The sequence below is a fragment of the Gigantopelta aegis genome, chromosome 15, assembly GCF_016097555.1.
Source record: "Gigantopelta aegis isolate Gae_Host chromosome 15, Gae_host_genome, whole genome shotgun sequence".
Taxonomy (NCBI): domain Eukaryota; kingdom Metazoa; phylum Mollusca; class Gastropoda; order Neomphalida; family Peltospiridae; genus Gigantopelta; species Gigantopelta aegis.
This window is the reverse complement of record NC_054713.1, coordinates 9,661,790-9,723,470: the sequence shown is the minus strand read 5'-3', so window position 1 is coordinate 9,723,470 and position 61,681 is coordinate 9,661,790. Positions and strand designations below refer to the sequence as shown.

Below are 61,681 nucleotides of genomic sequence, written 5' to 3'. Positions count from 1 at the left end.
TAAACAAAATTAACTTCTTCTTTTTTTTTTTTTTTTTTTTTTTTTTGGGGGGGGGGGGGTATTTTTTGGAGGGAATGGAGGATGTTTTGTTGGGGTTTTTTTGTTTAGGGTTTGGGTGGGGGGTTTTTTCGGGGGGGGGGGGGGGGGTTGCTGTTGGTTTGGTTTGGTTTTTTGTTTTGTTTTTTTTGTGGGGTTTTTTTTTTTTTGGGGGGGGGGTGGATCTATCACAACAGCAGGCACGGATTCAGGGTGTGATTCTTGTACACGTCCCTTTCATGAATTCAAAGTGTACAGACAATTTAACATATAAATAACAGACAATTTAACATATAAATACAATGGATTGATTTCTGTTTGACATGAGAAGATGTGATATCATGATCGACTGGACGTTTCTTCATGAATACTGCCTTTGTGTAATGTATTCTAGTCTAGATGAAATACTGTAGTGCCACTTTATAACGTTGAACCCCCTCCCACCTCCCCAGAAGTTTCCTGCAGCTGCGCCTGATCGGAGAACTATCAAAACGTTGACGGACGTTAGCGTTGCTCTCTGTTAGTATTACTGAACGCAGTATCGATGATTCTAGTCAGGTAAAAATAAAGTAAAACAGATTGCGCTGCGTCACAGTTGTTTAACATTGATTGCGTGTTTCTCTCTGGAGGCTTGTATACACGATAATTTAACTTGAATGGCTGACGTTTCGTCCCCAAGCCTGTTCGCCCTTGGCATTTTGCTGCCAGGTCACTCCGCCTATAGGGTGTATAGTACCAAATCAAATCCCATAGACGACAATAGTAACATATGTGGCTAAAACTCCTACCTGCAACGTATCAACCGACATAAACGCCACGGATATAAATACTACCACCCCTCACACTTAAAGTGAATCAGAAAAAAATGGGGGTCGAGCTGCTCGTTTCGGAGATAACGGGTAGCGTCTATGACTACCCTAGTTCCGCACAAAATCCGAGTACTTTTTTTCACAGGAACCCCATACATGTTTCAAGCACAAGGCAACTGGACACATTGGTACTAGATGAAATAAAATTGCATATTTTGTTTACCCAGATAAAACTATTATTTTTTACAACCAACAAACTCACATTTATAACCAATCACAGGACTTGTGGTGTTAACTTCTCTATCAAAAGTTGGGTGTACCTCGAACTTTGACCCAGCCGGAAGTTATTTGGTTTAGTACTACCTATACAAGGCGAAACGTCTGTAGTCATTTGTTCAAGAAGGACATGTTTTATTTAACGCACTCTAAAATCTGGGATCTAATTCACTAAACTCTCGCAACTTTGCGATCTCGCAGTGCAATGCTAACAAACTTGCAAAGAGGATGCTTTGTTGTCTAGCAGAGCCTGAGAGACCTTTGTGAATTAGGCCCGTTCTGAAGATGGAAGGAAGGAACTGTTTTATTTAACGAGATGGTAAACCCATTTTATTTACGGTTATATGGCGTCAGACATATGGTTAAGGACCACACAGATATTGAGAGAGGAAATATGCTGTCGCCATTTCGTGGGCTACTCTTTTCGATTAGTAGAAAGGGATCTTTTATATGCACCATCTGCATAAAATATTATTAGCTGTATATTGAACGTGTTTTTGATCGTTCTAATATTAGTACTAGGCTAAATTTTATTAAATTTCCTAAAATAATGTTTTTTCGTACGTACGAAATTATTTGAAGACAAAATCCAGTTTGGGCTTCTTACAAATATTAAGACGACCTGAAGCACATAGAGACACTGATATTCTAAACAAGATAATATATGTAATATGCAAGTTTAATCGTAGAACTATTTTATTAGTCGGAAACATCATACAAAGTAGCAAACTCAGAAATGTACCTTTAACAACACCGCATTACAGTTATGCCCCCACCCCACCCCCTCCTACCCCTCTCCCCGTCCTATCCCCATTGGTTAAAATAAACAAAAAGAATATTTGTTAAACAACACATATTAAATATATTTGCTAAAGGGAAGTTCTCATTATGCGATTAGTTGCATGCAATCAAATCATAGTACCGGCCTCGGTGGCGTCGTGGATAGGCCATCGGTCTACAGGCTGGTAGGTACTGGGTTCGGATCCCAGTCGAGGCATGGGATTTTTAATCCAGATACCGACTCCAAACCCTGAGTGAGTGCTCTGAAAGGCTCAATGGGTAGGTGTAAACCACTTGCACTGACCAGTGATCCATAACTGGTTCAACAAAGGCCATGGTTTGTGCTATCCTGCCTGTGGGAAGCGCAAATAAAAGATCCCTTGCTGCTAATCGGAAAGAGTAGCCCATGTCGTGGCGACAGCGGGTTTCCTCTCAAAATCTGTGTGGTCCTTAGCCATATGTTTGACGCCATATAACCGTGAATAAAATGTGTTGAGTGCGTCGTTAAATAAAACATTTCTTTCTTTCAAACCATAGTGTGAGAACATCTAAATCAGATCGACCTCTTTTGTTTTGCTTTTAATTTTTTTTTTTTTTTTTTTTTTCTTCTGCGTTTTTTCCATTATGCTGGCGGGATTTAGCTCAGTCAATTGAGCGCGTGCCCGGGATTTAGCTCAGTCAATTGAGCGCGTGCCCGGGATTTAGCTCAGTCAATTGAGCGCGTGCCCGGGATTTAGCTCAGTCAATTGAGCGCGTGCTTGTGGTGCTTGCGTCGCAGGATGGAACCACCTCGGTGGATCCGTTCAGCTAATTGCGTTTTTCCCGTTCCATCCAGTGCACCACATCTGGACAAAGACCGTGGTACGTGCTTTCCTGTCGGTGAAAAACTGCATATAAAACATCCCTTACTGCATTAGGAAAACTGTAGCGGGTTTCCTCTGATGACTACGAGTCATAATTAGCAAATGGTTGACATGCAATAGTCGATGAGCACTTAATTAATGTGCTCTAGTGGTATCGTTAAACAAAGAAAACTTCTTTGCATTGTTATTTTTTCCTCGTGCTCCTTGGGATCTTTCTAGTGGCACCATCACTTTCTGTATTGTTGTTAACTAACACCACCTGGTTGAAAGTAAAGTGTGTTTTGTTTAACGACACCACTAGAACACATTGATTTATTTATCATCGGCTCTTGGATCTCAAACATTTGGTAATTTCGACATATAGTCTAGTAGTAGCAAGATATCTTTTATATGCACCATCCCAGAGACAGGATAGCACATACCACGGCCTTTGATATACCAGTCGTGGTGCAAATAACCCAATGACCCCACCGACGGGGATCGATCCCAAACCGACCGCGCATCAAGCGAGCGCTTTACCACTGGGCTACGTCCCGCCCCTACCTGGTTGAAGGCAACATCGTAGAGTTATCAATTGTGAAATGTTCACTGGATACGTATACGATACTGGCTGTGATCGGATAGCTACGTCTACGCCGCTTACCTGCTCAAAGAACGTGCACGTTTCTCTCCCTTTTTAACTTTTCACCAAATTCACTTTGCTCCCCCTGTGCGCCCTCCTCAAGGTGTGTTAGGGTATTTCGTGTCCAGCCAGTGCGCCACGATTGGTGTATCAAAGGCCGTGGTAAGTGCTATCTTGTATGCGGGATGGTGCATATTGATTTATTTATTAATCACCGGCTATTGGATGTCAAACATTTGGTAATTTTGACACATGGTGTTAGAGAGAAAAAATGCTACACTTTTCCATTAGTAGCAAAATATATTTTATAAGGTGCACTAGCTGGAACAAGAAATAGCCCAATGAGAACACCGACGGGGATCGATCCCAGACCGACCGCGTATCAGGCGAGCGCTTCATCACTGAGCTACGTCCCGCCCCGTGCAGGAAACCATGCAGAAGGTGTTTAGCAGATGGTCGGGTCATGATTCCAAGAAAAATACATTGAGAAAAAAAAAGAAAATAGTCTTGAACCAGAGGCGTTCGATCCTACCCCCCCCCCCCCCCCACCCCCGTAACCTCTGTAAACGCGACTGCCCCGAAGTGATACAGAAGACACCTTAATCGGCCGAATTGTTTTCGAAACCTGTTAACGAGTAACTCGTCAATTGCTGTAGCAGACAACAACTGGACGTTTCGCGGTTAATTGTGGGAGCGCCTACCAGAGGATCAACTTGGGGATGGAAGCATACGGTACAGACGAGAAAACTCGAACGGAAAATCTGCAAAATATGAGAATATCCTCTAATTCGGAAGCATTAGGTCTATCTGTTCTACGCAAACCGGAGTTTCTGAAGGGGACCCATTCGAACGGTTTTATGGATTCGAAAACGGACGTACTCGGAGAGATTGAAAAGTGCTGTAGTAACGAGTCGTGGATAGGGTTCACGGAGACCACCAGTCTACACGGTCTACGGTATATCTGGCTGAAAGATACGTTCACAGTTCGGAGGTAAGCTTTTTTTCTCGTATTACTGTTACTGTATAAGTTTGTCCATTGACACCGGCCTCGGTGGCGTAGTGGTTGGTAGGTACAGGAACAGTAGTCCTATCGGACCTCCATAGCTTAGGAACCATAGTCCTACCCGGGCTTTCATACCTGATTTATTTTTAAGTTGATTTTATCCTAGGACTTAAAGAGACATTCCTGAGTTTGCTGCAATGTTTAAGATGTTATCGACCGACAGAGACTTTTTAACGATTGTAATTACATATCAAATAATTATATTTTTCTGCATAAAATATTAGTGACTGTATATTAAACGTGTTTCTGATCGTCCTAATATTTGTTCTAGGTTAAATTTCATTTTATTTTCGAAAAACTATTTTTTCGTACGTACGAAATTATTTAAAGGCAAACTCCAGTTTGGGCTTCTTACAAATATTAAGACGACCAAAAACAAATTGAATATACAGACACTGATATTCTAAACAAAACAATATATTTAATATGTATGTTTAATCGTAGAAATATTTTATTAGTCGGAAACATGTTACAATGCAGCAAACTCGGGAATGTCCCTTTAAATTCCTTCTACAGCAGTGATAGAAATATAGTCCGGCAATGGACACTTTCGGGCAAAATGAGCTGGCCTGAAATCTTCACCATGTATTTCCATCATTCTACTCACAATATTAGTTGTAATCCATGCAGACTGTTTTGTTTGGAATCCTATATAGCGTCTTGGTAGTAATGTGAATATAAATATACGTTGTGTTCCAGATTCGGAAATTTTCGTTTCATTCGGGCAATAAAAATCAGACTGCCCCCACCCCACCCCTACTCCTCAAAAAGGAGCCTGAATGCTTAATGTGACCAAAACTGTCAGGTGTAAAAGTGTCATGAGTAAGTAGTCAGTCTGTTTAAAAGTATCTTTGTAAATTGTGTGTGCATATTACTAACAGTATGATAATTGTTCAGGGGTTACTGTTTTGTCTTAGTCGGTGTAGTGGCCCATTGAGCTGCTAAAACCCACTATTTCTATTAATTGATAAACCTTAATGATAACCATTTAACATAATTTGTTATCGATGGTATGGTTGGTTGGGACTAATATATCATAGAGGCCAGAGTCTGATATGTCATATGTTAGACCAAATTAATTTTTGAAAATGAGCAAAATTGACAAAGCAGGCACATGTTCAGTAAATTATGCAGGGGGGAGGTCTAGACTGTGGCAGGTAGAAATTTGTTTTGAAGAGGGGTGTTAGACCACGCAACCCCACCCCACACCCTATGTACACGCACCTGCAACATTATTGACAAAAAGACACAAACTTAAAAATTATATAAGATAATTTATATAACGCAAATATCACATTTTTATAGTTGAATTATTATTATTATTATTATTATTATTATTATTATTATTATCAAATACCAGTATATAATGTCTAACAGATAATTGTGTTTGTATATCAGATGGGCAAGTTATACTTATCTGCAAATACTAATACATGCTTCGAATTATGAAACATCTTTTCGAGTTACTTTTAAATGTTTAAACATGTATTAGTTCGAATAACACGCAATGAATAAAGACCTTGGATTTGCTTGTGTAATAAGGTCAACGAAATGTGTACATACTCTTGCAAATGATATAAATGGAAAATACTGGAATAAATAGAAAATATTTAAATAAAGAGAGGCGCCAGTATCCCAAGTTAATTAAATAAACCAGAAAGGAAACTGCTTTTCATTTTGTTTACATTTATAATTTATTTTTTATATGTACCACTGGACTTAAATTTTGATTTTCCAGGAATGCAAGTCCGATCCGGACATAATATCCTGGCAGTCAGACCAGTATTCCTAAGGAACGTAAGTCCTAGGACTTGAATTCCTAGGTATATTAGACCTGGGACCTGCATTCCTAGGAGACTAAGTCCGGCCAGACAACTATTCCTACGGACTTGCATTCCGTTTACACCGGCTCTCACCCACAGCGAGATTAAACTACTCAATGGGTAGGTGTAAGACCAGGAAGGAAATGTTTTATTTCACGACGCATTCAACACAGTTTATTTACGGTTATATGGCGTCAGACATATAGTTAAGGACCACACAGATATTGAGAGAGGAAACTCGCTGTCGCCACTTCATGGGCTACTCTTTTCGATTAGCAGCAAGGGATATTTTATATGCACCATTCCACAGACAGAATTGTACATATCACGGCCTTTGATAAACCAGTTGTGGAGCACTGGCTGGAAGGAGAAATAGCCCAATGGGTCCACCGACGGGGATCGATCCTAGACCTTATCTATGACACTACTCCCCAAAAACACCAAGCCTTCGAATACATTACAAATCCTCCATTAAACACAAATAAATGCATTGTATTCAACTGCAGTCAGTGCAGAGTGCGCCACGACTGATATATCAAAGGTCTTGGTACGTGCTATCCTGTAAACGGAATGGTGCCTATAAACGATCCCTTGCTACTAATGGGAAAATGTAGCGGGTTTCCTCTGTAAGATTATATGTCAAAATTACCAAATGTTTGACATCCAATAACCAATGATTAATAAATCAATGTGTTCTAGTCGTGTCGTTAAACAAAAGCAAACTAAACTTCCATTGCATTCATCTGCTATACTGGATTTTTCTTGACTTTTCGAAAGAAGGTGCGTACCCTTCTGTATCCGGTCCTATATTTGTAACATTGGGGAGGGGCGGGACGTAGTCCAGTGGTAACGCGTTCGCTTGGTGCGTGGTCCTGTAGGATCGATTCCCGTCGGTGGACCCATTGGGATATTTCTCGTTCAGTGCTCCACAACTGGTATGTACTATCTTGTCTGTGGTATGGCGCATATAAAATATGTCTTGCTGCTAATCGAAAAGGGTAGCCCATGAAGTGGCGACAGCAGGTTTTCTCTCTCAATATCTGTGTGGTCCTTAACCACATGTCTGGTACCATATAACCGTGAATAAAATGTGTTGAGTGCGTCGTTAAATAAAACATTTCTTTTTTTTAATATTGGGGAATCCCCGGCGTATATAAGCTGCTGGGTGTTTACTATTGTTAAAAATCCACTTCATTACGTCTTATGACACGACCTGAATATGTACTCAGATACTGGCACCGTGTTCTAATGAGCTTTACTGGGCTCTTGGGGAGCCAGGGGAAATCAGGAACCAATGTGACACTAACTTGGTGCCAGTGTGTGAAACGGTAATGGAAGGAAGAAGGAAGGAAAAAAATTTGTTTTATTGAACGACGCACTCAACACATTTTATTTACAGTTATATGGCGCCAGACACATAATTAAGACCACACACATATTGAGGGACGAAACCCGTTGTCACCACTTCATGGGATACGCTTTTTTGATTAGCAGCAAGGGATCTTTTATATGCACCATCCCATAGACACGATAGGACATACCACGGCTTTTGATGTACCAGTCGGGGTGCACTGACTGAAGCGAGAAATAGCCCAATGGGCCCACCGACGAGGATCGATCCCAAACCGATCGCGCATCAAGCTAGCGCTTTACTACTGGGCTACATATCGCCTCGAGACGGTAATGGATGCGGTTTGAATGTTCCATACATGACCATAATAATGATTGCAATTTAGGTATGCTATTCATTGAACGCAATAAATGCAGTTTCTTTACTTCCAATATGTTTTATCCAAACATCCGTAAGGCAAATTGAATATAATTGTTTGCTATGTTAAACTGGTAGAACGCTTTGTTGAGGCTCATATAGATATTCAGTCGGTCCGTCCCGGTGTGTTAACAGTAAATGAGTTCATATGTATTGATGTTTTATGTTTTCTATGGGATGATCCGGAGTTAAAGGGACATTCCGGAGTTTGCTGCATTGTAAGATGTTTCCGACTAATAAAATATTTCTACGATTACACTTACATATTAAATATATTTTCTAGTCTAGAATATCAGTGTCGGTATATCCGATGTGTTAATATTTGTAAGAATCCCAAATTGGATTTTGTCTACAAATAATTTTGCACGTACAAATATATATATATAATCTTACATTTTCAGTGCAATCAAAGTATGTGATATTTTTCAGATCACATACTTTAAGAATTTGATAACTTTGCAAATTAGATGTAAATTAGTCGAGGTGTCGGCACTAGATTTATTGACATTTAAGCAAACGTACTTGGGTGACACTCTATGATTGACGTATGCATTCATAGTCATCAAATAAAAACATTCCAATGGTAATTTGACACTGAAAGCTGTCCGGCGTTCAGAAAACAACAAAACGTTAGGCATAACTTTATTTTGATGCAAGGACATCCAAAATGACGTCATTCGAATTTGACGTCATTTCCATTCACAAATACACCGCGCCACATATTCTTACGTCATTTGAGTATCTAGTAATGGCGGACTGGAATTAAAGTTGCGTGTACAGTTTACAAAAACACGTTGTATTAAGCTTGAGCTTATATGATAAAGAGATTATTACCCTCGTGTATTTCGGTATTAGGAATAAAAATAATGTATTATGCTCGCCAGGAATGTTCCTTTAAGGGAAATTGGTAGAACACTTTGTTACGGCTCATACAGTCTGAATGGGGCGCGTGCATGCGGTCCGATTATTTTGTCTGATGCGTCTGCGGCTGCGTTTTGGGCGTACATATACCGTATACGATTGTTTCATTGCGGATGGATGCATGCGTTTCGGAGACGCATACATCACACGCTTCCAGATTGTCGCTCTCATTTAAACTTTCTTTTTGTTTAGCCTGACCGCACGCACGCGCCACATCCAATTTATATATGAGCGTTAACAAATAACCAAGACTGTTGTCATAGAGGAGAGACGTAGCCCAATGGTTAAGCGCTCGCTTGATGCGCGGTCGGTAGACCCATTGGGTAATTCCTCGTTCCAGCCAGTGCACCACGACTGGTATATCAAGTGCCGTGGTATGTGCTGTCCTGTCTGTGGGATGGTGCATATAAAAGATCCCTTACTACTAATGGAAACATGTAGTGGGTTACTTCTCTAAGACTTTATGTCAAAATTAGTAAATGTTTGACATCCAATAGCTGACAGTTTAATAAATATATGTGCTCTAGTCGTGTCGTTAAAAAAAACCAAACTGTTGTTATAATATTTTCTCACTCACCATCAAAATAAAGTGACAGAGGAACAATATCCATCGAACAATCTCTTTTTACTGGGATTAAAGTGAGAGTTCTGACAAATCTGCATCCAGCTATGATGCCGGGATAAAATCCATATGATTGATCATGGAGCATTCAAAATATGTATCAGCTGAATCAGGGGTCAATATATATGATGCTACTCAACTTTCTTTAGGGATATAAAATGTGATTGTATCCACTACAATAGCGTGTCACCCTCATCCGCCAACACACCTACCTACCTACCCCCCCCCCCCCTCTCTCTCTCTCTCTCTCTCTCTCTCTCTCTCTCTCTCTCTCTCTCACACACACATACACACACACACAGACACACACACACACAAACATAAACACACGCACGCACACACACACACACACACACACACACACACACACACACTCGCACACACACACAAACATAAACACACATAAACTTCATAGTTTCTACTGCTTGTTACAGTGTGCTATCTTTGATTCCCCAATTTTGCGCATATTGTTGTCCTTAAAAACGAATCACATGCTGTGCTTTATGGCGTTGTTACAATTCACTAAACGAGTCTGGTTTTGCGCATGTATTGTGAATAGGTTGCCTGCCATCAACATGACTACTAAATGATGGTGCAAGGGGCGTAACGCAGTAGTTGATTGTAAATTATTTACAAAACACTCCTTGTTATATCCAGCTATAATGCATTCACTTCCGTTTCAGGTGGATAAATGTCTGGACACAGAGAACCGGATATTGCTAATCGAGTCCTATTACGATATTATAATGTGATATATTACAATAAAAAAAATAGTCTCGTTACTTGAATTCTGATGATAATTTGGAAGTGTTGCTATTAGGGCGGGAAGTAGTCAAGTGATAAAGCGCTCACTGTTCGCGCGACCGGTCTATGATCGATTTGCCGTCCGTGGGCCCATTGGGCTATTTGTTATTACAGCCGGTGCACTACGAATGGGTATATAAAAAAAATCGTGGTATTTGCTCTCCAGTCTGTGGGATATTGCATATAAAAGATCTCTTGCTTCTAATATAAAATGTAGCGGGTTTCCTCTGTAAGACTAAATGTCAGAATTGCCAATTATCTAATAGCCGATGATTAATAAATCAATGTCTTATTGTGGTGTCGTTAAAGAAAATAAACTTTAACTTTGTTTTATTTTGGTTTCTTTTTGAAAAATGATTTATTATTGGTATTATTATTAGTATTTTATTGTTTGTTTTGTTTGGGGGTTCTTAGTGTGGTTGTTTGTTTTTGTTTTGTTCGGGTTTTTTTTTTTTTTTTTTTTTTTTGGGGGGGGGGGTTGTTTGGTGGGTGGTTTTTTTGTGGGGGGGGGTATTTCTTTTTTCTGGAGAGTTGTTTTCGTTTTTGATATTTGCTTTTGTTTTGTTGTTGTTGTTTTCTCAATTTCACTTTAACGTATGCAGGCATGTTAAGTGGCTTAATCACTTTCATTATTTTCTCGTTTTAGATTGTTTTGGCTGGTTCTGGTCCTGGCGTGTGTAGGACTCATGTCCTACCAGATTGTAGATAGGATCGTGTACTACTACCGCTGGCCTGTGAACGTCAACATGCAGGTCAACTACAACAAGACGTTAGAGTTCCCAACGGTGACGATATGTAACGAAAACGTCTTCAGGTACGACGTCGTGTCGCCGGCTGTTAATACTTTTTACCTATTCTTACAGGGGCGGGACGTGGCCCAGTGGTAAAGCGCTTTCCTGATGTGCGGTCGGTCTTGGGTCGATCCCCGTCAGTGGTATGTGCTACCCTGTCTGCGGGGTGGTGCATATAAAAGATCCCTTGCTACTAATAGAAGAAAAAAAACATGTTCCGGGTTTCCTCTCTTTGACTGTATCAAAATGAACACAGCCGATGATTAATAAATCAATGTGTTCTAGTGGTGTCGTTAAACAAAACACAGTTTTACCTATTCTTATACTGATATGGATACGGTACGGGCGTGGGGGACGACTTGGTTAGAGCGAGGTCCTCTTCAAGCGATCTATCATTTCATTTCAACTTATTTTCCAATTAAGCTTTAAGCACGCTGTCCTGGGCACACACCTCAGCTATCTGGACTGTCTGTCCAGGACAGTGTGTTAGTTGTTAGTTGATTAGTGGTTAATGAGAGAGAAGAGGGTGTAGTGGCCTTGCACCTACCCATTGAGCCCATAAGAACTCGCTCTGGGTTGGAGCCGGTACCGGACTGCGAATCCTGTACCTACCAGCCTGTAGTTCGATGGCTTAGCCACTGCGCCACCAAGGCCATAGTGATCTATCATAATCGGGGGCATGGGTATACGGGGTAGAGAGAGAGAGAGAGAGAGAGAGAGAGAGAGAGAGAGAGAGAGAGAGAGAGAGAGAGAGAGAGAGAGAGAGAGAGAGAGAGAGAGAGACACAGACAGACAGACAGACAGACAGACAGAGAGAGAGAGAGAGACACACACAGAGAGAGACACACAGAGAGAGACACAGAGAGATAGACACAGAGAGATAGAGAGAAACAGACAGACGGAGAGAGAGAGAGAGAGAGAGAGAGAGAGAGAGAGAGAGAGAGAGAGAGAGAGAGAGAGAGAGAGAGAGAAAGACAGACAGACAGAGAGACAGAGAGAGAGAAAATTGAGAGAGAGAGAGAGAGAGAGAGAGAGAGAGAGAGAGAGAGAGAGAGAGAGAGAGACACACACACACACACACACACACACACACACATACATGTAGGAAAGTCCTACCTTTTGTATAGTCTTACCATCCACCCACCTACCAATCCATTCACAATGAGAGGAAGGAAAAGTGAGACAGACACGCACGAAGGACAGAGGGACGGAAACACGCAGATAGACACATACAGAGTACAGAAGTGTGATTGTTTGAATATTGTCTTCTTTTTGCTTTATTTGTCTTAATACTCGATGCTTATTTACAGGGCTACTGCAGCGGCATGGAGCGGGGATTACCAACTTATATCCCACATGTTCGGTGACGTCACGAGTTTTAGTTCCTCTGACCTAAGCCAGTATAATGCGTCACACGTCACATACGAATCTCTGGTTCGAAGTTCAGCCCACAAAAGGGAAGATTTGATTGTCAAGTAATGTGAATACTTATACTGAGGGGGTGGTTCCACTATTGCATTTCAACTTATTTTCGTGCTTATATCCAATTAAGGTTCAAGCACGATGTCCTGGGCACACCTCAGCTATCTGGGCTGTCCGTCCAGGACAGTGGATTAGTTGTTAGTTGGTTAGTGGTTAGTGAGAGAGAAGAGGGTGTATTGGCCTTACACCTACCCAGTGAGCCTTAAGAACTCGCTCTGGGTGGAGCCGGTACCGGGCTGCGAACTCTGTACCTACCAGCTTAACCACTGCGCCACCGAGAATTGTGTGCAGACTGGATAATTACTTATAGCTACGGATGAGAGAATGGCAACACGGATGATGTTGGCAGGGTGCATGTGGCCGAAAAAAGGACAGGGTCTAGGCCCTAGGGCAATACATAAAATGGGCTAAGAAGGGCAGATGCACCTACAAAACCAAATTGTCTTTTGTAGTCTAAACGTGTCCTTATTGTTTACCAAATTAAAACCTCCTATTAGCCAAGTTTTGATATTCCAAATTTTAAAAAATAATTAATGAATTATTTAAAGGGTGAGATTCAGCTTAGTGGGTAGAGCACTCGCATGCGCTGTTTGGGTCATAGAATCGACCCCCTCGATGGTTCCATTCTCTGTCTGGGTTTCCCCCGTTCCAACGAGTGGTATATCAAAGGTATATGTATCACGCCACTGGTATATCAAATGTTGTGGTGTGTGCTATCCTGCCTGTACAGAAAATGCATATATTAGGCCTAAAGATCCCTGACTGCTTTTCTCCAAGGCCACATGTCAGAAGTATCAAATGTTTGACGTCCAACAACCGATGACCAATTTATTTGTAGCAAGTGGTTTAGTTAAACAAAACAAACATTAATGATTTTTTTATTATCTGATCTCGACTTAACAGGTGTATGCATTAAAGTGTTTGATATTTTTGTTTGCCACCAGGTGTCAGTGGCGCGGAGAATCGTGCGGCCCTAACAACTTCAGTGAGGTTCTCACCGACCACGGGCTGTGTTACATGTTCAACGGGCAGTACGATTCCCTTGACCTACCTTTCTACGCTTACGCTGCAGGTACTGTCTGTCTGTTTGTCTGTCTACATGTCTGTCTGTCTGTCTCTAGATACTCATGATGATGGTGATCATTAGCGGTGATGATGATCACGGGCTCTGTTACATGGTCAACGGGCTGTACGATTCCCTTGACCTACCTTTCTACGTCCACGCTGCAGGTACTGTCTGTCTGTCTGTCTACATGTCTGTCTGTCTACATGTCTGTCTGTCTGTCTGTCTCTAGATACTCATGATGATGGCGATCATTAGCGGTGATGATGATCACAGGCTCTGTTACATGTTCAACGAGCTGTACGATTCCCTTGACCTACCTTTCTACGTCCACGCTGCAGGTACTGTCTGTCTGTCTGTCTGTCTACATGTCTGTCTGTCTGTCTCTAGATACTCATGATGATGGTGATCATTAGCGGTGATGATGATCACAGGCTCTGTTATATGTTCAACGGGCTGTACGATTCCCTTGACCTACCTTTCTATGCCCACGCTCCAGGTACTGTATGTCTGTCTGTCTGTCTACATGTCTGTCTGTATGTCTGTCTCTAGATACTCATGATGATGGTGATCATTAGCGGTGATGATGATCACAGGCTCTGTTACATGTTCAACGGGCAGTACGATTCCCTTGACCTACCTTTCTATGATCACGCTACATGTACTGTATGTCTGTCTGTCTGTCTACATGTCTGGCTGTCTGTCTCTAGATACTCATGATGATGGTGATCATTAGCGGTGATGATGCTCACAGGCTCTGTTACATGTTCAACGGGCTGTACGATTCCCTTGACCTACCTTTCTATGCCCACGCTCCAGGTACTGTCTGCTTGTCTGTCTGTCTACATGTCTGTCTGTCTGTCTGTCTCTAGATACTCATGGTGATGTTGATGATTAGTGGTGATGATGATCACGGGCTCTGTTACATGTTCAACGGGCTGTACGATTCCCTTGACCTACCTTTCTATGCCCACGCTCCAGGTACTGTCTGTCTGTCTGTCTACATGTCTGTCTGTCTGTCTGTCTCTAGATACTCATGATGATGGCGATCATTAGCGGTGATGATGATCACAGGCTCTGTTACATGTTCAACGGGCTGTACGATTCCCTTGACCTACCTTTCTATGCCCACGCTCCAGGTACTGTCTGTCTGTCTCTCTACATGTCTGTCTGTCTGTCTCTAGATACTCATAATGATGGCGATCATTAGCGGTGATGAGGATCACGGGCTCTGTTACATGTTCAAAGGGCTGTACGATTCCCTTGACCTACCTTTCTACTCCCACGCTCCAGGTACTGTATGTCTGTCTGTCTACATGTCTGTCTGTCTGTCTCTAGATACTTATGATGATGCTGTTGATTAGTGGTGATGATGATCACGGGCTCTGTTACATGTTCAGAGGGCTGTACGATTCCCTTGACCTACCTTTCTACGCCCACGCTCCAGGTACTGTATGTCTGTCTGTCTACGTGTCTGTCTGTCTGTCTCTAGATACTCATGATGATGCTGATGATTAGTGGTGATGATGATCACGGGCTCTGTTACATGTTCAACGGGCTGTACGATTCCCTTGACCTACCTTTCTATGCCCACGCTCCAGGTACTGTCTGCTTGTCTGTCTCTCTACATGTCTGTCTGTCTGTCTGTCTCTAGATACTCATGATGATGGCGATCATTAGCGGTGATGATGATCACAGGCTCTGTTACATGTTCAACGGGCTGTACGATTCCCTTGACCTACCTTTCTATGCCCACGCTCCAGGTACTGTCTCCTGTCTCTCTAGGTACTGTGATGTCACGGGCTCTGTTACATGTTCAACGGGCTGTACGATTCCCTTGACCTACTGTCTGTCTGTCTGTCTGTCTAGATACTCATGATGATGTTGATTAGTGGTGATGATGATCACGGGCTCTGTTACATGTTCAAGGGCTGTACGATTCCCTTGACCTACCTTTCTACGCCCACGCTCCAGGTACTGTATGTCTGTCTGTCTACGTGTCTGTCTGTCTGTCTCTAGATGCATGATGATTAGTGGTGATGATGATGACATCGGGCTCTGTTACATGTTCAACGGGCTGTACGATTCCCTTGACCTACCTTTCTATGCCCACGCTCCAGGTACTGTCTGCTTGTCTGTCTCTCTACATGTCTGTCTGTCTGTCTGTCTCTAGATACTCATGATGATGGCGATCATTAGCGGTGATGATGATCACAGGCTCTGTTACATGTTCAACGGGCTGTACGATTCCCTTGACCTACTTTTCTATGCCCACGCTCCAGGTACTGTCTGCTTGTCTGTCTGTCTACATATCTGTCTGTCTGTCTGTCTCTAGATACTCATGGTGATGTTGATGATTAGTGGTGATGATGATCACGGGCTCTGTTACATGTTCAACGGGCTGTACGATTCCCTTGACCTACCTTTCTATGCCCACGCTCCAGGTACTGTCTGTCTGTCTGTCTACATGTCTGTCTGTCTGTCTGTCTCTAGATACTCATGATGATGGCGATCATTAGCGGTGATGATGATCACAGGCGCTGTTACATGTTCAACGGGCTGTACGATTCCCTTGACCTACCTTTCTATGCCCACGCCCCAGGTACTGTCTGTCTGTCTGTCTACATGTCTGTCTGTCTGTCTCTAGATACTCATAATGATGGCGATCATTAGCGGTGATGAGGATCACGGGCTCTGTTACATGTTCAAAGGGCTGTACGATTCCCTTGACCTACCTTTCTACGCCCACGCTCCAGGTACTTTATGTCTGTCTGTCTACATGTCTGTCTGTCTGTCTCTAGATACTCATGATGATGCTGATGATTAGTGGTGATGATGATCACGGGCTCTGTTACATGTTCAACGGGCTGTACGATTCCCTTGACATCCCTTTCTACGCCCACGCTCCAGGTACTCTCTGTCTGTCTGTCTACATGTATGTCTGTCTGTCTGTCTGTCTGTCTGTCTCTAGATACTCATGATGATGCTGATGATAAGTGGTGATGATGATCATGGGCTGTGTTACATGTTTAACGGGCTGTACGATTCCCTTGACCTACCTTTCTATGCCCACGCTCCAGGTAATGTATGTCTGTCTGTCTACATGTCTGTCTGTCTGTCTGTCTGTCTCTAGATACTCATAATGATGGCGATCATTAGCGGTGATGAGGATCACGGGCTCTGTTACATGTTCAAAGGGCTGTACAATTCCCTTGACCTACCTTTCTACGCCCACGCTCCAGGTACTGTATGTCTGTCTGTCTACATGTCTGTCTGTCTGTCTCTAGATACTCATGATGATGCTGATGATAAGTGGTGATGATGATCATGGGCTGTGTTACATGTTTAACGGGCTGTACGATTCCCTTGACCTACCTTTCTACGCCCACGCTCCATGTACTATCTGTCTGTCTGTCTCTAGATATTCATGATGATGTTGATGATAATGTTGGGAGTGAAATTTCGATGATGTTGTTGACTTTAATGATGATGATAATGATGATTGTTGTGGCTGTGGTGATGATGTTTGAGTTTTATTTGTTTTTTTATATTATATTCGGTTCTATTCTGTTCTGGTCCATTTCCATATCCATCCTACCCCACCCCAACCCACTCACGTTATATTACATTATAATATAATTCTATTATATTCTGTTCTTCTCTGTTCTATTCTGTTCTGTTCTGTTCCGTTCTATTCTATTCTATTCTATTCTATTCTATTCTATTCTATTCTATTCTATTCTATTCTATTCTTCTATTCTATTCTATTATTTTATTTATCTTCTCTTCTCTTCTTCTATTATATTCTATTCTATTCTGTCCTATTTTGTTCTGTTCTGTTCTATTCTATTCTATCCCCATACCACCACACCCCACTCCACATTATATCATATTATATTATAATTTTATTATATTATATTATAATTCTATTCTGTTCTGAACTGTTCTCTGTTCTGCTCTGTTCTATTCCATTCCATTACACCATTTCATTTCATTATTCTAGGTACCATCAGAATCATCACTAAACCTCTATACCTTTGTTTGTCTCAGGTTCGGAAAACGGACTATCGCTGACTTTGAATATAGAGCAGTATGAATACATGCCAGGACCGCACGACGCAGCTGGGGTCAAAGTACTCATCCACGACGGAAGACAGTTCCCCAAAGTTCACGAGCTTGGCATAGCCTTTCCAACGGGATCGCATTCATTTGTGGGAATCAAGCTGGTTTCAGTGAATAATGCTTTTATGGCCAGATCTTTCGAATTTCAAACCAAACGAATGATAACCTCTTGAAAGCTGGCTTCGAATATTTATTTCATTTATTTCATTTATTTATTTATTTATTTATTTGGTTTTTTGGTTTATTTATTTCTTTATTATTTCTTTCTTTATTTATTTATAATTTATTAATTAATCAATTTATTTATTTATTTATACTTATTTATTTAATTATCTATTTATCGATCTATCTATCTATCTATCTATGTATATCTCTATCTATCTGCTGGTATATATATTTCTGTATGTGTATTTAATTAATCTATCTATCTATTCAATTAATTAATTAATTAATTTTTAATTGCTTATTTATTTATTTTTCTAATTTCTATCATTGATGCAGCCTTCAGAATTGCATCATTTTCAATCCGGGTACCGTTCTAATTCGGTAACAGATAATAACTTCCAACCATACGCATGTGAATTACAGTACCATTTTCACATCCCTTGGTGAGAAACTTGATGACCGGGTAGATTACCGTTAAACAATAAGGGTCGTGTTATCGATAAGACAGTTGTATGAACGAACAAGCTTTCAGAAAGACTCAAACATACCTTGGTGTAACACATTTTCTATGAACGTTTTGACTGCTCCTCGTATGTTTTTGTGTATCATCCTTTCCTTATTTCCGAGCTTCTATTCAATTAAGGTTCAAGCACACTGTCCTGAGCACATACGTCAGCTGTCTGGACTGTCTGTCCAGGACAGTGGGTTAGTTGTTAATTGTTAGTGGTTAGTGAGAGAGAGAAGAGGATGTAGTGGCCTTACGCATGTGACTTTCCCATTGAGTCATTAAACCTCGCTCTGTGTGGCAGCAGGTACCGGGCTGCGAACCCTGCACCTTCCAGCCTTATGTCCGATAACATAACCACGACGCCAGCGAGGCCGGTTGTTTAACATTCAATAGTCGATGATTCTGTAAGGCCAGTCCTGGGTGAGTGGCAGTCCTCCTATAGCTCCAAACTGCCATACGTTCTTGGCTCATTACTTTATTCTGAAAAAGGATGCTCCACCTCAGTCAATGTACTCAATGAGCTGTAGTGTTTGTTTGCTTTTGTTTGGTAAAGTTTGGGGGGGGGGGGGGGGGGGGTCAAAATCACCAATGTTTGACATCAAATAGCCGATCAACTTATTTTCGTGCTTATATCCAATTAAGCTTCAATCACGCTGTCCTGGGCACACACCTCAGCCATCTGGGTTGTTTGTCCACGACAGTGGGTTAGTTGTTAGTTTGTTAGAGATTTGTGAGAGAGAAGAGGGTGTAATGGCCTAAACACCTACCTATTGAGCCCTTAAGAACTCGCTCTGGGTTGGAGCCGGCACCGGGCTGCGAACCCTGTACCTACCAGCCTGTAGTGTTGCCGTTAAACAAAACAAACGTTAACGTTTATCAGGTCACCAACTTACCGAGTCCACACGGGAAATGCCGATCTCAAGCCCTGAAGTATTTTCCGGACTACTCTCTGGAGAACTGCGAGGTGGAGTGTGTCACTGACCTGTTGGAGAAAACGTGTGGCTGTCGTCGTTTCTACATGCCGCCACACCCTACAGGTGAGATGTAATTTCTTCTCTTTTTTAAAGCTGCAATCTTCATCTTTTTTCTCTCTTTTTTTTTTTTTTTTTTTTTTTTTTTTTGTTATTCATCTTGCATTCACTTTAAGGTTGTCTGTTATTTCTCCCATCCCTAGCCATGCAAGACAGGCGTATTCCATGACGTCAGCCCATGCGGAATAAATCGGTCTTGCATGACCACGTGACATCTGTTGTTTGAGCTGATATTAACACTGGGTGACGTCTCGTAAACTTTCAGTATAAACCATTTTTGGGTACGATCTTTTCAATGGTTATGATTATTTTATTGTAAGATAAAAAATAAAACAAATGTAGGTTTTTCACGTTTTCCCAAAAGCTTGTGTTTCATCTATTGGATAGAAGAAAAATAATCCTCCATTATGTATCCATGTGGGACAGGGCTATTCCACCCTCGGGTACATAATATGACGTCAGGACAACAAATTATGTACCCTCGGGTGGAATAGCCCTGCCCACATATGAAGGATTATTTTATTCTTGTACGTTTATCGGCATGAAGCCGTTCTCACATAAGTTTGCGCATGATTTTTTTTTTGTTCGTACCCAGATGAACGTAACAGACAAAACTTATAATTAAATTTGAATCATGCATGCTAATACGTCATACTTTATTTTGAATTATTTTTTTATCCATAAACAATAACGCTGATTAAGGTCTCACTACACAGATCACTTCCAGGTGAGAGTTCATTGATCACGGTCCACTATAGTTCCTAATTGTGGCACATGTTATGGTTCACATATTCACTTCTAGGAAATGGTGAAGAATTAAAACAATATGTATGTTTAATGGTAAGCCTTCTGGCTGTATTTTGCCCATGTTATTTTGTAATATTGTGCATCGACCTTTTGGGACATGGGTATATAGCGCAAGTGACAGCCGGAGTGAAACGGTTAATGAACCACCTATTCGGACCGGTACTACAGCCAGATGCGGTCATATAGCAAAAAACTGAGACGGAAATGTTCACAATTTTGGAGTGAATATAAATGCTTATATAATGTATGTTCGCAATGGTGTGTGTTGTTAGTGCCAACGAGAACCCGTTCTATGGGCAACCTTCGATTGAAGTTGGGCAGTTTAACATGGGTTTCAATGGCAGATGACATCTGTGTAGTGAGACCTAAGACAACTTGCCCATATAAAATGACGTCATCACATATGACGTTCCCTGAACAAACTCCCGTTGCTATGTCTGGACCAATGGGATGACGACACGTTGTAATGAATGTAACAGAAATTTAATTATGTATAAATGTGACCATAATGTTTGGTCGATGTGGCTGTTGTTGGAGAAGTTTGTTTATAAAAGCATTGTGACAGAACTACGAGTAGTATCAAGGAAGGAAATGTTTTATTCAACGACGCACTCAACACATTTTATTTACGGTTATATGGCGTCAGTCATATGGTTAAGGACAACACAGATATTGAAGGAGGAAACCCGCTGTCGCCACTTCATGGACTACTCTTTTCGATTAACAGCAAGGGATCTTTTATATGCACCACCCCACAGACGGTAGCATATACAACGACCTTTGACATACCAGTCGTGGTGCACTGGCTGGAAATCGGGAAATAGTCCAACTTTTTTTTATATCAATTATTGACTGGCACACCTTAAAATCGTATTTTGCCGCCCCCCCCCCCCCCCCCCCCCAACATTTGTTTTAGAAAATGATCAGAATACATAACTCATGTATACTTTAGTTGTTCAGGTGTCCATTCATTCATTTCAACATATTTTCGTGCGTATATCCAAATAAGGTTCAAGCTCGCTGTTCTGGGAACACCTCAGCTATATGGGCTGTCTGTCCAGGACAGTGGGTTAGTTGTTAGTTGGTTATTGGTGTGTGAGAGAGAAGAGGGTGTAGTGGCCTCACGCCTACCCTATGAGCCCTCAAGAACTCGCTCTGAGTTGGAGCCGGTACCGAGCTGCGAACCCTGTACCTACTAGCCTGTAGTCCGATGGCTTAACCACTGCGCCACCGAGGCCGGTTCAGGTGTTGAAGGAATGCTCTGGAATAGTATATCATTCCACATTGGCTTCCAGTACCGTGAATGATAAGCTTTTCGTTCCATGAATCTCATCACCATGGTAACATCTTTTTAAGTTGCTATTTTTGTTTTCAGATCAGCCACCCGTTTGTACGCTTGAGGAAATTTACACCTGCTACAAGAACAACATAGGTAACAACTTGTTATACATACATGTTTATATATATATATATATATATATATATATATATATATATATATATATATATATATATATATATATATATATATATATTATTTAATGTTTTTCTTGCACACCCCTTGGTGAGAACATCATAAGTTATGTTTGATACACATGCGTTGTTAACACATGTACGTGTGTTAACAATTTCAAGACATACAACTGACCATGCCAACGTTCAGCCAGCGAACGTTTCGCTAACGTTCGCGAACTATTTGATTGGTTTCCGACATGTTCATTTGGTTTAATGTGAAGCGGATAAACCAGTCTAGCGGACGTTGTTCTGCTCGGTCTGGTTGAACGAAGCCCAGGTCACCAATTACATATATTCAATGAAAAACTACACGATGGAAGTCGATTACACGTGACGTATAGTTAACCTGGCATTCATGCGTCTATGACGCGTAAGTCAGCTACAAGTGCAACGGCTGTAAATAACCTTTAGTCAAAAAAGATGTTAAAATGTGCTTAAAACCTGTTTTGTTTTAGGATATGTAAGTGTCCGTTAGACACCATTTACCTTACAACTCGTTTAAAAACGTATCAAACTCGCTTTCGTTCGTTAGATACATTTTAAAACAACTCGTTGCGAGATAAATGGCTTTGCGTAATGCTGGCACTGGTCTTTGTGCATAGGAAACGGATCCAGTCATTTGAAGTCGTTGCCTCATCCACCCAATCACACATTGACTGACATTAAAGTGCCTCGCGACTTCTCGTTGACTGTGTTCAACCTGTATCCGACCTACTCCATTGCCCTTGTCAACATTAGTCAAAACACGACGCATTTTCAACTCACTTTAATACCCATGGTGAGAACGCATTGCACGGGCACAGCATACAGAATTTAAGACATGGGTTCGCTGAGACAATCCATTTGTTGGGGTGATAGTAGGTACATGTGTTTGCATAACTTTTGCCATTTTGTTGTGGCCTCTAACCGAAGTACCATTACTCATATTGAAATCCAAATGCTACTTAGGAAACCTCGCGAAGGCCATACATTCCTTCTTTCATAATTAGTGTGTTGGACGGGCATCGTTAACCTGTATAGTACTAACAATGTTTGTGACCCTTCAATAGTGACGATGAGTGTGTGTGTATGTGTGTGTATATATATATATATATATATATATAGATATATATATATAATCTTAAAAACTGTCTTAAAATTCCAACGTTACGTTTTAAACTTCCTCAGGGGAATAAAACACAAATGAAATGAAGTTAAAAAACAGACTGGCTATAATGAACAGAATATATACTGACACATAATGAAAACGCAAAAACAACTTTTTATTGCAAATAACGACAATCTATTAATGAATTGATGGATAATGTAATATGACATTAATGACTGGTATTCATGAGATACATTCACGTGGAAACATGGCCAGTTATCATCAGTAATCGAGTTGCATTCGTAATCGAAACGTTCAACCCCCCCCCCCCCCCCCCATATCAAGGTCAGTATCTAGTGTGTCCACCATTGGCCCGTGAGCATGTGTGAAATCGACGGGAAAAGGATTGGCACAAACATCTCAAATAAGCCACTCCTCTTACAACGCCTGTGCTAGCTCAGTGACGTTACGCGGTGGTGGCTGGCGGTGACGTACACGACGTCCTAACTCTTCCCACATGTGTTCCATTGGGTTCAAATCAGGTGAAACTGCGGGCCAATTCATAACGGCTTGTTGCAGGGATGCCTGGGTAATGCTTGCAGTATGTGGACGGCATTGTCTTGTTGAAACAGAAGGGGGACCTCCTGGTATTCGGTGGGCGGCGCAAAAGTGGCTGGAGAACTGGGTCTTAGAATAACGTCAACATAACGCTGGGCTGTAAGGGCAATGATGAGATCACTTCTTAAATCACATTTTTTAAACGCATTTCACACCATTTTGTGTTTCTGCTATTGTATGTGTAACGAGAACAAAACCAGGATTAAAACCCAGACAAAAGTACAAATCATTGGCTTCCTCTCATAAATTGTTATTTTAAGTCCAATAAATATAGTTTTCATTAATCACAACAAAATATTGAAAAATATCTGTTTTGCGTTTTCATTGTTTCAGTATAAAACAACACAAGCTAAGTAAACAAAGGGAACTAATCAGGTAAATTGGTAATGGTAAATTGGTATATATGTTATTACCAGAGTGTTTTTCCGTATGGTCAATATCATATATTAGGAATAAAAATTGTATTATGCGAGCCTCTGTACACGCAACGTTAATTCCAGTCCGCCATTACTAGATATTCAAATTCTTAAAGTATGTGATCTGAAAAATATCACATACTCTGATTGCACTGAAAATGTAAGATATTATATGATATATATATATATATATATATATATATATATATATATATATATATATATATATATATATATATATACTCTTCAAAAGAAGAAACGCAAAACCACATTGTCGTAACATTTGGAGAATTGATTTAATTATTGAATGGTGAGTCCGATAATTACCAAATGTTGCAGGATTGTTCACAATTCACTCTAGTCCATTGTGAGTAAGTGATAGGACACACCACCAAGGTCAAGGTCATCTGGAGTCAATACCGGGTGTGGCCTCCGCGTGTGTTGACAACTGCCTGGCACCGCCTGCCCATTGAAGCAACCAGAGTACGGATGACGTCCCGGGGGATGGTGGCCCACTCGGCCTGCAAGGCTGCTGCCAGCTCGGGCAGGGTCTGGGGCTGTGGTTGTCGCTGTCGGAGGCGTCGGTCCAACTCGTCCCATAGATGCTCAATTGGGTTCAAATCCGGTGATATCGATGGCCAAGGAAGGACATTAATGTTGTTGTTCTGTAGGAAAGCCGTTGTGAGACGTGCTGTGTGAGGCCTGGCGTTGTCATGTTGGAACACTGCGTTGGCGTTGGCCATAACTGGAACGATGTGTGGCCGGAGGATCTGGTCAATGTAGCCCTGTGCATTCAGGTTGCCCTGCACGTGGACCAGGTCAGTTCTGCCAGTGTGTGAGATGGCTGCCCACACCATGACACTACCCCCGCCGAATCTGACCACTTCCTGTACGCAGTTTGCCGCATAACGTTCACCACGACGCCTATACACGCGACATCTTCCATCATGACGTCGGAGCAGAAATCGGGACTCGTCACTGAACCACACCGGTCTTCATCGCAGTTGAGGCCATTGTCGATGAATCTGGCACCACTGCAGTCGGAGTCGACGGTGTTGTGGTGTTAAGATGACACCTCGAACTGGACGTCTGGCACGAATTCCTACCTCACGTAGGCGGTTCCGTACGGTCTGGTCGGATATCCTGCGCAAACCTGGTATTGCTGCGGCTGTGGAGGTGGCAGAAGTCAATCGTTCCCGAAGGTGGCGTACCCGGATGTAGCGGTCCTGCCCGGGGGTAGTGACCCGTGGTCGACCGGATCTAGGGAGGTCACGTGTTGATCCATGTTGCTGGTAACGGTCCCACAGTCTGGAGATGGTGCTTGGGGACACATGAAATGCCCTGGCAACGGTCGTTCTGGATTCGCCTGCGTCTAGTCGGCCGATGGCATTGTTTCTCTGCGGTTCACTGAGACGTGGCATGTCCTGGATTGTCAACTGTCGGCCAGATACAGAGGCCAAGCAAGCGAACACCCTGCACTTTTATACTGTCGGTGTTCATGTTGCACGTGCAGACAACGCACGTGCAGTGGTGACATGGTTTGCACGTGGCTGCGTTTTTGCGAATATTCACATTTTGGAACTTTATTGTACAGTAGCTGCGTTTTATCGAATGTAACCGTGGGAATGTGTTTGGGACATGCAATGACCTTATATTCACAAAGCATGAACCGGTAGGAAACATAAAATCGGAGTTATAACCCATTTGTACCCTTTTGCGTTTCTTTTTTTGAAGAGTATATATTACATTTTCAGTGCAATCAAAGTATGTGATATTTTTGCAAAGTTATCAAATTCTTACAGTATGTGATCTGAAAAATATCACATACCTTGATTGCACTGAAAATGTAAGATATTATATATATATATATATATATATATATATATATATATATATATATATATATATATACAGTCGAGCCTGTCTATGGCGGCCACTCGTGGGACATGACAAAAGTGGCCGCCATAGAGAGGTGGCCGCCGTATGCAGGTCATATATAAGTCCGAATTTTTAAAAACAATTACACGTATGTTGCAATAGAACTATTAAGGAGCCTAAGGAGCGTAATTAAAAACAAGACAAAAAATTATCATCTATATGAAATTTTATTAAGTGAAAAAGAGAATATTTAACAAACAACAGAATAATGGAGCACTGTTCTGCGCATTAAAGTCACTGATTATCCTTTAATGTTCACTTGCTAAAGAAGTCACGTATCTTGCTTTGTTTGCACGTATTTTCAACTCGCATGTTTGACACACTTTCCTGAAGTTCCATCACAGAAGTTACGATATCACATTTACCGTTTTACTGGGTTTAGGTGGCATTTTGAAAATAAATATCAGAAATAAACTGCAGCAGTATTTAATTCCTTCTAGAGTTGACACGTTTAACTCCAATTGTTTTAGGCTAGATACCCTCTTATCAACTGCGTTTAATATATGTGTGTATATATATATCTTACATTTTCAGTGCAGTCAAAGTATGTGATAAAGAATTTGATAACTTTGCAAATTAGATGTAAATTAGTCGAGGTCTCGGCACTAGGTTTATTGACATTTAAGCAAACGTACTTGGGTGACACTCCATAATTGACGTATGCATTCATAGTCATCAGATAAAAACATTTCAATGGCAATTTGACACTGAAAGCTATCCAGCGTTCAGAAAACAAAAAACGTTCAGCATAACTTTATTTTGATGTAAGGACATCCAAAATGACGTTATTCGAGTTTGACGTCATTTCCATTCAAAAATACACCGCGCCACATATTCTTATGTCACTTGAATATCTAGTAATGGCGGACTGGAATTAAAGTTGCGTGTAAAGTTTACAAAAACACGTTGTATTAAGCTTGAGCTTATATGATAAAGAGATATTACCCTCGTGTATTTCGGTATCGTCAGTATCATATATTATGAATAAAAATAATGTATTATGCTCTATATATATATATGTATATGTATATATATGTATATATATATATATATATATATATATATATATATATATATAAATGTATATATATATATATATATATATATATATATATATATATATATATATATATATAATATAATATATGTGTATATATATATGTATATCTATATGTATGTTTATATATATATATATATATATATTTATTTTTATTATTTTTTTTTTTTTATAAATATTTTCATATACTTACCATTTGTGACACCTAATAGCCGAGGTGTATTTTTGTGCTGGGGCGTCGTTAAACATTCATTCATTCATTCCGTGTGGTTTTATTATTACAGATGATATCAAAGCATCAGTCCACGAATCATGTGGTTGCGCGATTCCCTGCCAATTCCACATTTTCGAACCCACAGTGTCCTATGCAACGACATCAATGTTAATTGTAGACCGCTTTCTGGCACAAAGCAACCGGACCGATTTACGGCAGAAATATCAGCTAGCGCGGGACGTGTCTGGTCGGTTACAGAAGGAGAAAGCGGAAGAGATGCAGAGTTTGATAGATTCTGTAGAGACAACCTTCACAAAACTTGAACAATTAATCTCTGTAGACATATCTTCAAAACTTAAGGAACAGGAAGCAGCCATCAATAAGATGACGAAGGAAACGTTTGATATGTGGTTTACAATGCACAGATTATTCCGATACCAGCACTACATAGTCCAGAAGAACTGCTTGAGGGCCCGTGACGCCATGGACGAAAGGACGTTCTCCGTTCTGGGACTAGGGATTCAGGAGTTTGTGTTCAGCGTCGAACAGAAAATAGCACTGCTGGTGTCAAGCAAATATGATGACAGTGTCCGGGAAGTGCTCTACTTGATGACGTTAAATCAGCTGGACGCCAGAATAGACATAGCCGAGAGAACGATGGGCAACTATACACAGCTTTACAATGCATACATGAACGGGGAGTGCATCTTTAATTATAAGTTTCTCAACTTCGCCAGGAGATTGTCCACCTACATCATCCCCAGACATCTGTTGTCCAGTGCCATGAATCGAACCAAGACCATCAAGTACAGATCGGAGCGGTTGGGTTACGATATAGCCAATATGACGATGTTTTTAAAAGAGTATAAAAGAATCGCCCACGATGCTTTCGTCAACAGAACGGTCTTGGATGCCGAGATGCACGAGCTGAACGTGCAGTTTCTGTATTTCACGCGTGAGTACTTCCAGAGCCGGAGCATGTTCTTTCACGACATGCTGGACTGGCCAATGAAATATATGGAAAAAAGGGAAATGGATTTTCTAAAAGCCAAATCGGATTTCGACCAATCGCGTGGAATATTTACTGCAAATCTTCATAGTGTGAAGACCTTGCTCGTGCAAATGCAGTATTCTTTGCTGGAAGAAGTAAAGCAGGGCATACGGCTATGTAAGGATTACATAAATACTGGTAATGTCAGTAAGCTAGCCGTGGCTAAATATATTAACATGAAAAGCATTAGCGATGGGATTTTTAATCTCAGTGTGTTTTTCGACACAGTCAGGAGAAAGGGTCAGGATTTGTACGACGGCTGGAAAAGAATTAGGACCATTATCTTGAAGATGTGGAAGACAACTGTATCCGACGTAGATATGAAATCATTTCTGGAGCATCAGAATATGACGTTGTTGCTGCGTAGTTATGATGACATAGAGGTAGCTATTTCCGGTGAGATTGATGTGTACAGAAACGAACTGGATCTGCGGTTCCTGGTTCACAGTGCTGACTCGGAATTCATCGCTGCGTTCGAAATCCTGAAAGACTACATGAAAGATTTCGTAGACAGCAGCCATGTTGATTCGACATTCATACGGTGAGAAAACTCTATTAACGTGCCCATATCCACTGAAAGTTTAGGCACGTCCATCCTGGGCACGAGTTCTGATATGCGCCAGATCTGCTGTCCAGGACAGAAGACTCTCAAATCGTGAACACAGAGAAAGATGAGATGAGTGAAAGAAAATGAAATGTTAAATTTGTTTGACACCTCAGTACATTATTTACTTATACCTGTTACGCGTCCGATTTAGAGGGCTTTCACTGTAGTCGTTTTGCTTATTACTGGCTATTGACTTAATAACTCCCGTACCTTAGATCGATCCCCGTCGGTGGGCCCATTGGGCTGTTTCTCGTTCCAGCCAGTGCACCACGACTGGTATATTGAAGACCGTGATATGTGTTATCCTGTCTGAGAGATGGGTTATATAAAAGATCCATTGCTTGCTTAATCGAAAGGAGTAGTCCATGAAGTGGCGACAGCGGGTTTCATCTCTCAATATGCCCGGCGTCATATAACCGTAAAATAAAATGTGTTGAATGCATAGTTAACTAAAACAGTTCCTTCCTTCCCTAGAGGAACTATTTAGGCTGAATTACATCCCACTCCGTAGATAAAAAAGAGTTTGTTTTGTTTATCGACACCACTAGAGCACATTGATTTACTAATCATCGGCTATTGGATGTCAAACATATGGTCATTTTGACACAGTCATGGACAGGAAACCCGCTACATTTTTCCATTAGTAGACAGGGATCTTTTATATGCACCATCCCACAGACCTGATAGCACATACCACGGCCTTTGATATATCAGTCGTGGTGCACTGGCTGAAACGATAAATATCCCAATGGGCCACCGACGAGGATCGACCCAGAACCGACCGCGCATCATGCGTGCGTTTTATCACGTCACCATTCGGTAGCTAACAATGTGGAACAATTTCTAAAACTAATATTTAATACATTCATACATAGCATTCTTCATGGATCACTGGGTGATCATTTTCTCTTACAGCGAATTGTGGAGCGGGTGTTTTGTTCAGCCAGATGATCTCTCGCCTGAGGTGCTTGCGTCACAGGATCGAACCACCTCGGGGGATCAATGAAACTGATTGTTTTTTGGTTTTTTTGTTTGTTTGTTTGTTTGTTTTGTTTGTTTTTTTGGGGGGGGGGGGGTTGTCGTTCCAACCAGTGCACTACAACTGGTCAAAGGCCGTAGTATGTGTTTTCCTGTCTGTGGGAAAGTGCATATAAAAGATCCCTTGCTGCCAATGGAAACAATATAACGGGTTTCCTCTGGTGGCTATGAGTAAGAATTACCAAATGTTTGACATCCAGTAGCCGATGATTAATTAGCGTGTTCTAGTGGTGTCGTTAAACAAAAATAATCAAACTTTGCAACGAATTTCATCTAACGAGCAAAGGCAAAGTGGACACAGGCACAGACAGACTGATAGACAAACAGACATACAAACAGGTAAACAGGAAGATAGATTTGCACATAGACAGTATCCGTGCTAAGTCGTCATACGACCCTATTACATCCTTGGGCGGGACGTAGTTCAGTGGAAAAGCGCTCGCCTGATAAGCTGTCGCCCAAGGATCGATGCTCCCTGGTGGGGCCCATTGTGCTATTTCTCTGTTGAGTCAATGCTCCACTACTGGTACATCAAATGCCGTGGTAACGAAACCAAGCCTAGAGAGCACACTGATTTATTAATCATCGGCTATTGAATATCAAAGATTTGTGGTACACTGACTGGAACGAGAAATAGCCCAATGGGCCCAGTGACGGGAATCGATCCCAAACCGTCCGCATTTTACAACTGGGCTACGCTGTGGGATGGAACATGATATAAAACATTCCTTCCTACTGAAGGAAAACAAAATGTAGCGGGTTTCTTCTCTAAGACAATATTTATGTCAAAAGTATCATATTTTTAAAAATCCAATAGCCGATGATTAATACATCAATGTGCTTAAATGGTGTCGTTAAACAAAACAAACTTTAACCTCTCTCTCTCTCTCTCTCTCTCTCTCTCTCTCTCTCTCTCTCTCTCTCTCTCTCTCTCTCTCTCTCTTTGTCTGCCTAATTATTAAGCATTAACTTCTGCCTTGAAAACAAATATAGGGAAACTTTAAATTTATATTAAGAACAACGATATATTGGAATCAGCAGGTATTATTACCAAACTGTTGGAAAGAAACAAGGAAACATACGATCTTATTACCTTTGATTAAGCATGTCAGGTGCTATTTTGGTATTTTCGTAATGCACTACTTGATCTGGATGAGGTTCTCGCATGTCTTCAGATAATTTGTTTTTTCGCCGCGTGTCTGGGTTCTGTTGATAAGAAGGCGAGCATGTTGTCGCAAGCACCGCGGGGTCCTTAGCAAGACCAAGATGGGAAAAGATAAATATACGGCTAAGGTTTTGAGTAAGGTATATAAGGTTTTTTTCCCGTTTTTTTTTTATTTATTTATTCATTGATTTATTTTATATTATTTATCATCATCATCGTTATCATCATCATCACCATCATCACGAACAATAACATATTCATCATTGATACAAATTGTTTCCATCTATGATTTAGGTCCTCTCTCTCTCTCTCTCTCTCTCTCTCTCTCTCTCTCTCTCTCTCTCTCTCTCTCTCTCTCTCTCTCATATAGCTGTGAGCGTTATGCGACCGTGAAAAGTTAGGCGTTCTCTGATCAATAACTTACATGTAAGAACGGTTGGATCAAGAATCTTCATTTACTCTTTATGCTGTATGACCATGCCTTTTCGCCCCCTACAGCTATAGTTTGGTGTGCGCGTACGCATAACGCTCACAGTTGTGCTATATGCGTTTCAGTGTGTGTCTTTAGCTGTGTACATCCGATGGTTTACACATATATGAATCCTGTTTTCAGTATTAATTATCCTCTTACAGAAACAACTTCCTGCGTCTTGATATTTTCTATCGGGAGCTCAACTACGAACAGATAACTCAGCAAGAAGCGTACGGTGTGTTTGGATTGCTGTGTAAGTACTTGATATTATCTCTAAAATCTGGGATCCAATTCACTAAACTCTCGCAACTTTGTGATCTCGCAGTGCAGTGCTAAAGACTTGCAAAGAGGATGCTTTGTTGTCTAGCAGAGCCTAAGAGATCTTTGTGAATTAGGCCCCTGTTCTGAACAAGGAAGGAAGGAAATATTTTATTTAACGACGCACTCAACACATTTTATTTACGGTTATATGGCGTCAGGCATATGGTTAAGGACCACGCAGATATTGATAGAGAAATTCCGTTGTCGCCACTTTGTGGGCTACACTTTTTGATTAGCAGAAAGGGATCTTTTATATGCACCATTCCCCACAGACAGGATAATACATACCACGGCCTTTGTTACACCAGTTGTGGAGCACTGGCTGGAACGAGAAATAGCCAAATGGGTCCACTGACGGGGATCAATCCTAGACAGCCTGTGCACCAGGCGAATGCTTTACCACTGGGCTACGGCCTGCTAACTTTCTGAAGAAAGATACACCACATCAGTGTGAACACGGTCAGAGTACACTGACGGTTCAACACATGCTGGTGGAGTGCAATCATCTTAAGAAAACTAGGAAAGATATATACTACTCAAAAGAATTTAAGGGTCAAAAATTTATAACCAAATAAGTTTCAGAGTGTATTAGATTGATGATGTAAACTACACCAATTTTTTTATTTATTGTTCCATATTTACAAAAAAACACAAATAAACGTCACTGTATACAAGAAAGTCACATGACATGCTGTCAAAGTTGAAGGTTGTCAAACATGGATTTTACACATCAGAACATTCGTTTAATAGTGTGTGAATCCACCCCTGGCACGAATACACTCGACACATCGTTGCCTCATGCTGTTGATCAGACGTCTGAAGAACTCTTGGGGAATGGCCTGCCACTCTGCCATAAGAAGTTGACCCAGATCATGAAGGTTGGCCGGAGGGGCATGGTTATCCCGAACTCTCCTGCCTAATTCGTCCCAGGCGTTCTCTATTGGGGCCAAGTCAGGCGAATATGCTGGCCAATCCATCCTGGCGATACCTTGTTGTCTGAGAAAGTCCGTTACCACCCTGGCGCGGTGGGGTCTGGCATTGTCATCCTGCGGAATGCCCCGCCGCCAATCTGCTGAAGGCCTGGGAGAACCAACGGCCGGATAATCTCATTCAGATAGCGGATTCCATTCAGATTGCCATCCACCACATAGAGGGGGGTCCTGTGGTGGATAGAGATGCTGCCCCACACCATGACGCTGCCACCACCGAACCGGTGACGTTGTCTAACGTTAACGTCAGCGAAGCGCTCCACAGGACGTCTGTAGACACGAACCCGACCGTCGTTGAACTGGAGACTAAACCTGGACTCATCAGTGAACATCACTCGACCCCACTGAAGACGTTGCCACCGCAGATGAAGCTTGCTCCAGTGACGTCTGGCTGTTCTGTCACGTGGTAGGAGTGGTGGTCGAACAGCCTGGCGACGGCAGCGTAGATTATTGGCTCTCAGACGAGTGCGTATGGTTTGATCAGACACTCGAGTTCCAGTCGCAGTCCGCAGATTGTCACGTAATCGGCGTGCAGTGGTTGTGCGTTGACGTAGAGCCATATTGGTGATGTAGCGGTCCTCTCTATTTGTAGTGCTTCTGGGTCTTCCCGAACGTGGACGATTTCGAAAAGAATTCGTTGCTTGGTACCGTTGCCACAGTCGGCCAACGACACTGACTGACACCAAGTCTCAGAGCAACATTTCTTTGCGTATTGCCATCCTGAAGCCAAGCAATAGCCCTTCCTCGATCTACGATAGTCAGTTGAAGTCGTACCATTGTCGAATTTGGAGTGTGCACCGTACACGAACGCAAGCTCCAATTATACGGAAATTCAGCATTGGGAACATGGAATACACGTGCAAAGCGTGCAAATGAAGCCCTTTGTGAAAAAGCAAGTTATGGGCACTTAGCAGACCGTTCGCTTTCGCCCTAATTTACGTGCAAATGTAAGCATGTTTTCGCCATTAGAACTAGTCGACAGTGTCAATGACAGTGGATTTTAATTCATTTATGGGTTGCTTAGACCCACTTTCGTCAAAATGGAACAATACCATGCGTGACATTATGGTCTAGCTAATATAATTGACATTCAGAAAATATCGTCTGACCCTTAAATTCTTTTGAGTAGTATATATTTGGTAGCCGAAATGTGATGGAATCATTTCGATTCCTTGCTAAACTTTTGCTGAAATTTATACGTGATACTGAATTTTATACTAAATTTTTTATTTAACCTATCTGTGATATTTGTATGTTTTACACAGTTCTTTACACTGTTTTTTGTTTTTTGTTTTGTTGTTGTTTTTTCATTATTTAACGCTATAATTTTTATATCGATGTTGTTAATCACTTCATATTTGCAATTTACCTTAGTTTTGACACCCAATAGTTGATGTATTTTTCGTACTGGGGTGCAGTTAAACATCTATTGATTCATCCAGTCAGTCATTCAGTCGTTCATTCATTCGTTCATTCATTCATTCATTATCTATAAAATCAGTATAATATATGTTTCGTGTTTAGATAAGAAACAATGATTTAAATAATTCTAAAAATTGACTGTTCCGTTTTAACAGTTCCCAATCGTTCTGACCGGATCTCCTCTTTTGATTTGCACTGACAACTTTAATTGAACATAAGTACGATCATCAAGCTAAAATGATGTTAAAAGCATTGAAACTGAATGCATTATTAAAACTGCTTTCTGTCTATAGGCGTACGAGCTGCCATTGTTGTGGGGATGGGTGGAACACATGTTCATTGTTGTTTGTTTGTATTTGCATTACTATCAAATAGCTATATATGTTTGCAAACGAATCCCTGCTAACTTTTATATTGATTGAAACGAATAATGTGAGTAGATTTAATGAATGAATGAATGAATGAATGAATGTTTAGCGACACCCCAACACAAAAATACACATCGGCTATTGGGTGTCACAAATTGTAGATGTGAGTAGAATAGTCGAAATACATGGTGATGTTTTCAGACCGTCTCATTCAGCCCAAACGTCCGCGTCGCTTTTGCCCGAATACGAAGATTTGATCCAGCATCGGGCAGGTTGGGTGTGTGTGTGGTGGGGGGGGGGGGGGGGGGGGATTTACCCTCACGTCTTTTCGCGTATATCTTTATTTATAAGGCACTGCCAGATTTTATATGTTTTGTAGGTACGGACTAATGTCAATATTAATGAACCTGAAGTGTACTGTATTGTGTTTTGCAGGTGATATCGGTGGTTCCATGGGTCTGTTCGTCGGTGCGAGTGTGATGACGATCTTTGAAATCATTGACCTCATCGCGTACCACACCACCGTGGGAATCAGACACAGGCCTGCTTCCTGATTCAGTTCTTCAGTCTTCGTCGTCACTGACCTTATCGCATACCACAGTCATAATGGACATAGTTTTGACGCAGTTTTCCAGTCTTCATTTCCATTGACCTTGTCACATAACACTGTCACAGTGGACGCAATTTCTGACACAATTTATCATATTCATTTCCACTGACCTTATCGCATATGATTGTCACAATGAATGTAGTTCCTGAAGCATATTTCTCAACTTCATTTCCATTGACATTATCACATACCACTGTCATAATGGACGTCGTTTTGAAGCGGTTTTCCAGGCATCATTGTCATGGACCTTATCGCATACCACTGTCACAATGAACGCAATTTCTGACACAATTTCGCATATTCATTTCCATTGACCGTATCGCATACCACTGTCACAATGGACGTATTCCTGGAGACGTTTTCCAGTCGCCATTTTCATTGAACATATCGTATACCACTGTCACAATGGACACCGTTTCTGACACAACTTGTTATCTTCATTTCCATTGATCTTATCGGATACCACTGGCACCCTGGACCTAGTTCCTGATACTGTATCATCGTCCTTTTCATTGACATTATCACATACCACTGGCACACTGAACCTAGTTCCTAATAATGTAGCATCATCCTTTTCAATGACCTTATCGGGTACCACTGGCACCGTGAACCTAGTTTCTGATAATGTATCATCATCCTTTTCATTGACCTTTTCACATACCACTGGCACACTGAACCTAGTTCCTGATAATGTATCATCATTCGTTTCATTGACCTTATCACATACCACTGACACCCTGGACCTAGTTCCTGATAATGTACTAACATTCTTTCCATTGGCCTTATCACATACCAATGACACATTAGACATTGTTCCTGAAACAGTTTATTTTCTTCATTTTCATCTAACCTTTCTCAGAATGTAAATGTATAAACTGTGTTATAGATATTTTTGTCATGTATCATAAGGTGACACATGTGCATACAATTTATAACATAACAGAAGTATATAAAAAAGCCATTTTACATTTGTTATGCAAAATGTATATATGTATATATCTGTATTAGTGTGCTCATCATCACCACCATCATCATCATCATCATCATCATCACAATCATCATCATTATAACTCTGAAGTGTATTCAGTGGTCTAATAATCATCATTATAACTGAAATGTATCCAGTCGTCTGCATTAATTACTTGTTATGTATCACTGTTATTTGTTATGTAAATAAAACTGTTGCATTTTATTGTGGATTTATCAACGAGTTCGAGAAGACCTGTTTTAATATTAGTCACCACAATGAGATTTTATATATTCGGTCACGCATATGTGCGCACATATACACGCACACGCACAGATACCTACGTACGTACATACCATCGGTGGATCCCTTCAGCTGATTGGGTTTTTCTCGTTCCAACCAGTGCACAACAAATGGACAAAGGCCGTGGTATGTGCTATCCTGTCTGTGGGAAAGTGCTAATAAAAGACCCCTTGTTGCATTAGGAAAGATGTAGAGAGTTTCCTCTGATGACTTAGAGTCAGAATTACCAAGTGTTTGACATCCAATAGCTCATGATTAATTGATCGATGTGCTCCATTGGTGTCGTTAAAACAAACTTTATCATACATACACATATATACATGCATGCATGCACGCACACGCACACACATATACATACAGACAGACAGAAACACACACACACACACATACATACATGCATACATGCACACATGAATGCATGTAAACGTACATCTTGTAACCTCATCAGTCCTCATCCCCAACCTTCTAAAAGTAGGTTATGGACTTTATCCTGTGAATGGGCGGGACGTATCCCAATGGTAAAGCGTTCGCCTAATGCGCGGTCGGTCAAGAATCGATCCCCATCAATGAATCCATTGGGCTATTTCTCGTTCCAGCTAGTGCACCACGACTGGTATATTAAAGGCCGTGGTATATGCTGTTTTATCTGTGGGATGGGGCATATATACGAGCGCGTGCTACTAATGTAGCGTGTTTTCTTTCTAAGACTATACATAAGAATTATCAAATCTTTGACATCCAATATCCGATTATTAATAAATCAAAGTGCACTAGTGGTTCCGTCAAGTTTATCCTGTGAATGACAGAATGGGGAACTTCTCAAGGTTTGTCGAGCAGAATTCCTCATTTTTCCTGAACAGGATAAAGTCGATAATATATGTCGGGGCATACATTTTGGCACGAACAATTCTGTCCTTCGTCTGTCGGTTATGCAAAACTAATATCAACATAAACGACGGATCGTTCGTGCAAAAGCTGTAAAATCCAAACAAACGTGTGTTGGCTAATATCATCAATGTTTTGAAAAACTGCGTACAGTGAGAAATCCCTGACCTAGATGTACGTCATATGTTCCTGATGGTAATGTTCTAACCAGCTTTTTTTCTCCATTGTTCAGCGTGTCCAGCTATTTCCTTCACGACCACCGTCTACTTTCGTTATAAAACGCTACCTACGTTGGTATTCCACCGACATATTTACAATTTACGGACGTTTGCTGAAATTCGAAAACTCCTGACGTCACAATATTCGATGTTTGAAGCACGTCACAAAAGTTTTGTGGCCAGTTTCTGAGAATTTTTTATTATATACCGACGATGTAATTTAATGACACTGATGAAAGGAAATATGTTTTAAAATTTTAAATAGATGGGTGTCATGAAAATCTCTCTCATCGCTACTCCAAACCAATCGGAATACATCGGCTGATTACGGAATTTCCGTGGAGTTCGACACTTGTAGCTTCTTTCAGACTGATTGTGGTCTATTAATAGCAAACACGATTACATTTTAGCAACTGTACCTGGTGTCGGACAAAATGGTCGCTATTAACTTTGTGATTGTCAAATCATGCAAATAGTTCGCCTCACGCGATGGTACCTGTTGATTAATTTAGTTTAAAACCCATTTTGCCTGTCACAACTATTACTAACATGCACCGCGGTGCGCGAGATCTCGTGCCACCGTCGCGAATAAATCGTGTTCGTGTTACTATGAATAGCATTTTACAGAATTTCTAATTACCAACGAATCGAAACTAGCTTAATTTTTATTTTCGCCTTGCAGCTTTCAAATTAATCCTAGCAAACAAAAAGTATATTTTCGTATTTATGATAGGACATTTGACGGAGAAAAGCTACAAAAATTAACTCATCTTAGATTCCCGTTTTATTATCGTATCCCATTAACCTTTTCATTTGTATCTAACTACTGAAGAAAATCGTTCGTGTAAACATTAAAAACACACGAACGACATATTGTTTCTCTGAAAAATTCAAATTTTATGCCTGGGATAATGCCATTGGAGAGTTTACGAGTTCTCTAGTAACACGCCCGGTACGTTTGACGTGTTTATAGGTCAGAGAAATACCTTTGCAAGGGCGTGTGGTTCCTGTTTTGACGCGTAGAAGACGATCCACAAGTAAGTTGATACGTTTGTTTCTTCTCAAGTAAATGTAGTAAATGAATACTCAAGAAATATACATTATAGTTAATGCGTTAAAGAACATTACGAAACCAAAAAATAATTTCGATCTTCATAGATTTTTATGAAATAAATAATTCAAAGCAGGCATGTTTCTAACATTTGTAAAGTCCTATATCTATCTCAGTTTCATACAACACAAATAAAATATTTAAATAGTCCAATATTTTCCTGTTAACACTAACACATTAACAGAAATGATCATATATTTAAGAATACAGTACTCACAAATGTTTTGGGTGAATTTGTAATAACACACGTCAACGTGAGAAAAATTAAAATCTTAAAACTGTTGGGGGGTTTTTCTGTTAACTACGTGTACGCAACACGTCCGTGAGACGCGCCTCCCACACGTTACACTGACGTCTCGTGTAGAGAAATCTTTAAAACTCTATGAACATGTCATAAACATGCATGCTGGAGAAAATTCTCAGATTCTGGCAACACTGATAGAGATATTCCGGCAAACTAAGCTGGTCTGAAGCCTTTTCACCATTTATTTCCAGCATTCTATCTTACAATATTAAGTTGTAATCCATGTAAAAGTGTTGTTTGACAGTAATACGATTTTGGTGCAAAGTAAAAGCCCGTGTAAATCCTAGAAGAGTCGTTGCCAAGCCATTGGTCTACCAACACTATGTTTGTTCTTGTTATGCTATAATGGAGATTAGTCCCGACTTACGATGGGTGCGCTCGTATTAACGACTAATCGATCGTAGGAGTTGATTACACACACATATATATATATATATATATATATATATATATATATATATATATATATATATATTATATATATACTGATTAAAATTACTGATTAAAAAACACCTTGTTACCAATCAATTTTAAAATTGTTGTATATTAATACAGGCTGTAAAACAAGGTCAGGTAACAGGCGATGTATCCTGCTAGTAGAAGTCAATATATTTTAAAAGTCGCAGACCCTAGTTTCAGGTCATCCGGAAAAGAAATTTTTTATTTAACGACGCACTCGACACATTTTATTTACGGTTATATGGCGTCGGACATTTGGTTAAGGACCACACAGATGTTGAGGCGAGAAATAGCCCAATGGGCGCCCACTGACGGGGATCGTCCCCAAACCGACCGCGCATCAAGCGAACACATTACCACTGGGCTCCCCCCCCCCCCCCCCCCCCCCAGGTCATCTGAGTAAACCCGCTACATTTTTCCTAATGCAGAAAGGGATCTTTTATATGCACTTTCCCACAGACAGGAAAGCACATAGCACGGCCTTTGACCAGTTGTGACCGGCCTCGGTGGCGTCGTGGTTAGGCCATCGGTCTGCAGGCTGGCAGATACTGGGTTCGGATTCCAGTCGAGGCATGGGACTTTTAATCCAGATACCGACTCCAAACCCTGAGTGAGTGCTCCGCAAGGCTCAGTGGGTAGGTGTAAACCACTTACACCGACCAGTGATCCATAACTGGTTCAACAGAGGCCATGGTTTGCGCTATCCTGCCTGTGGGAAGCGAAAATAAAAGATCCCTTGCTGCTAATCGGAAAGAGTAGCCAATGTAGTGGCGACAGCGGGTTTCCTCTCAAAATATGTGTGGTCCATAACCATATGTCTGACGCCATATAACCGTAAATAAAATGTGTTGAGTGCGTCGTTAAATAAAACATTTCTTTCTTTCTTGCTTGTCCAGTTGTGATGCACTGGTTGGAACGAGGAAAACCCCAGTCAGTTGAATGGATTCATAGAGGTGGCTCGATCCTGCGACGCAAGCACCTGAAGCGAGCACTCAACCGACTGAGATAAATCCCTCCGCCCCAGTTTCAGACCGTGAAAATGGACACTAAGTTTAGTTTATCTTCAGACTTGCATAACAGAGAGAATCTAAACTCGGTGATGTTTAAGCAGAGAAATATCATCTACAAATAACCAGAGCTTGTCTCGATAACCATTACTTCTGAGACGAACATGCGTTTTTAGAATTATAAAAAAATGCATTTTAGGGTATTACAAAAAACTGGATGACCAGAACCACTTCAAGTGTATGCAAAATGAATATTGTATATAATAAAATGTAAATACTTTTAATTTAAATGATCACAAACGGAATTAATAGAGAAAAATACATCGTAGTGTTTAAATACTTAGGCAGGGCTTCTAGATTATAATAGCCCCACTCCCATGGCTAGTGATATTCAGTGTTGGACTAGTAAATAACTATTATAACTAGCCCGACGGATTGTGGAGAAAATCAAAACCCTTGTCAAATGCTGCATTTAGATAGTCTTTAAATATGAGTCTCCTGCCCCCTCTTTCCACCCCCAATCTATTGATTTTAAAGCTATGTCTTCCTCTTTAGGTGACATATCTGATTATTACTATTAGTAAAATTGTATTTATTTAAAGTAGGGCTAGTGAATTTGTAATCATGGCTAGTACATTTTTAAAATCACTGATCCCACGGCTAGTGGATTTTTATAAAATTCTAGAAGCCCTGAATAGGGTCTGTCGCTTTAAAGGGACATTCCCGAGTTTGCTGCATTGTAAGATGTTTCCGACTAATAAAATATTTCTACGATTAAATGTTTAGAATATCAGTGTCTATATATTCTATGTTTTTCTGGTCGTCTTAATATTTGTAAGAAGCCCAAACTGGATTTTGTCTTCAAATAATTTCGTACGTACGAAAAAATATTTTTTAGAAAATAAAATGAACTTTAACCTAGTACAAATATTACAACGATCAGAAACACGTTTAATATACAGCCACTAATATTTTATGCAGAAAAATATATTTGATATGTAATTACAGTCGTTAAAAAGTCTCTGTTAGTCGATAACATCTTAAAAATTGCAGCAAACTCAGGAATGTCTCTTTAATACTGTATTATACTGCCAATACAGACAATGGTTGCAGGACACAATGTGATAACAGTAGCACGTTTTTGTTTTGACCGCAAATCAATAAGGACTTATCTAAACAAGCATTTATACACTAAATTAACCACGGACAGTAAAACCGTCATGGTGTTCATTATTTCACTTGTATACCTAGTCGATAATCGTGACGAAAGAGTGTTATATTGTAATCTTGTAAACATTCACTAATCGCAACTGTCCGTTTAATCAATATAACTGTACATATATATGTGGCACCGGTCAAGGTAGATAATCTAATGCACTCAAGCACAAACTGGACGCCACCGGATCATGAGCCGTAATTATGATGTTTCGCTAGATATTTGTGATAAAGAGAACCACCAGAATCACTCACCCGTAAACTTATCCAGTTTGCTTTCGCGATCGTAGTATTGTTATCTCTGGCCTTCAGATGAACCCCTGAAGGAAAAACTCTTTGTCCCCTTGGAGAACATACGGAATACAACAGCTTTTGTTCGAGCCACTGGGATCCCTGTTTGAGCGTACGACGAAGAAGAAGAAAGAAGTATCGTTATCGAGACTATACCTGTGACACTGAGTTGTGGCTCATCTAGATTATAACGTTCAGGTGTTGGTAATCGAGACTGTTGTGCTGTTGTTATTGGATCCGTAACTTTGTGGTTAATCAAAACTTTAACTCTTTTTTCTTTCTTTTTATTAGTGGTAATTCAAACCGTTACATTGTGGTTATCGAGGCTTGTTATGTTGTAGTTATCAAGACTGTCACACTGTGTCTATTGGGTCTAAAACTGTATGGTTATCAAGAATATAACTTCTTTTATTAGTGGTAATTCAAACCGTTACGTTGCGGTTATCGAGGCTTGTCACGTTGTGGTTATCAAGACTGTCACGCTGTGTTTATTGTGTCTAAGACTGTGTTGTTATCGAGACTATAACTTTTACAGATGGTAATCAACGCTGCTACATTGCGCTGTTACTTTGTGGTTATCGAGTCGCGTTGTTGTTATAGAGACTGACACGTTTTGTGTTTGTCGATGACGTCACGACTACTGACGCTAGCGCGACGTCGTACGGAACTTTGGACCGTGTATCAGTACAGGTGAGTTTCGTTCATGACGTCGGCGTCGCTGAAGTCAGGCATTTTATCAGACGGGGGAGGGAGTCGAGGGGTCTGGATCGAATATATATATATATATATATATATATATATATATATATTTCCCCCACTTATTTTAAAGTACATTTGCCGCTAACATACATATTCCATCATATCAAAGTAGTTATATTACAGTAGAAGACCCCTCTATTTCTCGTTATAGCCAGTGCACCACGATTGGAATATCAAAGGCCGTGGTATGTGCTACCTTGTCTGTAGGTTGGTGCATATAAAAATCCATTGCTACAAATGCAAACATATAGCAACTTATTGTTTGGGGTTTTGTTTATCTACATCACTAGATCACATTAATTTATTAATCATCGGCTATTGGATATCAAACAACTGATAATTTTGACATCGCCCAGAATATTTCTCCCTGCGCCGATTCCACCGGACAACACAAATCGAGGCTCGTAAGGTATCTCACATAATTGAGATCGTAAGGTATCTTACATAATTGAGATCTCCGCTGTTTTAATCCGATTGTATCGTATTACATTAATCGTACGAAGGAATCGCAGAGATATGTACCCGACTTCAAGCCCGGAGTCGGGTAGCAGGAACCAGACCAGTGGGAAAGCGCACGCCCGATGTGCGGTCGGTCTGAGGTCGATCCCAGTCGGTGGTCCCATTGGGCTATTTATCGTTCCAGCCAGTGCACCGCGACTGGTTTATCAAAGGCCGTGGTATGTGATATCCTGTCTGTGGTATAGTGCATACAAAAGATACCTTGCTACTGATGAAAATATTATCAAATGTTTGACATCCAATAGCCGATGATTAATAAAGTAATGTACTCTAGTGGTGTCGTTCAACAAAACAAACTTTAAATTCAATTCCAAAGTATACGAGTTATGTCAGTCTTTGGTCACGTGAGAAGCAATATTTTGCTAGTAACAATGTATGACTGCTTTAAACGATTACCTAATCAGGACCGTAGCAGGAATTAGGGGAGTGGTGGGGGGAATCGTAGCCACTGAAAAATGACTCGCCCACTCGTTGTTTTAATCTTCCTAATGTCTTTAGCAAAATACAACCGGCCTCGGTGGCGTCGTGTTTAAGCCATCGGACATAAGGCTGATAGGTACAGGGTTCGCATCCCGGTACCGGCTCCCACCTAGAGCGAGTTTTAACGACTCAATGGGTAGGTGTAAGACCAGTACACCCTCTTCTCTCCCATTAACCACTAACAACTAACTCACTGTCCTGGACAGACAGCCCAGATAGCTGAGGTGTGTGAGCCCAGGACAGCCTGCATAAACCTCTCGGAAAAGGATGTGTCACGTGGATTCTATAATACCCGTAACTGAATAAAACACGATTGTCCAAATATCTCTCCTAACTGTATATCTATTAGATCTCTCTGTAACAGGCAGTTATACCCGCTGTGGCTCGTCTCTAGGTATAATCAGAGATAAGATCTTATACAAAGTGTATATTATTATAGCACGTTTAGTTCACTAGAAAACACAACAAAAACACAATGCACTTTGGAATCTGTATTAACCTACGCTGACAATGTACTGCCGCAGTAGTTAATTAATAACAACAATAAATAATAACAACCCAGAACTGATCACTTAATTAGTTAATCTCTAGGTGTATAGTTTACACAATATGCTAATCACTTCACCGTGACACAACACCCACACGTGTGATAATTGAGAAACGCTAACACACACACGTGTAATAATGGAGAAACGCTTCCAGGGGAACTTAATTAATAAAGGAATTACAACACTATTCCTAACTGGTTAATTTTTAATTAACCCTAACTACTCATTCAATAACCTTGTAATACAGAATTAATACTGGTACCTATCACAATAAAGACAATAACCTACAGTTTACCTAAGTCCTCTAGGATGACTGGCTAAGCTTTATATATATATATATATATATCAGAACGGTGAGCCTACAGATTACTGCGTCAGATGACCGGCAGCACCGTCTATATAATATTAGTATAATACAGTATTAAAATATTTAAAGTTACATCAATCACATCAAGGTTATACAACAGAGCAGAAATAATATATTTACCAAAGTCCAAACGGACTAACGTTCCCGGGAAGCCTTCCTTTTTGGTTCTTGTCGATATATCTAAAATCCTAGCTATTTATTCAAAACTCTCAGAGACAGCGAATATCGCCTGGGGCTACAAGGCGGTACCTCACGTATCATGTGGATTTTCCACAACCACCATGCCGGCATATTTTTCTCTGATCGTCAGACTGGCTGTCGCCATACCGCGAGCAATCCCCTGGCCATAAACAGCACTACCGGAGATATTACGTAACTACTAGCCACATGGCCTCCACACCTACGCTGGGTGTGTATTAGACGACCGTCGCGCAAAGGTATCACGTAACAAGTTGCCCATCTGGGCTTAAGTGCAATTGGAACTGCACACGGCCTTCTAAAACAATTAATATCGCCACAGGCGAAAAGAAATTAAGAGCATGTACCGTCACAGGATGATGTAATTAGCTTGTACCACGCCCCCATTACAGATTTATATTGTAACTTTATTAGTAATGTTAGTGAACGTGTTTCTTTTTAAAACAATGTTCCAATTTACTTCCTGCTGAACTATATGTGACCTGTAGGCGTAACTTTCTTCAGCCATTCAGCAATCGCTAAAATTTAGTTCAGACACGCCCGTGGTCTAACTATGGGATACACCACGGGTAAAATCAAAGGGGCCGACACCAAAGCGTGGTACAAATATATATAAACGAACCCTTATGTTGTCCAGTTCACTTTCGTGCTCGTTAAGCCATAACAATTTGACAGTATAGCAGAAACGAACCTTTAACATTCAGTGTTGATTATCGAGACTGTCAAGTTGTGGTTATCGAGACTGTCACGTTGTGGTTATCGAGACTGTCACGTTGAGGTTATCGATACTCTCACGTTGTGGTTATCGACACTGTCACGTTGTGGCGATCTAGACTGTCACTTTGTTTATTGAGAACTTTAACGTTCAGTGGTGATTATCGAAACTGCAACGTTGTGCTTATGGAAACTGTCACATGGTGTTTATGGAAACTGCCACGTTGTGCTTATCGAAACTGTTACGCTGTGTTTATTGTGTCTAAGACTGTGTTGTTATCGAGACTATAACTTTTACTGGTGGTAATCAATGCTGCTACATTGCGCTCATCACTTAATGGTTATCGAGTTGCGTTGTTGTTATAGAGACTGACACGTTTTGTGTTTGTGGATGACGTCACGACTACTGAAGCTAGCTCGACATCGTACTGAACTATGGACCATGTATCAGTACAGGTGAGTGTTTCGTTCATTACGACGGCGTCGCTGGCATCAGGCACTTTTCCAGGCGGAGGGGTGGGGGGGGGGGGGGGGGGGAGGGGGTTGCGGCGGTCGAGGATTCTGGACCTTCCTGCTCACTACAACTCCCACCCCCCAAAAAACCCCAATATTTTACCCATTTATTTTAAAGTGCATTTGCCGCTAACATTACATACTCCGTCATATCAAAGTAGTTGCATTAGAGTAGTAGACCCCTCTATTTCTCGTTCTAGCCAGTGCACCACGACCAGTACATCAAAGCCGTGGTATGTACTATTCTGTCTGTAGGCTGGTGCATACAACAGACCCTTTGCTACGAATGCAAACATGTAGCGACTTTCTAAGACTATATATCAAAAAAGCCAAATGCTTGACATTCAATAGCCGATGATTAATAAATCAATGAGCTCAAGTGTTGTCATCAAACAAAAATAATCTTTGTAGACACCCCCCCCCCCCCTCCTCTTTTAAAGAAAAAGAAATCCTCGATCTGCGCCTGGATAATTTTCACATATAGTCTTAGAGAGGAAACCTGTTACGTTTCCATTAGTAGAAAAAGATCGAGAAATAGCCCAGATGGGTCCACCGACGGGGATCGATCCAAGACCAATAAGCAGATCCCTTATCTAGAGTACATGTAGTTCAGCTACACAAATATACAATTCTTATAAATTTCCCTGCCAGCAGAATCCCCATCCCAGAATATTACTTAATCTAGATTTCCTCTGATGACCTGAAACTAGCGTCTGCGACTTTAAGCAGATACTCCAAGAATATTACTTAATCCAGATTTCCTCTGATGACCTGAAACTAGCGTCTGCGACTTTAAGCAGATACTCCCAGAATATTACTTAATCTAGATTTCCTCTGATGACCTGAAACTAGCGTCTGCGACTTTAAGCAGATACTCCCAGAATATTACTTAATCTAGATTTCCTCTGATGACCTGAAACTAGCGTCTGCGACTTTAAGCAGATACTCCCAGAATATTACTTAATCTAGATTTCCTCTGATGACCTAAAACTAGCGTCTGCGACTTTAAGCAGATAATTACTCCCAGAATATTACTTAATCTAGACTTCCTCTGACGACCTGAAACTAGGGTCTCCGACTTAAGCAGGTAATTACGCCCAGAATATTACTTAATCTAGATTTCCTCTGATGACCTGAAACTAGCGTCTGCGGCTTTAAGCAAATAATTACTCCCAGAATATTACTTAATCTAGATTTCCTCTGACGACCTGAAACTAGGGTCTGCGACTTTAAGCAGATAATTACTCCCAGAATATTACTTAATCTAGATTTCCCCTGATGCCCTGAAACTAGCGTCTGCGACTTTAACAGATAATTACTCCCAGAATATTACTTAATCTAGATTTCCTCTCATGCCCTGAAACTAGGGTCTGCGGCTTTAAGCAGATAATTACTCCCAGAATATTACTTAATCTAGATTTCCTCTGACGACCTGAAACTAGGGTCTGCGACTTTAAGCAGATAATTACTCCCAGAATATTACTTAATCTAGATTTCCTCTGATGCCCTGAAACTAGGGTCTGCGACTTTAAGCAGATAATTACGCCCACAATATTACTTAATCTAGATTTCCTCTGATGACCTAAAACTAAGGTCTGCGACTTTAAGCAGATAATTACTCCCAGAATATTTCTCCAGACGCCGATTCCACCGGACAACAAAAATCGGATCGTAAGGTATCTCACATAATTGAGATCTCCTCTGCTTAAATCCAATTTTATCGTAAATTTTACATTAATCGTACGAAGGAATCGCAGAAATATATGCCATACTTCAAGCCCGGAGTCGGGTGGCAGGAAGCAGACCAGTGGGAAATCGCACTCCCGATGTGCGGTCGGTCTGAGGTCGATCCCCGTCGGTGGTCCCATTGGGCTATTTATCGTTCCAGCCAGAGCACCGCGACTGGTTTATCAAAGGCCGTGGTATGTGCTATCCTGTCTGTGGTATAGTGCATACAAAAGATACCTTGCTACTGATGAAAATATTATCAAATAAATCAATGTACTCTAGTGGTGTCGTTAAACAAAACAAACTTTAAATTCATTTCCGGAGTATAGGAGTTATGTCAGTCTTTGGTCACATGACAAGTAATATTTTGCTAGTAACAATTTATGACTGCTTTAAACGATTACCTAATCAGGACCGTAGCAGGAGAGGGGTTAGGGGAGCGGTGGGGAGGGGGGGGGGGGGGGAATCGTGGCCACTGAAAAATGACTCGCCCACTCGTTGTTTTAATCTTCCTAATGTCTTTAGCAAAATACAACCGGCCTCGGTGGCGTCGTGTTTAAGCCACCGGACATAAAGCTGATAGGTACAGGGTTCGCATCCCGGTACCGGGTCCCACCTAGAGAGAGTTTTAACGACTCGATGGGTAGGTGTAATACCACTACACCCTCTTCTCTCTCACTAACCACTAACAACTAACCCACTGTCCTGGACAGACAGCCCAGATAGCTGAGGTGTGTGTGTCCAGGATTACATGCTTAAACCTTAATTGGACATAAGCACGAAAATAAGTTGAAATGAAATGAAACGAATACGGATTGTTTGATGCCGTATGTACCTAAAGGCGACGCCACACGATACGAGTGCATCATACGATAATATCCACGAGAATTATAGTCGACTGACAAGCTATTACGATTGCATCGGCTGCTATGCAATCGACACTTATTGTACATGACACTCGTACCGTGTGTCGCTGTCTTAACGGCAGTCATGTAATCCTTTATGCTAGGAACACAAACCAAAATAATTATAACAGACGTTTACATAAGGTGTTTTTTTTTTTTTTTTTTTTTTTGCAGCGCCGACATAGAATTTAATATTGATCGGCGCTCAAAAAACACACTAATGTGCTGCATCTATTCACGTTTACGGTGGGATAAGTTTGTAAGGAAGTGTGTCCAAAGGCATCCACGGCTACAATTATTCAAGGCAATAAAGCTACTGTTGTAGCTATTGTGCTTGTACCGTAATTGATTATACCCCCTGCCTCCTTCCATAAAAATCTATTGGCCCTCCCTGGGTGAATCGACTGGATACTGGAATGCATTTAATTAATCAATGCAAACAGTGGTTGCGAAAAAATAAAATATGTCGTAAATGGTCTGATGTTTCAGCTTTGGAAAGCTACAAATCATTAATGAGTTAGGTTAAGTTTGGCTTGTAATGGCGTTAATTATTACATCAAGAGCTGTATACCCGTTCGCTACCCATGGCTATTGTAATCATGTAATCGTGTATTAAGTGTCCTTTACTCAAGGTAGTGGTAACTCCGGTCTATAAATAGTCCGAATCGTACGCACTAATTGGACACCAATACACTACTGGCGCGTATTATTGATAGATTTTCGCAATAAAGAAGAAAAAGAAGAAAACGAATTTTTTTTTTTTTTTTTTTTTAAATCAATCATGTTATAGTTACATCATCCTTTATCGAGAGATTTGTCTAGTTAAACCACGGTTTTTGCGGCCGTTGAGTGACGGGTGTAATGATCGAGGACGTAGCCCGAGATCTATTACACCCGTCACTCAACGGCCGCAATAACCGCGGTCTATCTAGACAAATCTCTCGGAAAAGGATGATGTAACTAGCTTGTACCACGCCCCCATTACAGATTTATATTGTAGCTTTATTAGTAATGTTAGTGAAAGTGATACTTTTTAAAACAATGTTCTAATTTACTTCCTGCTGAACTATATGTGACCTGTAGGCGTAACTTTCTTCAGCCATTCAGCAATCGCTAAAAATTTAGGTCAGACACGCCCGTGGTCTTAACTATGGGATACACCACGGGTTAAATCAAAGGGGCCGACACCAAAGCGTGGTACAAATATATATAAACGAACCCTTATGTTGTCCAGTTCACTTTCGTGGTCGTTAAGCCATGACAATTTGATAGTATAGCAGAAACGAACCTTTAACATTTAGTGGTGATTATCGAGACTGTCACGTTGTGGTTATCGAGACCTTCACGTTGTGGTTATCGAGACTGTCACGTTGAGGTTATCGATACTCTCACGTTGTGGTTATCGACACTGTCACGTTGTGGCGATCTAGACTGTCACTTTGTGTTTATCGAGACCTTTAACGTTCAGTGGTGATTATCGAAACTGCCACGTTGTGCTTATGGAAACTGTCACGTTTTGTTTATGGAAACTGCCACGTTGTGCTTATCGAAACTGTTACGCTGTGTTTATTGTGTCTAAGACTGTGTTGTTATCGAGACTATAGCTTTTACTGGTGGTAATCAATGCTGCTACATTGCGCTCATCACTTAATGGTTATCGAGTTGCGTTGTTGTTATCGAGACTGTCACCTTTTGTGTTTGTGGATGACGTCACGACTACTGAAGCTAGCTCGACATCGTACTGAACTATGGACCATGTATCAGTACAGGTGAGTGTTTCGTTCATTACGACGGCGTCGCTGGCATCAGGCACTTTTCCAGGCGGAGGGGTGGGGGGGGGGGGGGGGGGGGTTGCGGCGGTCGAGGGTTCTGGACCTTCCTGCTCACTACAACTCCCACCCCCAAAAAAAACCCAATATTGTGCCCATTTATTTTAAAGTGCATTTGCCGCTAACATTACATACTCCGTCATATCAAAGTAGTTGCATTAGAGTAGTAGACCCCTCTATTTCTCGTTCTAGCCAGTGCACCACGACCAGTACATCAAAGCCGTGGTATGTGCTATTCTGTCTGTAGGCTGGTGCATATAACAGACCCTTTGCTACGAATGCAAACATGTAGCGACTTTCTAAGACTATATATCAAAAAAGCCAAATGCTTGACATTCAATAGCCGATGATTAATAAATCAATGAGCTCAAGTGTTGTCGTCAAACAAAAATAATCTTTGTAGACCCCCTCTTCTTATAAAGAAAACAAAAATCCTCGATCTGCGCCTGGACTTGGCATTGGTTGTTGTTGTGGGGACAGGAGGGCTTTGGGGAAGCAGTGTAATTGTTTTGGGTTTTGTTTAAAACAGAGCACATTCATTTATTAACCATCGTCTATTGGATATCAAATAATTGATAATTTTCACATATAGTCTTAGAGAGGAAACCTGTTACGTTTCCATTAGTAGAAAAAGATCGAGAAATAGCCCAGATCGGCGCACCGACGGGGATCGATACAAGACCAATAAGAAGATCCCTTATCTAGAGTAGTTCAGCTACACAAATATACAATTCTTATAAACTTCCCTGCCAGGTGACACCCGATCCCAGAATATTACTTAGTCTAGATTTCCTCTGATGACCTGAAACTAGCGTCTGCGACTTTAAGCAGATACTCCCAGAATAGTACTTAATCTACATTTCCTCTGATGACCTGAAACTAGGGTCTGCGACTTTAAGCAGATAATTACTCCCAGAATATTATTTAATCTAAATTTCCTCTGATGACCTAAAACTAGCGTCTGCGACTTTAAGCAGATAATTACTCCCAGAATATTACTTAATCTAGATTTCCTCTGATGACCTGAAACTAGCGTCTGCGACTTTAAGCAGGTAATTACTCTCAGAATATTACTTAATCTAGATTTCCTCTGATGACCTGAAACTAGGGTCTGCGACTTTAAGCAGATAATTACGCCCAGAATATTACTTAATCTAGATTTCCTCTGATGACCTGAAACTAGCGTCTGCGACTTAAAGCAGATAATTACTCCCAGAATATTACTTAATCTAGATTTCCTCTCATGATCTGAAACTAGGGTCTGCGACTTTAAGCAGATAATTACTCCCAGAATATTACTTAATCTAGATGTCCTCTGATGACCTGAAACTAGGGTCTGGGACTTTAAGCAGATAATTACTCCCAGAATATTTGTGACGGTACATGCTCTTAATTGTTTTTGCCTGTGGCGATTTTAATTGTGTTAGAGGGCCGTGTGCAGTTTAATTGCACTTAGCCAGCTGGGCAACTTGTTACGTAATACTTCGCGCGATCGGGCATTCCAATATGCACTTAGTCCAGCTGTGGAGGCCATGTGGCGAGTAGTTACGTAATACCTCTGCGAGTGCGGTTTCGACGACCGTGATTTGGCGACGATGGCATCAGTAAGTCTGACGATCAGAGAGAAATATACCGACTCTAGTAGAGGTGAAATATCAGATGATAGGGGGAGGTACCGCCTTATTTATAATAAATGGCTAGTTTTTAGAGATATCGAGGAGAACGAACTAGGAAGGCTCCAGGGGATCACGGACGTCGTCCACTGAACGAACTATATTAGTTCAGACGGGACTTTGGTAATTATATATTTTCTGCTCTGTGTATAACCTTGATGTGATTGATGTGACTTTAAATATTTTAATACTGTATTATACCAATATTCTTTAGACAGTGTCTTCGGTCATCTGACGAAGTAAATCGTAGACTTCTTGTTCTAACATTATACGAGTATTTGGTAATATAAAGCTTAGCCAGTTATCCTAGACGACCTAGGTAAACTGTAGGTTATTGTCTTTATTGTGATAGGTACCAGTATTAATTCTGCGTTACAAGGTTACTGAATGAGTAGTTAGGGTTAATTAAAAATTAACCCGTTAGGAATAGAGCTGTAATTCCTTTATTAATTAAGTTCCCCTGGAAGCGTTCCTAAATTATCACACGTTACTGAACGAGTAGTAAGGGTTAATTAAAAATTAACCAGTTAGGAATGGTGTTGTAATTCCTTTATTAATTAACTTCTCCTGGAAGCGTTTCTCAATTATCACACGTGTGGGTGTGGTGTAACGGTGAAGTGATTCGCATATTGTGTAACTAGACACCTAGAGATTAACTAATTAAGTGATCAGTTCTGGGTTGTTATTATTGCTGTTATTAATTAACTACTACGGCTGTACATTTGTCAGCGTAGATTAATACAGATTCCAAAGTGTATTGTGTTTTTGTTGTGTTTCTAGAGAACTAACGTGCTATAATAATATATACTTTATATAAGATCGTATCTCTGATCATACCTAGAGACGAGCCATACTAGGGTTTAACAGCCTGTTACAGAGAGATCTAATAGATATACAGTTAGGAGAGATATTTTGATAATCGTGTTTTATTCAGTTACGGGAATTATAGAATCCCCGTGACAATATTACTTAATCTAGATTTCCTCTGATGACCTGAAACTAGGGTCTGCGACTTTAAGCAGATAATTACTCCCAGAATATTTCTCCAGACGCCGATTCCACCGGACAACAAAAATCGGATCGTAAGGTATCTCACATAATTGAGAACTCCGCTGCTTAAATCCGATTTTATCGTAAATTTTACATTAATCGTACGAAGGAATCGGAGAAATATATGCCATACTTCAAGCCCGGAGTCGGGTGGCAGGAAGCAGACCAGTGGGAAATCGCACTCCCGAGGTGCGGTCGGTCTGAGGTCGATCCCCGTCGGTGGACCCATTGGGCTATTTATCGTTCCAGCCAGTGCACCGCGACTGGTTTATCAAAGGCCGTGGTATGTGCTATCCTCTCTGTGGTATAGTGCATACAAAAGACACCTTGTTACTGATGAAAATATTATCAAATAAATCAATGTACTCTGGTGGTGTCGTTAAACAAAACAAACTTTAAATTCAATTCCGGAGTATAAGAGTTATGTCAGTCTTTGGTCACATGACAAGTAATATTTTGCTAGTAACAATTTATCACTGCTTTAAACGAGTACCTAATCAGGACCGTAGCAGGAGAGGGGTTAGGGGAGCGGGGGGGGGGGGGGGGGGGAATCGTGGCCACAATAAAATGACTCACCCACTCGTTGTTTTAATCGTCCTAATGTCTTTAGCAAAATACAACCGGCCTCGGTGGCGTCGTGTTTAAGCCATCGGACATAAGGCTGATAGGTACATGGTTCGCATCCCGGTACCGGGTCCCACCTAGAGTGAGTTTTAACGACTCAGTGGGTAGGTGTAAGACCACTACACCCTCTTCTCTCTCACTAACCACTAACAACTAACCAGCTGTCTTGGACAGCCAGCCCAAATAGCTGAGGTGTGTGTGCCCAGGATAGCATGCTTAAACCTTAATTGGATATAAGCACGAAAATAAGTTGAAATGAAATGAAACGAATACGCATAGTTTGATACCGTATATACCTAAAGGCGACGCCACACGATACGAGTGCATCATACGATAATATCCACGAGAATTATAGTCGACTGACAAGCTATTACGATTGCATCGGCTGCTATGCAATCGACACTTATTGTACATGACACTCGTACCGTGTGTCGCTGTCTTAACGGCAGTCATGTAATCCTTTATTCTAGGAACACAAACCAAAATAATTATAACAGACGTTTACATACGGTGTTGTTGTTTTTTGTTTGTTTTTTGGGTTTTTTGCAGCGCCGACATAGAATTTAATAATGAGCTATTCACGTTTACGGTGGGATAGGTTTGTTAGGAAGTTTGTTCAAAGGCATCCACGGCTACAATTGTTCAAGGCAATAAAGCTATTGTTGTAGCTATTGTGCTTGTACCTTAATTGATTATACCCCCTGTCTCCTCCCATACAAATCTATTGACCCTCCCTGGGTGAATCGACTGCATACTGGAATGCATTTAATTAATCCATGCAAACAGATGTTGCAAAAAAATAAAATATGTCGTAAATGGTCTGACGTTTCAGCTTTGGAAAGCTACAAATCATTAGTTAGACCACGTTTTTTGCGGCCGTTGAGTGACGGGTGTAATGATCGAGGGCGTAGCCCGAGATCTATTACACCCGTCACTCAACGGCCGCAATAACCGTGGTCTATCTAGACAAATCTCTCGGAAAAGGATGATGTAACTAGCTTGTACCACGCCCCCATTACAGATTTATATTGTAGCTTTATTAGTAATGTTAGTGAACGTGTTACTTTTTAAAACAATGTTCCAATTTATTTCCTGCTGAACTATGTGTGACCTGTAGGCGTAACTTTCTTCAGCCATTCAGCAATCGCTAAAATTTAGGTCAGACACGCCCGTGGTCTAACTATGGGATACACTACAGGTAAAATCAAAGGGCCTCGGTGGCGTCGTGTTTAAGCCATCGGACATAAGGCTGATAGGTACATGGTTCGCATCCCGGTACCGGGTCCCACCTAGAGCGAGTTTTAACGACTCAGTGGGTAGGTGTAAGACCACTACACCCTCTTCTCTCTCACTAACCACTAACAACTAACCAGCTGTCTTGGACAGCCAGCCCAAATAGCTGAGGTGTGTGTGCCCAGGATAGCATGCTTAAACCTTAATTGGATATAAGCACGAACATAAGTTGAAATGAAATGAAACGAATACGCATAGTTTGATACCGTATGTACCTAAAGGCGACGCCACACGATACGAGTGCATCATACGATAATATCCACGAGAATTATAGTCGACTGACAAGCTATTACGATTGCATCGGCTGCTATGCAATCGACACTTATTGTACATGACACTCGTACCGTGTGTCGCTGTCTTAACGGCAGTCATGTAATCCTTTATTCTAGGAACACAAACCAAAATAATTATAACAGACGTTTACATAAAGTGTTGTTTTTGTTGGGGGTTTTGGGGGGTTTTTTGTTTCTTTTTTGCAGCGCCGACATAGAATTTAATACTGATCTATTCACTTTTACGGTGGGATAAGTTTGTAAGGAAGTTTGTCCAAAGGCATCCTCGGCTACAATTGTTCAAGGCAATAAAGCTATTGTTGTAGCTACTGTGCTTGTACCTTAATTGATTATACCCCCTGTCTCCTCCCATACAAATCTATTGGCCCTCCCTGGGTGAATCGACTGGATACTGGAATGCATTTAATTAATCAATGCAAACAGATGTTGCAAAAAAATTAAATATGTCGTAAATGGTCTGACGTTTCAGCTTTGGAAAGCTACAAATCATTAATGAGTTAGGTTAAGTTTGGTTTGTAATGGCGTTAATTATTACATCAAGAGCTGTATACCCGTTCGCTACCCATGGCTATTGTAATCATGTAATCGTGTATTAAGTGTCCGTTTACTCAAGGTAGTGGTAACTCCGGTCTATAAATAGTCTGAATCGTTCGCACTAATTGGACACCAATACACTACTGGCGCGTATTATTGATATATTTTCGCAATAAAGAAGAACAAGAAGAAAACGATTTTTTTTTTTTTTTTTTTTTAAATCAATCATGTTATAGTTACATCATCCTTTATCGAGAGATTTGTCTAGTTAGACCACGGTTTTTGCGGCCGTTGAGTGACGGGTGTAATGATCGAGGGCGACGGAGATCGATCCCAGACCAATAAGCAGATCCCTTATCTAGAGTAGTTCAGCTACACGAATATACAATTCTTATAAATTTCCCTGCCAGGTGACACCCGATCCAAGAATATGACTTAATCTAGATTTCCTCTGATGACCTCAAACTAGGGTCTGCGACTTTAAGCAGATAATTACGCCCACAATATTACTTAATCTAGATTTCTTCTGACGACCTGAAACTAGCGTCTGCAACTTTAAGCAGATAATTACGCCCAGAATATTACTTAATCTAGATTTCTTCTGATGACCTGAAACTAGGGTCTACGAGTGCATCATACGATAATATCCACCATTCATATAACAGACGCCTTGCTACTAATGCAAATATGTAGCGACTTTCTCAGACTATATATCAAAATTGCCAAATGGTTGGCATTCAATAGCCGATGATTGATAAAGTAATGTACTCTAGTGGTGTCGTTAAACAAAACAAACTTTAAATTCAATTCCGGAGTATACGAGTTATGTCAGGCTTTTGGTCACGAGAAGCAATATTTTGCTAGTAACAATTTATGACTGCTTTAAACGATTACCTAATCAGGACCGTAGCAGGGGTTAGAGGAGCGGTGGGGGGAAATCGTGGCCACAGAAAAATTACTCAACCACTCGTTGTTTTAATCTTCCTAATGTCTTTAACAAATACAACCGGCCTCTGTGGCTTCGAGGTTAAGCCATCGGACATACGGCTGGTGGGTACTGGGTTCGCAGCCCGGTACCGGCTCAAACCCAGAGCGAGTTTTAACGACTCAATGGGTAGGTGTAAGAACACTACACCCTCTTCTCTCCCATTAACCACTAACCACTAACAACTAATCGACTGTCCTGGACAGACAGCCCAGATAGCTGAGGTGTGTGCCCGGGACAGCGTGCTTGAACCTTAATTGGATATAAGCACGGAAATAAGTTAAAATGAAATGAAATGATGCTGTATGAACCTAAAGGCGACGGCACACGATACGAGAACATCATACGATAATATCCACGAGAACTATTACGATTGCACTGGCTGCTGAGCAATCGATAATTATCGTACATGACACTCGTACCGTGTGTCGCTGTCTTAACGGCAATCATGTAATCCTTTATTCTAGGAACACAACCAGAATAATTATAATATACATAACGGGTTTTTTTTTTTTTTGGTGTTTGTTTTGTGTTGTTTTTTTTTTTTTTTGGGGGGGGGGGGGGGGGGGTTTGCAGCGCCGACATAGAATTTAATAATGATATCGCTTCATATACACCCTATAATGTGCTGCGTCAATTCACGTTTACGGTGGGATACGTTTGTAAGGAAGTTTGTCCAAAGGCATCCTCGGCTACAATTGTTCAAGACTATAAAGCTACTGTTGTAGCTATTATGCGTGTACCTTAATTAACGTTGTGGTTATCGAAACTGTCACGTTGTGTTTATCGAAACTGCCACGTTGTGGTTATCGAAACTGTCACGTTGTAGTTATCGAGACTGTTACATTATGGTTATCGAATCTGTCACATTGTGATTATCGATGACGTCACGACTACTGATGAAGCTTGCGAGACGTCGTACAGAACTCTGGACCGTGTCTCCGTACAGGTGAGTATTTTATGCATTACGATTGCGTCGCTCGCCACTGTCTAGACCCCGACCCCCTACCCCCACCCCTGCATAAATGTCTTAACACACACCTGATGACATTGCATATAGGTTGGTTTAAATAATATATATCAAACAGATCACATCGAATCATTCTAAATGGTACTTTAAAATGCAGGCACTTTAATGGCCAGAGTACCCCAATGTTCAGTTCTGTGGCCATTAATATTTTTAATTTATATTAATGATATTGCGGTTAACCTAAATTGTATAGCGCGACTGCTTGCTGATGATACTCCCATTACATAGGTCTTCATCAAAATAATGGTGTATCATTTTTTGAAAACAACTTTAATTCAAATTCAAATGTATTGAGTGCGTCGTTAAATAAAACATTTCTTTCTTTCTTGCTTGTCCAGTTGTGATGCACTGGATGGATCGAGGAAAACCCCAGTCAGTTGAATGGATCTATAGAAGTGTTTCGATCCTGCGACGCAAGCACCTCAAGCGAGCACTCAACCGACTGAGATAAATCCCTCCGCCACAGTTTCAGACCGTGAAAATGGACACTAAGTTTAGTTTATCTTGAGACTTGCAACAAATTTGGATAATATCATAACAGAGAGAATCTAAACTCGGTGATGTTTAAGCAGAGACATACATAGCGAGAGCTTGTCTCGATAACCATTACTTCTCAGACGAACATGCGTTTTTAGAATTATGAAAAATGCATTTTAGTGTATTACAAAAACCAGACCAGAACACTTCAAATATACGAACAATGAATACCGGTATTATAAACAATAAAATGTAAATACTTCTAATTTAAATGATCACACACGGCTTTAATAGAGAAAAATACATCGTAGTGTTTAAACACTAGGACAGAGCTTTTAGATTATGGTAGCCCCACTCCCATGGCTAGTGATATTCAGTATTGGGCCAGTAAATAACTACTATAACTAGCCCGACGGCTAGTGGAGAGAAAAAAACACCTTGTCAAATGCTGCATTTATATACTGCCAATAGAGACAATGGTTGCAGGACACAATGTGATAACAGTAGGGCGAGTTTGTTTTGGCCGCAAATCAATAAAGACTAAGTTAAGTAAGCATGTGTACACTAAATTAACCACAGGCAGTAAACCGGTCATGGTATTCATTATTTTACCTGTATACCTAGTCGATATTCGTGACGAAACAGTGTACTAATGTAAACATTCACTTATTGCAACTGTCCGTTTAATCAATATAACTGTACATATATATGTGGCAACGGTCAAGTTAGATAATCTAGTGCACTCAAGCACCAACTGGACGCCACTGGATCATGAGCCGTAATTATGATGTTTTTATACATTATTGTTATATAGAGAAGCACTCACCCGTAAACGTATCCAGTTCGCTTTCGCGATCGTAGTATTGTTATCTCTGGCCTTCAGGTGAACCCCTGAAGGAGAAACTCTTTGACCCCTTGGAGAACCTACGGAATACAGCAGCTTTTGTTCAAGCCACTGGGGTCCCTGTCTGAGCGTACGATGACGAAGAAGAAAGAGGTATTGTTATCGAGACTATAACTGTGACACTGAGTTGTGGCTCATCCAGATTATAACGTTCAGGTGTTGGTAATCGAGACTGTCGTGCTGTTGTATTGGATCCGTAACTTTGTGGTTAATCAAATAATTCAGACCGTTACGTTGCAATTATCGAGGCTTGTTACGTTGCAGTTATCAAGACTGTCACACTGTGTCCATTGGGTCTAAAACTGTATGGTTATCAAGAATTAAAAAAAATATATATTATTGGTAATTCAAACCGTTACGTTGTGGTTATCGAGGCTTGTCTCGTTGTGATTATCACGACTGTCACGCTGTCTTTATTGTATCTAAGACTGTATGGTTATCGAGACTATAACTTTTACTGGTGGTAATCAACACTGCTACATTGCGCTCATCACTTTGTTGTTATCGAGACTGTCACGTTGTGTGGTTGTCGATGACGTCACGACTACTGAAGCTAGCGCGACGCCGTACGGAACTTTGGACCATGTATCAGTACAAGTGAGTGCTTCGTTCATGACGACGGCGTCGCTGACGTCAGGCATTTTATCAGGCGGGGGAGGGAGTCGAGGGGTCTGGACCTCCCTGCTTACGAATATATATATATTTCCCCCACTTATTTTAAAGTACATTTGCCGCTAACATAGATATTCCATCATATCAAAGTAGTTATATTACAGTAGTAGACCCCTCTATTTCTCGTTCTAGCCAGTGCACCACGACTGGTATATCAAAGGCCGTGGTATGTGCTACCTTGTCTGTAGGTTGGTGCATATAAAAGATCCCTTGCTACTAATGCAAACATATAGCAACTTATTGTTTGGGGTTATGTTTAACGACACCACTAGAGCACATTAATTTATTAATCATCGGCTATTGGATATCAAACAATTGCTAATTTTGACATAGCCCAGAATATTTCTCCCTGCGTCGATTCCACCGGATAACAAAAATCGGATCGTAAGGTATCTCACATAATTGAGATCTCCGCTGTTTTAATCCGATTTTATCGTATTACATTAATCGTATGAAGAAATCGCAGAACTATGTACCCGACTTCAAGCCCAGAGTCGGGTGGCAGGAAGCAGATCAGTGGTAAAGCGCACGCCCGATGTGCGGTCGGTCTGAGGTCGATCCCAGTCGTTGGTCCCATTGGGCTATTTATCGCTCCAGCCAGTGCACCGCGACTGGTTTATTAAAGGTCATGGTATGTGCTATCCCTTCTGTGGGATAGTGCCTATGAAAGATGCCTTGCTACTAATAAAAACATTATCAAATGTTTGACATCCAATAGCCGATGATTAGTAAAGTAATGTACTCTAGTGGTGTCGTTAAACAAAACAAACTTTAAATTCGATTCCGGAGTATACGAGTTATGTCAGTCTTTGGTCATATGACAAGCAATATTTTGCTAGTAACAATTTATGACTGCTTTAAACGATTACCTAATCGGGACCGTAGCAGGAGAGGGGTTAGGGGAACGGTGTGTGTGTGGGGGGGGGGGGGGGGGGAGGATCGTGGCCACTGAAAAATGACTCACCCACTCGTTGTTTTAATCTTCCTAATGTCTTTAGCAAAATACAACCGGCCTCGGTGGCGTTGTGTTTAAGCCATCGTACATAAGGCTGATAGGTACATGGTTCGCATCCCGGTACCGGCTCCCACCTAGAGCGAGTTTTAACGACTCAGTGGGTAGGTGTAAGACCACTACACCCTCTTCTCTCCCATTAACCACTAACAACTAACCAGCTGTCTTGGACAGCCAGCCGAGATAGATGAGGTGTGTGTGCCCAGGATAGCATGCTTAAATTTTAATAGGATATAAGCACGAAAATAAGTTGAAATGAAATGAAACAAATACGGATAGTTTGATGCTGTATGTACCTAAAGGCGATGCCGTCGACTGACAAACTATTACGATTGCACAGGCTGCTGAGCTATCGACAATTATCGTACATGACACTCGTACCGTGTTTCTCTGTCTTAACGGCAATCATGTAATCCTTTATTCTAGGAACACAAACCAGAATAAGTATAATATACATTTACATAACGGTTTTTTGGGTTGTTTTCTTTTTTTTTTTTTTTTTTTTTTTTTTTTTTTTTGGGGGGGGGGGGGGGTGTGTGTGTTGCAGTGCCGACACAGAATTGAATAATG

The 61,681-nt window shown here is 40.9% G+C and overlaps 1 protein-coding gene across 1 annotated transcript; it reads left to right on the top strand.

Moving 5' to 3' along the window:
- Nucleotides 1-3,909: 3,909 nt before the first annotated feature.
- On the top strand, nt 3,910-36,436 carry LOC121389619. Its single transcript, XM_041521260.1, has 10 exons — nt 3,910-4,377; nt 11,034-11,201; nt 12,489-12,653; nt 13,605-13,732; nt 17,774-17,955; nt 19,399-19,555; nt 21,732-21,788; nt 27,272-28,793; nt 31,696-31,787; nt 35,070-36,436. The coding sequence occupies exons 1-10, from the start codon at nt 4,106-4,108 to the stop codon at nt 35,186-35,188; spliced, it is 2,862 nt and encodes a 953-aa protein (XP_041377194.1). The 5' UTR covers nt 3,910-4,105; the 3' UTR covers nt 35,189-36,436.
- The last annotated feature ends 25,245 nt before the right edge of the window (nt 36,437-61,681 follow it).

Coding starts and splice junctions, on each gene's coding strand:
- LOC121389619 (XM_041521260.1), top strand. CDS start 4,106: ATGGAAGCATACGGTACAGACGAGAAAACTCGAACGGAAAATCTGCAA. Junction 12,654..13,604: donor AGGGAAGATTTGATTGTCAA/GTAATGTGAATA, acceptor GTTTGCCACCAG/GTGTCAGTGGCGCGGAGAAT. Junction 19,556..21,731: donor CATGCCGCCACACCCTACAG/GTGAGATGTAAT, acceptor TTTTGTTTTCAG/ATCAGCCACCCGTTTGTACG.